At 44.9% G+C, this 72,089-nt stretch overlaps 1 protein-coding gene and 1 pseudogene across 1 annotated transcript; both read right to left on the bottom strand.

Moving 5' to 3' along the window:
* Nucleotides 1-18,222: 18,222 nt before the first annotated feature.
* Nucleotides 18,223-22,800, bottom strand: LOC126259509 (uncharacterized). The gene is made up of 2 exons (XM_049956362.1): nt 22,428-22,800; nt 18,223-20,970 (listed from the first exon to the last, which is right to left on the bottom strand). Exons 1-2 carry the CDS (start codon nt 22,578-22,580, stop codon nt 18,268-18,270), a joined length of 2,856 nt encoding a protein of 951 aa, XP_049812319.1. The 5' UTR covers nt 22,581-22,800; the 3' UTR covers nt 18,223-18,267.
* Nucleotides 22,801-39,012: 16,212 nt separating this feature from the next.
* Nucleotides 39,013-39,179, bottom strand: LOC126261366 (U2 spliceosomal RNA; annotated as a pseudogene).
* Between the last annotated feature and the right edge of the window lie 32,910 nt (nt 39,180-72,089).

Below are 72,089 nucleotides of genomic sequence, written 5' to 3'. Positions count from 1 at the left end.
TGAGATCACTAAGTCAACACTTCCCTGCAATGTACAGTAAAATCAAAGCAACACGTGTCATTTTCCTGTGAGCACGCACTGACAACTTTCCCTTCCCAAACTTGAAAATATTGACAGGTTTTATGTGACAAACAAGCATCCATCAGACATGCAACTACCTACAATCAGCCATCGTTATCGATGGGTCAACAGCGGTTAACACGTTACGTTACCTGCTACATAACGCTCACTTCTGAAGAAGAAACTTAGTTGTGAAACACAGTCTTAAGGTGTACATGGCCATTGCATTAAGAGAAAAGGGGGCACATGCAACGGTGGTTTGTGCATCCGTCCCTTGCCTAATGATGAGAGATCATGCCCGGAATGTGATCTGAACCCGGTATCCTGTGGTCTCATGGCCCATCGTCTGGCGTTCTGCGCAACATGTGCTCCTCGATAATAACGCTTGTGCGACATGGTATCTAGTTGTTAAAGATAAATGCATGACACAACTTCGTTTACATGTCAGTAACACGAAGATTTGCTGTTTTGCCCCAGTGTCACACGCTTGACACAGATGAACATCGACTCAACTGTGAATCTTCTATAGCGGTGTGGAGGTTCATCCAGAAAATGCTCGCTTTTCTTATATGCTACTGCACTGAAGGCGCTTCTGTTCCCGGATGAGACCTGTTTCATCTTCCTCACACAGTCCGAGATAGCATCAGTACTACGGTAGTGTCTTCTTGGAACCCCGTGTAGCTGGGGTGTTCTGGGCATCCGAAGATGATTTTATTGTGACCGCGTAACGCCGGCCGTGGTGGCAGAGCGGTTCTAGGCGCTTCAGTCTGGAACCGCGCGACTGCTAGGTCGCAGGTTCGACTCCTGCCTCGGGCATGGATGTGTGTGATGTCCTTAGGTTAGTTAGGTTTAAGTAGTTCTAAGTTCTAGGGGACTGATGACCATAGATGTTAAGTCCCATAGTGCTCAGAGCCATTTGAACCATTTGAATGAAAGTCTCATTCTGTGGTCGCCAATTTTCATTACTCTTCGCCTGGAGTGCGCTCCAGTTTGTCTTAATTGTTCGTTATTTTAGTGATGATCAAATATAATGCATGAGCGTAATGTTTGTTTTCCCCTACACATTCATTGTTATAACGAAAAGAGGAAAGTTAATGTGACCGCCCACGTGAAGCGGGAAATAGGGTTTGAATCCTGATCTGGCACAAATTTTCATTGTCATCATTCTAGCATACAGTCGCTGATGGTTCATATTTTTAATTGTGGATGCATTTCGCATATTTATTTACAACTGTAGTAACTGTAGTGCTTGTTCCTTTGGACATGCATGACTGTCCGAAGGAACATTACATTGTACTACATTGTACTTCTTAATAACAAAGGAACTGATATTTCACATTTATTCGTCAGTGCCAGACCGTCTATATAACAAATATACAGTCTGCTTTTGGCAGCGTAGATGTGCGGACATTTTGTTTACATCTTCGCCGCGGAGATCGCGCTCAGTATTGTTTACGTGTTTCAGGCGTCTTGGTTCAAATGGTTCTGAGCACTATGTGACTTAACTTTTGAGGTCATCAGTCCTCTAGAACATAGAACTACTTAAACCTAACTAACCTAAGGACATGACACACATCCATGCCCGAGGCAGGATTCGAACCTGCGATCGTAGCGGTCGCGCGTTTCCAGACTGTAGCGCCTAGAACCGCTCGGCCACCCCGGTCATCTATGCCTTCAACAAATCAACGCACAAGGTCAGTTTTCCAACTGAATACGTATGACTGATAGGAACTGAAACAGACAGTTTATCAGAGATGAAGTAAAGATTGATTACAACAATCTTATTGGATCCACCTGTTTGTAGTGGACAATGTAATGCATGTGAAAGTGATTTTCGAGGAAGTATCTGGTAGAATTCTATGTGCAACTGGATGTGGTATTAAATTCCGTCACTTTGATGGAAACATCAGTGACGTAACTGTGAAACATGCGGGACTTGGCCTGCAGACGATTCATGTACTTGTGCTCCCTTTTGAGATCCCTTAAGAGGGAGTGATATCTGTATTCTGCCAATACGGGGAAGTGATTAGCCATACAGTTCAAAAGTGGGCTCAATTTACCAAATACCCACTTCTCAACAGTGTTAGCATCTTGCGAAACGAACACTTGCCATCCCACTTCTGGTGGATGATATGCCATAATAGTTTACGATGTCTACCCAAAAATGTGTCCAGGCTATGGCCAAGAAGCGCACCTCCAGTCCTGCAGTAATAAATACAGAATCACAAAGTTGCCGCCGGGGACGATTGGGTCACAGGCACCCCAAGATGCTCCAACTGTAGTTTATAAAGTTTCTCCAAAACGACATCTGACTGCAGTCCGCACTAACTCCTACTGCTGAACTGTAACCTTCTCTAGTAGTATCTTATGGTGCCGCAGATGGAACGACGTCTGTTCCCTTCTCCCCGTCTACACTGCATGTCTTGTGCGGTGGTGAGAAATCTCCAGTGTGGGATATGGGCCTCGATTCTATGGTTGTGCCTACTGATGTTATCATGCCTGACTGTCAGGGGCCCTCCAGGCTTCTCGGGACACTAAAGATCACGTGTGCAAGCAGTGGTTGCAAGAATGACATCAGGAGGATTGGATCTGCCGGTAGGACAGTCGCAGGTCACAATGTTAAGAGGATGAGGATCCCTCCCCTAGGAAGATGATGGTCTGACGATGCAGAAGACAAAACAACCGTCACTGAGACAACAATAAGTGCTGCTGCTCCACGCATGACTGTTTATCGACAGAGGTACTGGTGGGGATTTGCAGTCTGCTGGTGTGACACTCCTGTACACTGCTGCTCTTCCTACCTCAGTGAGGGTTCCAGTAGCTATAAATCTGGGGCATGCTTACAGGATTGACTCAATTAATGTCAACACCATTGGCATGCACAGTAAACTGCAATTGCTGCGTGAAATGTTCAGAGCGTTGGACATCGATGTTGCCCTTCTGCACGAAGTTCGTCCAGAGACGTGTCTGATTATCTATGGCTATGCTGCTTATCTCAAGCCATCTGCTGACAATATTAGTAGGACGGCTATACTATTAAAAAAAAGACATTGAAGTAGGCGAAGTGGCTTATCTACCACTGACTAGTGGTCTTGCTGTGACCTTCCATCATTAATGTGTATGCTGCCACAGACACGATCAAGAGACGAAACGGCGCGATTCTGTTCTTTGATATCACAGAAGAACCAACAGCCCTATTTCACGTTGTACAGGTACTGAAGCTGATAGTGCACGAACTGAATATCGCTGTTGCTTCCGTCCATGTGGATGATGATCAGCATGTATACACATTTGTAACCAGCCATTCAGCGAGTCGTCTTGACAGTGTCTGTGGTTCCCAAGTCTCGGAACTGCCACGCTTAAAGCTGAGTTATGGCTTACAACCATCTCCAACCAAATCGCCTGCATTCCCACTGTTTCCCTCAGGTGGTAGAAGATGTGGCATGGTCGAGGCACATGGAAGATGAATGTCTCCCAAGTCCAAGATACAGATTTCAGGCGACTTGGAATAACTGTGTGAGACGCTTTAGAACATACCCTTCAGCGTTCTGGTGATGGCTCGTCTGAGCCTATCCTGCTTTACGACAGTCGACGATGAACTCCAGTCGCAACAAAATGAAGTGGCAACGAAAAACCATGGAATATAATTTCAAAATTCTCTGTAAACTCTCAGGCCACGCCCCTTTGTTCAGTTACAGGTTGAGATTCAATGGATTTAGGTAAAGATAACTTCTGCCACACGTCACCACGTTGAAGGAACAATGGTTCATGCGAGGTGCTTAGGCGAGCGAGGGAATGGTATCGAAAAATGCTCGTTCATCCCCTCAACGTGACAGACCGTCACCAGTTGACGTCCAAGAATGATATCACAGGTGCCTCTATGGACCACTACAAACAGTTCCATGCAGCAGAGGACCAAGACACCACAGCAATGGATGATGTCCTTCCCTTGGTGACAGGCATCTTTGGCGAGATTCTTACAGCGACGACTAAAGCTGATGACTTTTCTGACGCTATTCACAATGAAGCGGAAAACAAATCCTCAGGACCTAACAGCTTTCCACTGGAGTTTTATCGAGCATTCCATGACATGATGACTTCACACTTGATTGAGATCTATCAGAAACTGACGAACAATGACCTTCCCCTCCTGTTTGACTTTGCGGAAGATCTGCTTATTCTGGTCCCCAAGCTGTCCTGGGATTGGGGAGTTGTACACTATCAGCTGTTGGTCATGTTAAATTGTCCCTTCAAGACTTCTCCCCAGATCATGGTCCCCATTTGCAGCACATTCCCCTTCAAGTCATGTCTGCGGATCAAATAGGCTTTGGTGGTGACTCTAACATTCAGGCCTGGCAGCAACCTTCCGCATTGGTGGTGCCTTAGTGACAGTGGACTTCGACCACGCCTTTGAGCGAGTGAGTCACGACGTCCTAGAGACAGTATTCTGACAGATGTCCTTCTCCTTTTCATTTATGCACATTGTACTTTGACTCCTTTGAAGTGCCATGTCATGGGTGTTGTGGTATGCTACTACAATCACATATTTGGTAAACGAGGGATATCCTCTACACATGTTTCTTTACGCCATCGCCCTTGAGCCAGAGATGACTGTCTGGGATGAATGACCTGGTGTTCTTGGTTCAGTTGAAGGATGAAGTCTGATCGGCCTGGAATGGATCCACCGATGTCGGACAGCTGCAGGAAGCCATGCCAATCTGACAGTCTGGCGCTATAATCGTTGCTAGAGTTCTTCTACCAGGGAATGTGGCCCTACTGCCATTACTTCACAAGCTCAAATGTTTGGATATCACCTAACCAAGTGACACACAGTGAACGGCCTCACTTAACTATAAACGCCTCCTTCAAGTGATCTGCCTGTACATTTGTGGCAACCTCCTGCAAGTATTAGACACGATACCGTGGATGATTTTGCTTACACTCATTTGACGTCGAGAATACCCTTTTTGGCGCAAATTTTACCAATATTACAGGCAATGGCAAACAGACTTTAGATGGTGTTTGGCTGCTCCTAAGCACGGTGCTTATCATTAAAGTCTGCTACGACACACTAACCCTTCCTCCTCGAGACAGACGCCTCCGTCTTGTCTATCTCCATGCAAGAACGGCTGCGATTTTTGTAAGTAGAATGGTTAACTGATGGGCCTGCCTTTAAACCAGATTAACGGGAACCCTGATTGATGAACGGGCTCCTCCCCGCCCCCCCCCCCCCCGACCTCACATGTCAGGACTTTCTTCATCGAATACAGTTGTAATCATACCCTACAGCACGTGATGCTTATCGCTTAATGATGCGAGATAATGTTCAGAATGTGGTGGAAACCCGTTATGTTACGGTCACATGGCCTGTGGTATGGCGTTAGATGCACAATGTCCTGCTCGACACAAACGCCTGTGCAACGTGGTACCTGGTTGTTAGTGGGAAATACATGACACCACTTCGTATTCATGCCATTAACATGACAGGTTCACCACTCTACCCCTATTGTCACACATTGTCATAAACGAACATCGACTGATGTGTTGATCTGCAGAGGTGCGGCAGCTGATTCAGATAATAATTGCCTTTCTTTTCCACATGGGTCCCCAAGTCATTGCATGAAAGTGAGTTCTGTTCCTGGATGAGACCTACTTCCCATACACGGAGACCGACGTAGTGAACTGGATAAAAGTCCTACCGATCTCTTTGTGTTTCATGGTGGAGACTAGAGCATTGCTGATTTTTGAACAATTCTGCAAGATAGTTTTACCTTCATCACGCACAATCCGAGATACCATCAGTTTCTATTCTAACTTTTTGGGCAGTGACTTCTTGGTTCCCCTGTGCTACTGGGGGTGCCCCAGGTATGAGAAGGTGATTTCAGGGTGTGAAATAACGGACTTCGGACCAGTGTACCAGCAAAATGGAATATTCTACGAGAAGACGTGTCTGGAACATGCCTGACTGAATTGGGATTCAAATGGTTCAAATGGCTCTGAGCACTATGCGACTTAACTTCTGAGGTCATCAGTCGCCTAGAACTTAGAACTAATTAAACCTATCTAACCTAAGGACATCACACACATCCATGCCCGAGGCAGGATTCGAACCTGCGACCGTAGCGGTCACGCGGTTCCAGACTGAAGCGCCTTTAACCGCACGGCCACACCAGCCGGCGAATTGGGATTATGAGTATGTCTACACACCACTTGGCGGCATCTGAATACAATTTTGTTTGTTTCGTTGGAAGGACGTTCTTCTTTTCATGTCAGTTTTGTTTGTTATTGATGCTAACTGCATAGTTTTGGGAACTCTTAGACAGCCACCCTGCTGACATTGCGAAGCGTTTACTGAAGAAAAGCCTGTTTTTGTTCTCTGGTGATCGATTTTCATTATTTTTTGTCTGGAGGGCGCCCTAATCGTTCTTAATAGTTTTTTATTCGGGTAATGGTAACATATAACCTTTGAACCTATTGTGTGTTTTCCCCAATACATTCCTTTTTCTAAAGAAAAAAGAAAGCGGTAAGGGCGGCACCTCACGTTAAGTGGGAAATACCTGGTTGGAGGCCCAGTCCGGCACAAATTTTCGTTGTCGTCATTCCACTATACAGCCGATGTTGTTTCATATTCACAACTGTGAACACAATTCCTGTATTTCTTTACGACTGTAATCACTGCTGTGACTGTTCCCTCGGACACGGAAGCATGACGACGACATATGGAAGTTTAGGTCTGGCCATAATCCGTGCATAGACGGGCGAAGCAGTTAAGGCGACCTCTCACGTGAAGTGGGAAATCCGTGTTCAAGACTGAGTCCAGCAACAGTTTCACTGTCGCCAGTCCAATATGCAGCAGATATGCAGCAAATACAGTTCACGTGTATCATAAGTGTCACGAAATCTAATACCAAGGTCAGTGGAACGGTGGAAGAAGAAGTAACGGGGACAGCCTTTCTACGATACATCTGCAGAGTGATGGACAGAATTGGACGTGTATTGTCCAAACATGGCGCAAAGACACTCTCGCAAAGGCAGGAGTGTGTTGTATAGCATGTACAAGTGGAAAAGTCTATGGGAAGGTGACTGGATGCTCTATCAGTACCAGAATGATCGAACATGAAAGGTTGCGCCTGTTGGGACAGATGGAAATATCGGCCAAGGCTGAACATATCTGTGTGAGACTGACCACGCAGTAAAACTCGCCTACATGCAAGTTCTCTCTGTGAAGAATTGTTACCAGTCTTGCTTGGGCAGGGAAACCGTCATAGTTTCAACGACAAAGAATTAAGCCTGAAGGTACACGGATGCTGGATTTCCGTGCCGCAGGGAGCGATTATTGCTGGTAACAAAGTCAGAACCATAGAGGTAATACACAGGAAAAGGCCTTCAGACGTTGCTGCGAAACGTACGTAATTAGCCTGATCAGTATTAGTGGACTGGGGTGTGTCCAACTGTCGTCTTTATGGTGGATTGATTGAACTCTTCTGAGGATAATTTCAATAAAGTGCCTGTGGAGGAATAGCACCAGTTCTTTCACAAGAGCCGAAATCAGATAAGGTAATGACGTTGAACGCTGAAATATGAACAGAAGTCGAAATTCTAACGCATCCCAAAGCTTTTCATTAGGTTCAGGTCGGAATCTGAGCAGGCCAATACATTTTAGAAATGTTACTGTTAACAAAACATTGCCTCTCTGATGCCTCTTCTTGACATGGCGCACTGTCACGCTGATACAAACAAAAGCCGTCCGCAAATTGTTCCATTACTGTATGCAGTTCACAATACTGTACATTGGTTCATATCCTTCCATATTTATTGTTTCGTTAAGCGCAATAAGGGGACCACAATCTGCCCAGGAAAACACACCCATATCATGACACAGCTTAATCTGTACTTAAATCTTGGCACTACACCTGATGGCAGGCAACATTCTGAAGATATTCGCCACAATCAAACTTTTCCATCAGACTGCCGTAGGATAAGGAATGATTCGTTTCCGGTCATTCACTGTCCAGTGACGTTGATCTTTACACTGCCTTAAGCGTCGCTTAGTACTGGCTACAGGAATGTAGGAGAGGGGCTGATTGTGAGTTGCTCTACTATATTATGCCACTCTTTTTAACTCCACGCGCACATTACTTGTGCTAGATGAACTGCTGGAGGAACTTTAATACTCACGAGTGATTCCTTCCGTCGATTCCATGCGATTTTTTCACAACCACCCTCAATAATGCTCAACGGCCACTTTCCTGCAGTACATGAGGTCTGATTGGTCTTGGCTTAGGAGTGTCTCTTCGTTGGCGTTTTCACTTGTCACATCACCAGTAATCATCTTGGGAAACTTTAGATGGGTTACCTGTCACTCATGGATGTGTTATGCAGGTGACGTCCGACGATTGATCCAATTTGGATGACAGTGAGCTCTGCTGACAGACCCATTCTGCTGTTCTCGCCTTCTCTATTGACAGCACAATAGTTCAAAAATGGTTCACATGGCTCTGAGCACTAAGGGGCTTAATTTCTGAGGTCATCAGTCCCCTAGAAGTTAGAGCTACTTAAACCTAACTAACCTATGGACATCAAACACATCGATGCCCGAGGCAGGATTTGAACCTGTGACTGTAGCAGTCTCGCAGTTCCAGACTGTAGCGCCTAGAACCGCTCGGTCACCCCGCCGGCTAGCACAATTGTCCCCGCGTTCATTTACACTCGTGGGCCCACCTTTCGTGACATCTAGTGGTCAGTTCCGCATTACACGGGGGTGTCACGATACTTGTGGTTTGATAGTATTGTCTCCATCCACAGGCACGACACCAGTCCGCTACCAGCAATGTATGGTGAATCTTTGACGATACTCGCCACACGTGCAGATTAAACGTCAGAAGAATCGTTAGACAAATGGCTGACAATGATCCCGCCACAAAAGCCAGCACCTAATACGCCAATGAATAACTGTTTAGTAAATTACGAAGCAAAACAATTACAAACTGACATTGTTGCTCAAAGGTTTCACGGACGTTAGCCATGTTTGGGCACTAAAATTTATCAATGGTAACAGGTAAAAATTGGAGCCTGAGCGTGATTCGAACGCCGATATCCCGTTTAACGTGAGCGGTCGCCTTAATCCCTACCCGAATTCGCAACCTCTTACACACTGCTGACTCAGCGTTACCCACCCATGAACCGCATACTCGCAAATTCTCATTCCCATAAGAGATCAGGCAGGATGTGCACCTGCACTGAAAGAAATGAACATTGGTCGTCATCACATTATATACACGCATAAAGGGTATAACTATAAAATGCATATACTTTTTTATTTGGTACCTTGATATATACCCATGTCAGTGTGGTGGTTGTTTCTTCTTTGCATCGAACAGCCTTCCCAAAAGCCCGTTACAAACTTTGTGACTGATGTTTCTGTGTGGTCGTACTGCACCTGCAAGTGGACTATGCCTATCAGTATAGACTGACAGTTTTGGGTCCACACGTTCACACCTGGACACCTGACCTCCTGCACATTGGAAAATAAGCGTTAATAGATTGCTCTAGCCACATGTACTTGGAGGTACTAACCAACCTAAAAACATATGACTCGTAATGGCTGTATTTATTAGCCTGTAAATGACGTAAATAATGATATAATACTGTTCAGTACACTGTCCTCAGTCACCATTAGAAACGTCTGCACTTACACCCCTTGTAGTCTGTCGGTAATCTGAAGAGCGAGCGAGCGAGTCCCCACTCTGCCAACCCAGCTACGTCACAAGGCGCTTCTACAGGCTGTTTCACAACGTAGTACAGGCCCTGCTGCGGCGCGCCCTTTAAATCTGTGGCGACGCCGTGTACAGGTACTTCTCGGCTGCGTTCATTTTTAGACAAATGTATTAAGACCATAAGGAATACAAAAAACGATAGCTCCTTCCGAAACACAACATTATAGGGTAAATAATATCAAGATCAGAATGGAAATCAGGATTATACTACAAACATAGAACCGAATGCCTGTTCATATGAATGTATTGTATGTTCATCTATTGCTATTCGTAAAACGAACCCCATATTATGCAATCAGTCTGTAGAATTTGAGGCTAGTTCTTACTTTGTGTTTCTACTAAAAGGTAGAAGTTTTCTGTGAAGGACTGCATTGAAACTTAACAATTTTTGCAACACGTTAAGTGTTTCAAAAATAAGCATAAATTTACAATTTTGCGTGTTGTATTAGTCCGATTTGCACTACTTTTTTGTCACTGTCTTCGTAAACATGTCTCAAAAGTATGTGTACAATGTTATGCATATTGGGTATTTACTCAGTTGTCAGCTGTCAAAAAGGTTATATGTGTTTTGGAAACATAAACGATTATTTGTTTTGTATAAAAATAGATTAGAGAATCTGTATTAAATTTTGTTATAGGAATGAAGTGTACGAAATTTTTAGAAATGTTAAATAATGCTTTTGGTGAGCCTGTTATAAGTGAACCAAGGAGATACAAATGGTATAAACATTTCAAAGCAGGTCTTAAAGGACAGCATAGCTGAGATTAGCTCTGCTGCAATCATAGCTGAGATTAAAAATGCACAGTTAAGAGACCTATAAACTACCCGGAAGAAACAGTTCATAAAGAATTTCGAAAATTGGAAAAAGCACTGGCACAAGCAAATAGTATGTAATGGGGAATATTTTGAAGAGGATAACATTGCTGTAGATTAACAAATAAAGTTCTTATCGAAGACTAAAAATTAATACGTGAACGCACCTCGTATGTCAAGCTTTTTGCTTAGAAGTCCAGAATCGATGTATATGTTTCGAAGAAAATTTCAGCAGTGTTTAGAAAAGCGATTGCGAACAAATTTCGAGCAATATGTCTCAGAATAAGGTGAATAGTGACCGAGATAGATATTCAGTGTTCCATAGGCATCAAAGGTTTTACGTGATTTTGAAACTGGCTATATCGATCGGTTTCCTCCCAAGTTTATTAATTTTCCTTCGTGGCGATTCCACTAAACCATGCGGCTTATTTTCGCGTTCCTTCCTTATGCGTCCTATTGGACGAGCCTGACGTTTGCATAAATTGCAGTCCTTTGATTGGGGCTGGTAATATTAGCCAACAGTTCATTTTTGGTCGCCTCTTTAATACACGATGTAATAACATTAGAGACGATCGAACGCTCGTTACTCCGCAAATACCTCCTCTTCCTCGTATTCTGCACATTTTGTTGCAATGCTAGACGATCATCCATCACTCCCGGAAATCGAAGTACATCAGTAAGTATACAAAGTTAACTGACTGACACTGGCAACTAAGATCATACGAACAGAAACGACGTATATCACTGCACGCCGATCTACACGTCTAGACAGGTAACGGGCAATAGATTTTGGGTGCCCCAGTGGTGTGCGCACGTTTGCCACGCCGGACATTTGCCACGATTGTACCCGCTCCGAAGGGTTGGGTCCATTATCCCCCCTCCTCCTGCTCCTCATCCTCCTTCTCACTCGCCGCCCGACCCGCAGTAGAGGTCCTTACTGAGCCTTTCCGCTGGTTTTCTTAACATAGGACCAGAATCTCTATGGATTTTTCGCAACATTTCTAGAGAGAGTTTCGTTGTGAAAACTATTAAATGCATCACGCATTGAATTAAGCACCAAATTCCGAGCCACAGTAAAACTTCGCCAATATTGGAGATTTTGCGCTCGTCTAAATTATATCTGCCTTTTTCGGTGCACCTGCATCAGCTTTCTGTCGTGTTTTGTGTACCATGGGGGATCAGTTCCGTCTGATATTACTTTATTTGGTATGAATCTCTTGAGTGCTGTTGATTCTACTTCTTTGAACTTAAGCCACATATGGTCTTCACTTACATAGTTTGCAAGGATTGGAGACTATCTCTTAGAAAGACGTCAACCGCATTTTTAGTCGCTTTTATAAATATATATATATTTCGCGTTTAGTTTTGGTGATTTTCTTTGTTACAGACTTTAGATGACTTGTCAATCATAGATGTTCTTATCTCTGTTTATGAACGATTCTTTCAGTCATGTTTTGAACATTGTCCCGCTACACTTTACTAACTAATGTTTCGCCGCAAGATATATCGGGTTTTAGAGAGTAAATTAATATGCAGTATGTCGTTTTTCTTTTCAAACATTCACATACCCATTTCTTCTTTCCTTATTGTCTTTTGGGCATCAATTGTAGTAATTAAAGTAGGCACAAATGCAGCGATCAAAAAGGAATGATTAGCGTACATTCGCATTCTCTTTACAGCATTCCTTTCTTGTTGCTCCCATGGCGATTGACTGTTTCTATCGAAGTCAGTAAGCGTGAAAAGAAGCTACCGTACAGACAGAGGGATCTATATTTATACTTGGCAGAACTAATTACATACTGACATAATCGTCGGAACTGCTTTCGTTTCCCAAAAGATATAAATATTTCGATTTCGGAAAAGAAGCTATGTATTTCGCTAACAAGGGAACCTCCCCATCGCAGCCCCCTCAGATTTAGTTATAAGTTGGCACAGTGGATAGGCCTTGAAAAACTGAACACAGATCAATCGAGAAAACAGGAAGAAGTTGTGTGGAACTATGAAAAAATAAGCAAAATATACAAACTGAGTAATCCATGCGCAAGGTAGGCAGCAACAAGGAAAGAGCAAGCTCAGGAGTGACGTGGTCCTGTGGTTAGCGTGAGCAGCTGCAGAATGAGAGGTCCTTGGTTCAAGCGTTCCCTCGGGTGAAAAGTTTAACTTTTTATTTTCAGTTTATGTGACAAACGCTTACGTTTCCGTCACTTTTTTGTGAATGATTATCACATCCACAAGAAAACCTAAATCGGGCAAGGTAGAAGAATATTTTTACTCATTCGCCAAGTGTACAAGTTAGGTGGGTCGACAACATATTCCTGTCATGTGACCCACATGCCGTCACCAGTGTCGTATAGAATATACCAGACATGTTTTCCTCTGGAGGATTCGGTTCACCTATGACCTTGCGATCAAATGTTTTCGGTTCCCATTGGAGAGGTACATCCTTTCGTCTACTAATCGCACGGTTTTGCGGTGGGGTCGCAAAAAACAGACACTATACTTATCACAGTGAACAGTGACGTCAATGAACGAACGGACAGATCATAACTGCGAAAATAAACAAAGTAAACTTTTCACCCGAGGGAAGACTTGAACCAAGGAACTCTCATTCCGCAGCTGCTCTAGTCGGCTTTCAGCCGTGATACCGTGCGGACGGGCTCGGCCAGCACCCCCTATAGAGGAAAGCCTGCGCGCCCGCTCAGTGACGTCACGCACGTAGTCTGGTGCCGGTGCTCGCAGTCCGTTTGGCCACAGCAATAAGACTGTTACGGAAACCGCACGAGGAAAATTCGTAAAGAAATCTGACATACCTCTCTCATGAATTACAAGATTTCCTTTCTCAAATGACCCAGTTCTTTTGTCTGTAACTTATTTCTGCATACCATTTAGCCCCGACGTAAAAAGTGGCTGTAATAACTTTCATTATCTGAGGCATCAAAACTCCCAAATGAATGGACCCATTTCATTGTAGTTTATTTTAAAGTTGCTTTAATGGGGATTGTCACGACTTGTTTGATGGCAGTTTGGTTAGCCGTTCAAAGATCGTCAGCTACACAAAGTGCAAGTGTTTGCCACCAGTGTGCTCTTTTCCAATACCATTCCTAAACTGTAAATGCTGTAGTATAAATTGTAAATCTCGAAAAGGCCAATATAAACGTCTGCAACGGTATACATTTATCTTTTATGGCTGGCCACCATTCACCATTCTTCCGTTTTGCAGCTCCTGTGTAAGACGATTTTTAATGACAAAAATTTTGATTGAAAGCCACCCGCGAAAGATTCTCGTATGCTCTCGCGGACTTTCTATTAGGGTTTTTGTTATGTTTTTTAAGTTAAATATTGCATCACTTTGACGCAGGTCTAATAGTGTGGACAGCAATTTGCAAAGTAGCACACTGGCAGCTAACATTTTAAGGACACTGTTATTGCCGCTGCTTATTCCTTATGTAGCAAAATCTATTTTAAAACCTGGTATATACGTGTGAATTAAAAAAAGAAACACGAAAATTGGGCAAATAGTGTTCGAATTATAACACCCCCTAGAGAGAGGCACTGGTAATAAGCAATAGTATGAGTCGTTTCAAAAACTAACACTGCCCTGAAAGACATGTTCTACATATGTTTTAGTCCACCATTTCAGCAACCTCGTATTCATGCTTTTTTTTAAATTTAAAGAAATTTCTCCTGTTAATATTTTTTAAGTAAAATGCAGTTCTAATGAATGATATGATATCTCTTCTCAGTTTGTGCACCTTTCCCTAAGAAACTTTCTTTCCATTAAGAAAATCTCACTGACCTGAGATGAGTATGTAATGGTATTGCCATAAAGTTTTGGTATGCCAATACAAATTTCAATGAATTCTCTTTTCTCAGTAAGTTAACTACACTCCTGGAAATGGAAAAAAGAACACATTGACACCGGTGTGTCAGACCCACCATACTTGCTCCGGACACTGCGAGAGGGCTGTACAAGCAATGATCACACGCACGGCACAGCGGACACACCAGGAACCGCGGTGTTGGCCGTCGAATGGCGCTAGCTGCGCAGCATTTGTGCACCGCCGCCGTCAGTGTCAGCCAGTTTGCCGTGGCATACGGAGCTCCGTCGCAGTCTTTAACACTGGTAGCATGCCGTGACAGCGTGGACGTGAACCGTATGTGCAGTTGACGGACTTTGAGCGAGGGCGTATAGTGGGCATGCGGGAGGCCGGGTGGACGTACCGCCGAATTGCTCAACACGTGGGGCGTGAGGTCTCCACAGTACATCGATGTTGTCGCCAGTGGTCGGCGGAAGGTGCACGTACCCGTCGACCTGGGACCGGACCGCAGCGACGCACGGATGCACGCCAAGACCGTAGGATCCAACGCAGTGCCGTAGGGGACCGCACCGCCACTTCCCACCAAATTAGGGACACTGTTGCTCTTGGGGTATCGGCGAGGACCATTCGCAACCGTCTCCATGAAGCTGGGCTACGGTCCCGCACACCGTTAGGCCGTCTTCCGCTCACGCCCCAACATCGTGCAGCCCGCCTCCAGTGGTGTCGCGACAGGCGTGAATGGAGGGACGAATGGAGACGTGTCGTCTTCAGCGATGAGAGTCGCTTCTGCCTTGGTGCCAATGATGGTCGTTTGCGTGTTTGGCGCCGTGCAGGTGAGCGCCACAATCAGGACTGCATACGACCGAGGCACACAGGACCAACACCCGGCATCATGGTGTGGGGAGCGATCTCCTACACTGGCCGTACACCACTGGTGATCGTCGAGGGGACACTGAATAGTGCACGGTACATCCAAACCGTCATCGAACCCATCGTTCTACCATTCCTAGACCGGCAAGGGAACTTGCTGTTCCAACAGGACAATGCACGTCCGCATGTATCCCGTGCCACCCAACGTGCTCTAGAAGGTGTAAGTCAACTTCCCTGGCCAGCAAGATCTCCGGATCTGTCCCCCATTGAGCATGTTTGGGACTGGATGAAGCGTCGTCTCACGCGGTCTGCACGTCCAGCACGAACGCTGGTCCAACTGAGGCGCCAGGTGGAAATGGCATGGCAAGCCGTTCCACAGGACTACATCCAGCATCTCTACGATCGTCTCCATGGGAGAATAGCAGCCTGCATTGCTGCGAAAGGTGGATATACACTGTACTAGTGCCGACATTGTGCATGCTCTGTTGCCTGTGTCTATGTGCCTGTGGTTCTGTCAGTGTGATCATGTGATGTATCTGACCCCAGGAATGTGTCAATAAAGTTTCCCCTTCCTGGGACAATGAATTCACGGTGTTCTTATTTCAATTTCCAGGAGTGTAAATTTCCATTATGTATTGAAATTACATGAGGTCTCAAAATACAGATTACCAGGTTAGAATTTCGCTGCTCTAAACTGAATACCTTTGAAGAAAGAATGTTTCTGTACTAAGAAGTATATACTTTGAAACAAACTGTTTGCATGAATTGCACATAAATAAATTTCAACTACGAAGTAAACTTTCATTTCATCTGTTGAGAAGTTTTATGACGTGATGTGACCTGTGATGAAATAATTGTGAAAAATGAACACTTACCTTCACTTGGCATCACATTTGGGCTGCACTCACCAGTGGCTTAGATACTTCATCCTTCCGTAAGTTTGGGGAAAGGGGTGGGGGTGGTGGTTCAGCTCTATTTAGTTGCAATACTTTAACAGATCATCATTCCAAAATATATATACTGGTAATTGTTTAGAAGTGGAAAAAAAGTTTCATCTACTGACCATGCTGATATGAATGAATGCAAATTAAGTAAAAAAATTCTGTGTATGAATGAATTTATTTATTTCTTTTGTTCATCTTCCATACACTCTTGTCAATCACTAACACATGGAATGAGAAAAATTTTAGATTATAGTGGTTCACAATAGAAAATTATAGATGTACAGCATGAATACCATGTAGGGACAAAATAATTAAGACTTATGGACACCAAGGCCAAACATTAACAATAACCACATTCTTGAGACTTAAGTTTCATAATTTTAGGAATAATAATGATAAATTTTGAACAACATTAATTATTAAATTGCTATTTTATAATCTCCAGGGTAGTAATGGAAGGTCTTTAAGTGGGACACTAAAAGAATGCAAATAAAACACTGCACCATAAAGTTTTGTGTAGGAAGAATGCATATGAAAGCACTGTAGTAGAAAAATGGCAATGCATATAGACATTATATTAGGTCACCCTGTAAATTGCAAGTAATTACCAACTGTAAGTGTATGTTATGTGGCAAAAATGTGTCAAGTGGTGTTGGAATATGATCTGCTAACATTAATTAGATTAGGTGAGTGAAAAGCAATTGTGACAGGCTTAAGCTTTTTTAATATTCTTTTATAAACAAATATATTCAAAAAGCCAACAGAAGGGCATACCTGAGAGTCCACCTCAGATTTTTTCTCCTCAGCAAAGATGAGCTAACAAGAAGGCACTTTATGGCACAGAGCAAGCATCTATTTAAAGAGCTCAGTAATTAGTCAACCTGAGGATTAGTGGCACTCAATAGTGCTTGTAACAGAAGTGAGAGCTGTTCCAGAATTACATTACTATTAGATGAGGAGACCTGCCAATCATTATACACAAAGGCCATGAAAGTACTGCAAAGCCCTCCCCCACCAGCTTCTCCATTTGTATTGGTAGTAAAATATATGCAAACATGATCTACATAAGAAAATGTTGAGAGAACAACAGTTATAACAGCTGCAGAGAAAGTAGTAAACTCAGAAAAAGAGGGGCAATTGTCACAGCATGCACATCTGCACTCATAACAGTGACAGTAGTAGAAGACAGAGGAACACCACGAACACTACGTGAAATCGAAGTTTGTCTACCTAAAGAATGCATAAATACTATAGTAGCTTTTTCAACAGTAACAATTAATGAATCATTACAAATTGGCAGATTTCTCACATGTATCACAAGCTAAAGTAATAACTTCAGTATACAAAGAAAAGTATTGCAGAGAATGTAGAGAACTATAGAGCAATTTTGCTCTTGTCTTCCATTTATCACCAAAACAAACTAACCTTGTTTGCAAAAAAAGTGGAGTCTGCTATAGCACAGTTTGTGTAAGTTCTTCTCAAAATAATAAAGGAAGGTGATCAAAATGGCATTGTCTTGTCTTTGTCAAAGGCATGTGCCATGTTGGGCCACATAACTTTATTACACAAATTAGAAATACTATGAATAAGGCATGCAGCAAAGAAGTGGTTTAAGTCATACTCGGAAAAGCAAGCGAAATGATTTTTAGGTTTCACATACTATAACAAGATTACTATTGGTCCTCTCTGCCTGCCACACCCCCTCCCTTCCCTCCTGTATGTATCATTCACCACCCAACTTCAACTGAGAAAGAATTAGTGTAAGATACTTTATATTAAAGATTAATTTCTTTGATAAAAATTTCACGTTAGGATATTAGTGTTGATAGCTGTTAGCAGCTGTATATTAAAATATTTATACAAACTCTCTGCCATAAGTTGCAATTTGGTAAGTTTGACTAGTTTCAGATTAACCTGACTAGTTCAGCGTAAGAGGCATTTGTTGATGTGGCAATATTACTGATGACAGGTTTTGTATTAATGATTTAAAAAGAATCTAAGATAAAGATTTCAAAATTATGTTGTAAGAGTTTGCAGTTTTCGCTGAGTGTTTTTTGAATTTTTTTTCCATTAACCTTTTTACAGTAGTTGTTTAAAAATATATTGACACCAACCCAAACAACACTTTTCATTATTGCCTGGGATGAATGTCCATTGCAGCATACCCCATCAAATAATAAAAAGTCATTTTCGTGAAGAGTAGCAAGTGCTACTGCACAGGCAATAGCACGTTGATTCGTACAGGCAAGAAAATCTCTTTCATGTTCTTTGAGAAGTTTGCTGATGACAATATAAGTGTAGACAATCATATTTAAAATAGTGTCTGATGGGTATTTTAGTCCTCCATGATCAAGTCTCTGTATCAAACTAAAATGTTCGTTTATTGGCAACTCCTTTTCAATCACAATTTCATTAAGGCAACTCTCACATTTCAGCTTCTTAATCACTGCATGAGCACAGTAGCCTGCAATGAAAGTTAAAGACGTTGCAATATCTTTCACTGAAAGAACATCGTCTTGAGTTACACTGACTTCTATGTCTAATGTGTCTGTTTCTTCAACTTCAGAAAACATAAAATTTTTTATGGCCCCTACTGTGATATTGCCATAGGAAGGAGAACATAAAACTAAAGGCATTACACTTTGAATTCGAAGCTTCTTTTCTGCTTCATAGACTTGTGTCACTGAAACATTGTATTGGGAACCTGCAAGCTGTCTATACTTTCCAAAACGCCGCTCAAGCACATCTGTTTGTAGCTTGGCTGTCAGTAAATAGCTCATACCTAGCTCTTCAGTACAGTATCGAGCAATCTCTACCACGGCATATGTTGTATGCTGAATAGCAAAAAATGTTTCTTTTGTGAGAAACCCACTTGACAAACCCTTTGCTTTCCACACATCAAGCCAGTCTAGAAAATCTAGCAAAAATTGCATAGAAACGCTATCAGTTGTCAACGGATCCATATAAGGATTCTGTTTGTGTTTCCCTTTAAACACCGATTTCACATTCATGACATCAAACCATTTTGTTATTATTCGAATGTATTCTGCTGTTGATGGTGCATGTCTCAAATCAAATTTATCACTAGCTACCTCAAGGCCCTCTGACACATGTCGATTGAATATCTGCAGCACTAGTTTCATGCTCTGTTTTTCTAATGATGTAGGGCAAAGTGATTTGAGAGACAATGTGTGACAATATTTTACTAAAGAACTGGAATCTATGTCATAAATCTGTTTCAGTGTTTTAAAAGAAGCTACAGAAAACTTATTTTCTTCCACTTCTTTTCTAACTGGAAACTGAGGATAAAACATATCTTTACCATCATTTTTTTGGTTCAGCCACACATTTCTTATGCATTTAACAATGTGTACGGCATCAATTAAAAAGAAAAGTGGGCGATTAGGATCAGATGGATGTTTAAAAACTATATTAACAGCTTTATCCAGAGAAAACATTGACATGGTTTTGCTATTGATTTTGTTGTTGTCAGTTACCACACAAAAAACCCTATAGCCTATTAGTTCAAGGCCATTTATTATGGCCAGTAGCACATCGTATAATGCATTAGATGAAATGGTTTTCACCGGTAAAATGTGAACAACATCCCTGTACAAAGACTTGACACTCTGCAACATAAATACAAATGCTGAATTTGCAGCACATTCCGAGTTATATGAGATGCCCAAAACACTACCTCCTTTATATTCCAAATAAGAATTTAGATGAATTTCATCTACACTCAAAACAACATTGACATCATTGCTGTTCAAGTATTGAAATTTCTGTCTTGCATAGGACAGGAAATTACTTCCCCCAAGCCTTTCGTGAGATGGATTCACATTAAATTTGCTGCAGACCCTACGCAGAGTGCTTGGATGTGGCATTTTCATTAATGAGCTGCTACGTAAAAAATTGTAAGCATGAGATGAAATGGAAAATAGCAAACAACACAGTATCATAAATGTAGAACTAAACCTATGATTAAATTTCTTTACATTTATGAGACTAACTTGTTCATATATAAAGTCTACCATCTCCTTTTCACTCTCCTGTAAACTGTCTTTCAGCACTCCTAGACTGTCTTTCACTATCTCTACAATACTATCTATAGAAGTTTCTGAGTGCCCACAATCTGTGTCTGAAAACTCCTGCAGTACACTGACAATTTCATGGATATTGGTTACAATTACAGGAAAAGATCTTTTTCCTAATGTCTTAATTTGTACATCTTTCTTAAACAATGAAACATTTAAATTACTATCTATAACGACAGAATGTGTGATTAATGGTGCTGGATTTCTTATTATCTTTAAAAAACAAACAAAATCACTGTGTTTTTCGATCACACTCCACTCGTTGGGCAAATCCACTTCCTTCGTACGCAACATCAACTCTTCTAAAGAACTGAAGCTGAAAGTGTTTTCATAGTCCTTCTGTGATGCTAAACTATATTGTAACGCTGCAGCTAACTGCTCATTTTCAAGCCTTTGCTTTTTCTCCTCTGGCCCTTCACGTCTACTTTCTTCCTTTGAAAGGTAGGAAGGACAGTTTGGGAGTAGTGATGGAACTGCATGTGGTCTCAAACGTGGTTTGAGAAGGGGGGCTCTTAATAACTGACCAGTCCTTTCATCCACAATTTGTGTTTCCCAAATAACATCATCCTTGTGGAAGTGAACATGACATACCTGTAATTAAAAATGAATAAAAAATGAAAACTGTGCTTACAACTGAATGTGATGACAATATTAATAGTGTGAAAACAATTTATGAATATAAAGTTAGTTTCTAGTTCTAAAATACAAATAGACTCCCAACTAAAATGCAGAATACTCAAGTGATAAATGTGGCCATGGCATAGTAACTCTATAAAACAATAACACTTCAATATCAAAACACATGCAGTTACATGTCATGGCAACAAGCTCTTAAAGAGATGGTGAAATGAAGAAAGTACTTTCCCCATCAAAAATTACAAACATTGACTAATGTTTGTAGCATGATTCAATAACAGTGACAATTTTTTTTATAATTTAGCCTTGAAGCTCATATATTCACAAGAGGGGTGGGACTTTTGCTTAATGTCTTGCTCTATTCCCCCCCACCCCCCACCCCACACACACACCTCGGACACAAGAAAGCATGATGACACCAAACTCACACAGGTGTAATCCATAGAAGCAACTGTGACACAGTAACAGAATAATACAAAGTAATTGTCACACTGTGTAACCTTTAGAACTACGAAATACTTAAAGGTAGTGCTTTTTATCAGATAGACACCGTTTTGCTTTTGATATCAGTTCATAACTTATATAAAAACTGACAGTATGATGAACTAATACATTGCCACTTATGTGCTACCTATTAGGCTAAACATGAGCACACAATTGCTTTCAAGTACTGTAGCTGTGTATCTATAAGACAGCTGTGTAGGTCACTGGCATGTATCTGAAATTCCAGACCCAGAAAGTAAGAATTTGTAAAATCCACAAGTATTTTTTATGTTTTCACAGTTTCTCCCTTTGCATTTTGTGATGGCCTGTTAATCCATTCATGTACTCATTCATTTTTCCTGTCTATGGTTCACTGTTAAGTCTAAAGCCTACTATATTCCCTAATAGTAACATTCCTTGCAATGACTTCAAATTCCCACCAATAATTTATTAAAAACAAGCGACTGAGACACTGTTTTTACTTCATTTTCAATTTCTGGGTAAACCACATTACTTGTTTTTGAACAGGCAACTTCCTAAAGACTTTTACAGCAAAAAGAAACACTAAATACAGAAGCAGAATACATCGAAAGTCGTCTGTATCTTAAGTGCACGTACTTAATTATAAACCGACTTTTATTCCTAACAACAGGCAGCATAAACAGTAAGTATAAAGATATACTGAGATATTTAACTACGTAAGTATGACTGTGCTTAGGCTATACTGGTTGAACTTACAGAATTCATATAACCTATACCAGCTAAACTGTAGAATTGCCAGGGCAAGAAAACGAAACGCTATTTAGTTCGGCACTTATTCAGTTAAGATCTATTAGTCAAAATGTCGCTGACCTTCCTTACTGCATAAGTGCCTATTCTGTGTTAGCACACTTAACCTCTTTTAAGAAATAAACAAAACAAATACTTACTCTTGAACTTGAAGAAGGAGTGAAGTTATGTCTGCGAATACGTGACAACCATTTCTTCCTCGTTGCTTCATCCGCCGGAAATTTAAACACGGTTACTTTTGGTCCACCGTCGTAATTTCCTCTACAATTCGGCACACAACAACGATACGGCATTTTGCAGGCAACGAAATTTTCACAGCAAAGAAAAACAGATCACCAGTTTAGTGCACAGAAACTAAACAACCAAATCACGTACACTAACGCAGGAACACCATTCACTATAATACTAAACTGACGCGTAACTCGCCGAACGACTATTCACAAGCACTGTTCCGTGAAACTGTTGAAGAAGGGACTATGTGTGTAGCCATCTTGTGACGTCACGCACTACGTAGACAGGCTTTCTTTTACAGGGGGTGCTGGCTCGGCGCGCCGGGCAGTGCTCCGCAGGTGTTGTTGTCTACCCGCTAGCGCGCGGTCGCGTCGTTGTATTGCCTTATAGTACCTGTACCGACCCGCCATGGCGTTCTCATATCGAAAAGCTACAATCAAACTAACATTCAACGCATCGTACACGAGACCGAAGGCCCATGAAATTGAACGGTTACTACGAGACATCATGCACCTAGAACCACAAGAACTGATAGGCATTCATTTGTCTATTGTAACCAGCACAATGTACCTCAAACTGATTGACGAAGCGGCCTGCGACAGATTACTCCAACGATCTGCAAACGGCTTTCGCTTCTGTCACGCAGACGGTAAGGTGACCGTGGTAGGAGTTGACCATGCTGGTCTGGGGGTGCGTACCGTGCGCATCTTTGAACTACCGTTCGAAGTTCCTGCCAACCTAGTCGTTGATGCGCTGCGGCCATACGGCACAGTTCTGAGCCACACAGAGGAGAAATGGAACACATTCGAAACGTACACTGTCCTTAACGGGGTACGACAAGTGTGCATAGAACTTAAGAAGCACGTTCCATCGTATATTTTCGTTGGTGGCTGCCGTGCAATTGTTATATATGATGGACAACCGAGGACCTGCCCGGGCTGCGGCCAGGAGAGCCATGTTAGAACTGAGTGTCTGCAGCGCCGCCTCGTGCAGGTGCCCCGCAATGAACTTCCCCAACGATCCACTATGCCCTCTCTCCCGCTAACATATGTGGAGGCGGCACGACATGATGTGATGGATGATCAAAACCTGCCACCTCCTCAAGTCGCTGCCAGTTCCGTCGGAGAGTCAGCGCCGTCGACGACGCCGCAGCCCAACGGTGCAGAGGTTCCTACAGCCTCTGCCCACCGCAGCGTCGTGGGCACCCAGCCACCGTCACTGTCGGGATCGGACACAGGGATTCCTAGCGACCGAGACTGTGTCGATCCCCGCCCTCCAGTGGATGTCGAATCTCGGACCTGAAAGCAAAAATCACCCAAGCGACACAAGAAGAGGCGATTGTCAGTTGCAGAACAGGACAGGGATGTGAAGCCGGCGGAAGACATCGACTTCGTTGACTGGTCCACAATTGCGACGGACTCCAGTGGCATCATTCACCAGGAGCTGCCTGAAGACAAGGAACACTCTCCTAAATCTGGTGGCCCGGACAACGAGGCGCATTGCGTCGACTCCCAAAATGTGGGCTCCTGTGAAAGCGACCAGCCACCAATGACATCACAATCATCTCTTGGTGATTGGGCAGACGATATGGAGGCAGATGATGCACAGCAAACATCGATATCTCCACCAGAGCCCATGGCTGACATTGAGCCCGGAGGGCTCTGCCAGTCAGGGACTCATACGGCACAGTAATTCACAGCATGCAGATGGATGGCTGTGCGGTGTGTGAGATCACTGTGGGCTTGCACCGGAACACTGCCTCCGCCACTTTATATGTGTCAGTCATACCGTGTGGGAACAGTCAATGTAAATGGTGTCCACACCACTGTCAAGACCCGCATGTTACACGACATGATCAGAGCGGCAGACTTGGACATTGCCCTTCTCCAGGAGGTCCGTCCCGAGCTACGTTTAGACCTATATGGCTACACCACCTACAGCCAACCCTTAGGTGATGGCGCAGGAGGAACGGCCACCCTTCTCCGAGATGGCATAGACACGACGGACATGACGTACTTGCCGAATGGGCGACGCATCGCACTCACACTTGGCGCAGTCCGCCTCATTAACATCTCGCTCCCTCCGGTAATTCTCACCGTGGTGACAGACATGTCTTCTATTCGGAGGAGGTAGCCCCACTTTTGCAAGGAAATATGGACCATTACACAGTGGGCGGCGATTTTAACAGTGTTCTCCGGCCCGATGACCTGATACCGCATTACGTCCCATGCCCGGCTCTACAAGCATTGATACGCAACCTCGCGCTCCACGACACATGGCTCTTACATCATGGGACCCAGAGTGGATATACGCACTTTACCAGCCATTCTGCCAGTCGTCTGGACCGGATATAAGTTTCCCGTGCCCTCCGCACAGCAACCCGTGATGCAGAACTCTGGCCGACGGCCTTCACGGACCATCTAGCGTACATCTGCACTGTCACCTTACCCCGACAAGTCACAAGACGCAGCAGGGGCCCGTGGATGCGGAACGTCTTCCTCCTTCGCGAGGAAGCGTGTCGGCGAGCCGTCACTGACACGTGGCGTCGATGTATCAGGCGCCTGTCCATGTATGCTTCCACGTTGCTGTGGTGGCTGGGATGTGTCAAACCTGCACTCCGAAAGACCTTGATGGCCTACGGGCGTGACAGGTCGAACTGGCAAAGGGCAACATCGGAATTTTACTATACAGCGTTACGTGAGCTGGCGACGCAACCGCCGTCTCCCGAACGTCAGATGTCCGTACAACGCATCAAAGCTCGTCTACTTCGCCTCAGGACAGAGCAGCTAGAAGGTGTCCGCATCCGAGCGCCAGTGCAAGACTGTATCCCCAACGAAACGGCGTCAGTGTATCACATTGTGCGTGAGAGGCGCCACTGCAAACGTCAGCTCATTACGGCGGTAAACACGGAGGAGGGCGGCCGCGCAGTGACACAAAAGGACATCGCGCACACTTTTCCCAGACACTATGACGACCTGTTGCACGATTTTCCCGCCCCTCGGGACGTGACATCCGATGATAGTCTGCTGTTGCCCACTACACCCGACGAGCTGACATCGGACTTGGCACGTGGAGCACCGAACAAGTCGCGTGGACCGGACGGTTTACCCCTGGAATTCTCCCGCACTTTTTGCGACCTTATGGGCGACAAGTGGCTCCAAATGTTTCAAGACCTGATCCGCCCTGATTTCACTGTCCCCACAGAATTCACAGAAGGCATCTTGAACCCAGTACCGAAACCGAATGGTGGTTGTAGGTGGCAGGACTTTCGCCCACTCACACTCCTCAACAACGACTACAAGATCTTTGCCAGTATCCTCCGCGCGCGTCTCCACACCGCTATCGCGAAAGCGATACACACCGACCAGACATGTTTAGGTGGTGTCAGCAACATTCATACGGCGTTAGGAGCATACCGCGACGTAATTGCTTTGACGGCGACCTGCAAAATACGAGGCGCCCTTGTCGCCGTAGATTTTGACCACGCATTCGACCGTGTCGACCACGGCTTCTTACGGGCAGTTGTGCAACACATGGGCCTCTATCCGGAGTCTGCACAGGTGGTCCTTCGACTGGTCCACGGAGCGCGTTCCCGCATGATGGTCAACGGTTATCAGTCTGGTCACACTGTTGTTGGACGGTCAGTGCGACAAGGGTGCCCCCTGTCGGGTATATTATTTGCTGCAGCACTTTAACCAGCTTTACATGGTCTACCGCAGCGATTAACTGGTATTTCCTTACGGGACGTGACCGTTCGTTGTGGTGCATTCGCCGATGATGTGGTGTTCCTGGCCAGATCAGAGGACGAAATGCATATGGCGCTACGGTGGCTACGCCAGTACGGGGCGGTCGCTGGGAGCGTCATCAACGTGAAGAAGACAAAATACATGGATGTCGGAGGGGGGCTCTCCCGCACAGCGGCGGTGCCCTTTGACAAGGTGCCCGTACTCAAGTGTTTAGGAGTGCAATTCTATAGCAATGTCCGCCGCAAGGCGGCGGCTACGTACCACCGGCTCCTACACCAGACACGTGCTCTGCTGCAGGACAACAAACTGCGTCGCTTGCATATGCTCCTCAGAACACGTTATGTCAACACCTATCTTCTCTCAAAACTGAACTATTTTGCGCATATCCTTACCTTGACGGCTACGATGGCCGACAGATTTCAAGCAGCATATGGACATTTCGTAAGCACCGGTCTGGTTTTTAAAGTCCGATACGCCACCCTGACACTGCCGCAGCGGGCGGGCGGTATCGGTTTAACTCATGTATATAACCGTGCGCGATCGCTTTATCTCAACACTATGCGTCGCACGTGGACCTCAGCCCACGCCACTCTGACGGGCTCCCTGATAGCGGAAGTGGCACCACACTCTCTGCATCCCCCGGTTTCTGTAGGACACATTTCACCGGCACTCACCCACATCAGAGAGTTCTTGATTGACTTCAGCTACTTACGGTCAGAACTTCCGACGACAAGGAAGCCCAGCACGAAAGACTATTATCGCCTCTATCAACAGCGGCAACCTGTAAATATGGTCGCCCACAGGCATCCTGAAGTTGCCTGGAACACGGTGTGACGAGCGGTGCACACGCCTTTTCTACCTACGACGGTGCGTTCATTGTGGTACGTGGTTGTGAATGGGAAGTTCGCTACTCGTCAGAGGCTACATTCCATACATCTGACGGACGACCCCTTGTGTCCGACATGCTCAGTCGCTGACACGGATGCACACCGTCTGACGTGTGCCGCGACCAGCGAGTGCTGGCTACTGACGCAGCGCATGCTGGCATTACTCTTGCGGCGATTGCCGGAGTCTATCTCCCCTGATGACGTATTGCGCCCCGACGGCGTATACTTTCCATCAACCAGGACGAACGCCGTTAACTGGCTAAAAGGCATGGCCGTTTACTACATATTTTGCGATGCTCCCAAAGGCACACTCGACTTTTGGTCCCTATTGATGACGACACATGCAGCTTTCAGCCGCCACCCGAAGTACAGAACTCTTTTCGCAAATTATTAAGGTTCATTATTTGCGGATCCTCCTGCTCACTGGGGCGTTCCGGATATGAGACGCTGAAAACGAAGAAGAATCCTGGAGCATATTGATCCTCTACAGACGAGAAGACGACTCGGACGCTCGGCTACGGCAGTTGTAGGATCTTTCTTTGTAATGAAACAAAAATAAATCTATAAAAACAATACAAAATGAAAATTTAACAAAAAATTAAAAATATTCTAAAAATTAAAGAAATAAATAAATAAAACAACATCGACAAACCCACTACATCCTCTTCCTGATCATTTGATCCTCGAACTCGAAAAAAAAAATCGGGCAAGGTAGGAGAATCTTTTTACTCATTCGCCAAGTGTACAAGTTAGGTGGGTCGACAACATATTCCTGTCATGTGACCCACATGCCGTCACCAGTGTCGTATAGAATATACCAGACGTGTTTTCCTCTGGAGGATTCGGTTGACCTATGACCTTGCGATCAAATGTTTTCGGTTCCCATTGGAGAGGTACATCCTTTCGTCTACTAATCGCACAGTTTTGCGGTGCGGTCGCAAAAAACAGACACTATACTTATCACCGTGAACAGTGACGTCAATGAACGAACGGACAGATCATAACTGCGAAAATAAACAAAGTAAACTTTTCACCCAAGGGAAGACTTGAACCAAGGACCTCTCATTCCGCAGCTGCTCACGCTCACCACGGGAACACGACGCTCCTGAGCTCACATTTTCCTTGATGTTGCCTATCTTGCACATGGACTACTCAGTTTGTATATTTTGCTTATTTTTTCATAGTTCCATACAACTTCTTCCTGTTTTCTCGAATGATCTGTATTTAGTTTTCCAAGGCGTATCCACTGTGCCAACGTATAACTAAATCTGACGGGGGTGCGATGGGGAGGTTCCCTTGTAAGATGTCGAAGAAGAACGTCCCTTACGTACTGGTTGTATCGAGTAAGATGTGGAGACGGCGGTTTGAAAGCGGACAGAAGTACGAGGAAGGGCGTGACTTAGCTGAGGGATAGCTACCTGGCAAATATCCGGCGTGGCAAATGTCCGGCATTCGCCCCAGTAGGCCGGTGGCAGCGTTCTTCCGGGAAAGGCCACTCCCCCCACCAAAAGCGCCGCTCGCTCTTGAGTTTACAGACAGACTATACACTCTGTTTATATACGACATTTTTTACGGTGAATATGATGTTAATGGACGGTGAGCCTTCTCACTACCTGGGACGCTAGTAACGCTCAAGCTGCCAAATGGTAACAACTTTCACTAGAGGGACAGACACGACTGTACGAGTTTGATTGTGCGGCAGCTCCATCGTCTGCAGAGCACTCGGGAGCGCAGGAGGTAGAGGCCGGGAGGGGCCTGCAACCCCGCGAGCGTGTCTCGCCAGAGCAGCAGAGCGTGGCGTCCTCATTAGAAAACCCTCGCGAGCCGGCGCGGCGGCAACTGGAGGGGCCAGAGGTGCGGGGACGGAAAACGCAGCCAGCGTCCAACAAATTAACAAAGTTTCCGCGTAAACGCCGCAGTAACCATCATTTCTGATGGCGCCCCGGCCGTCGCCCGTGTGGGTGGGTGGGCGCTCCCGACTGCGCGGCAGACACTGAGGAAGAGACGCGGGTGGGGTGATGGCGTGGGGAGGGGGGATGGCTCGCCTGCAGGCTGCTGGCCCCCCACCCCTCCTATCATTCCACCCCCCCCCCTCTCAAACCCCGTCCTCCTGAAGAAAATTTGTGGGACGGGGGAGGGGGTTGAGGGCGTGGGGAGCTCGGTCATGTCCTGCTGCCTGCCTGCCCCACGCAGCCCAGAACCCATCCCCCACTGGCCCCTCGCGCGGATTTAATTTTCGGCCAAGAAGTTTTCTTCCCATCTGCCGCCAAACTGTGAACAATTTGTGGGAAGAGCGGCGGCGCCGCGACAAGCTGTACTTTAGCGCCTTCCTCCCCTCTAGCTAGCTAATCGCTTACGTCAGGCCTCGGCGTTTCCTCGACTTTTATGGCCGCCTTCCATTCTTTTGTTCCCTACACAAAAGCCTATTACTGCTCAGAGTTTAATTCACTCTCCAATTCTCTTACGGATATACGACAAATAAAAACCTGAAATCTGTCATTCAGGCGTAAATGCAAAGCACCAAATCCAAATGAAATTCGTCACTGTGTGTTACATCCATCATACTCTTTTGAAACTTAATCGTGAGCTGATAAATTAATTAATGTATGTATGTGTACAATGTGTAACGTCCCCTTAGAAAAATTAATGAATTACTGTGCTGATAAACCCTACGTTATTTGATTTTCAAACAGCTGAGCAAAACTAAACGTACTCAGACATTCACTAAAGTGACACACAATATTTTTAGCGCAACGCAATCCGACTTTCAGTAATCCCTACAAAAGAATGGCCCTGACTAACAATAACATATACCTTTCATGAATTCTTACCTGACAAAGATCTTCGTTACTCGAACTACTGCAATACAGCGAGCGCCAATACTGCCAGCTAAATAAAAGATTCTAACTACGGAAGGCACTAACTACTGATAGGCGTAGTTAGCAAATGAAAGGTTTTGATCAAGAACAAACAATCTATTTACCTTAATAGTGTTCAAAAGTCATTATATATATATATATATATCAGTTCATGACATCCAGTCTTACAAATTTACTCTGTCTCTGATGGACACACGTCCATATCATCCGCTCTAAAAACTCCGCCATTTGTCCCCCCCCCCCCCACATCCACCAGTGCTGGCGGCTCACTTCCAACTGCGCAACGCTACGCGCTGTTAACATCCAGCTGCCCAACACTGCAATAGCAAACAACAATGCAAACCAACCACAGACTGCACACAGCACAGAAAGTGATTTTCATACAGAGCGCTACGTGGCGTTACCAATAAAAAAAACCTAAACAGCCTACTTACAAATGTACTTACCCAATCCGAGACAGTAATGCTGCCGTCCGTACACCTTCAGTTTCTCCCTTTTATATGAGTTATTTTCAAGGCAGAAGAAATTGGAGCATATATGTGTTTTCCCATCGCTAAACTATCGTTACTTGTTGTGAAAATCGTTTACAACATTATGGCATATGGTATATTTCCTTTAAGTATTCACTCATAAGGTAAGAGGATATCAGTTCTTACAAGCTTTGTGTCTGCTACGTCCTGCATCACAAGAATAGAGTATTAAACTCAATTTTATCACATGATGGAGTGCTAAGAGCATGCTCGTCCTCTGTCAGAGGATGTCTTCTGACTTTCGAACTCTCTTAAAGTAACAAAATGCATTGTCACTTACGAAGTCTGCTAATGTACTGTATCAGCACAGAGGAGCTGTAAATATCAGGTCTGCACTACTATCGCTTTATAGATTCTGTAATATAGTTTATTTTATTAGGTTGGTCGTCTCTCCCTGTGTAGGGGGAAATTGAAATTTCACTAAAGAATAATTACCGCTCCAACTCGAAAATCATATCCATCGTACCCTACCCCTCGCTTCCACCCAGCCAGTGGTATGTCACTGATATCGAAGTGATTGACTAAGTAATTAAACTGATCATGAGATTCCGTTTGGATGGTAATTTTTATAGTTCAATCGGAATACAGTCGCCAGATAACTCAAATGGGCTTCACTGGAGGGAAGACGAAGTTCTTTTCATGGAAATAATATTGATTAAGTTTATAAAGTCGACCTACGAAGCTGATTGCAATAAGTTTCTACTACCACCAACACATTTCGAGTAAGGGCCACGAAGATAAGATACGAGAAATTAACGCCCGTATAAAGTCGTTTCCCCTCGCTCTATTTACAAGGGAAAATGAAAGGAAATGACTAGTAGTGGTACAGGGTACCCTCTATCACACACGGTACGATGGCCTGTGGAGTAAGCATATACATGTAAACGGAAGAAGAGACCAATAGCATTGATTCCTCATACTGGCAGTGTATACTCCATCCATGTGCAAAATGGTTCAAATGGCTCTGAGCACTATGCGACTTAACTTTCATCAGTCGCCTAGAACTTAGAAATAATTAAAGCTAACCAACCTAAGGACATCACACACATCCATGCCCGAGGCAGGATTCGAACCTGCTACCGTAGCGGTCGCTCGGCTCCAGACATAGCGCCTAGAACCGCACGGCCACTAGGGCCGGCATCCATGTGCATGATTACTGTTTCGGTGTCCTATGTCGTCATCATGAACAAATCTTTGATCACTGCGTCTTTTATTTTTATGGCTTATAATTCACAAATGCATGTAGAACAAAGGACAGTAAGTACCATCAGTTGTCAATCGCACTGGTAGAGAAATGGAATCATTTCCGTACACCGAGGCGAGCATGTAATTACCCTCACTCGTCGCATTTGCCTCAGTTTTACGGGTTTTCCATAAGTTTTCGTAATTTCATCAGGTTTTCCGTACTTTATGCTGTGGCCGCACACTTCGGACATCGTAGCGCCTACTGCATCGGCTTCCCATTTTACGTGCAACCGTCACGGGATGCCTGCATCACAGGGTGCATATTCACAAGGAAAACCTACATCGTCTGTGTTGTAAAAACAAAGATCTACCGGCGGCCACAACACAACAAACCACTAGGTCTCCAAGAACGGCCACCAGGGACCGCTATCCGTTCGCGGAGCCTGCAGAACAGCTTCACCAGAGGTCGCAGCTAGCCTAGGAACTACTTTGCTACTCCAGGCACGTCATCAAAAATTGTTGCGGCAGATACATTCGCCAACAGGCATTATAAGGCGGCGCACTGCCGGCAAAAGGCGGATCGACGCACCGCTCAGAAGGATGCAGAGCTGCCGCCCCGGCAGCCACGGCCAGACGTCTCTTCTGCCTCGCCAATCTCTTGATATAGTCAACGATCCTCTTAACGTTGTAGAACTGTTTGTGTTCACTCCTCATGAAGAGACAGGCCTTTATTATTATTATTATTATTATTATTTATTTTGTGTTAGTGACCATCCGCTATTGGGATCGAGTCCGTTGTTCTTTTCGATATTGTACTATTCTTTCGTTTTGGTGAGTCCAACAAACTTTTCGGACTTGTGTTTTTCGCATTTATATTCTGCTAGCGCAGATACTTCACTTCAAACACAACTTACTCAATTAGCCGAGTTCCAAATCACCGCTTTCGATGACTTGCCATGTCAACAAAACGCCTTAACATGTTCATCTGATAACGATATCATCCAAAGATTTTGCAGGATGATTCTCAGTTTATGTGTCACTGCTACGCCAACCCTATCCACTACTTTGCGAGTGTTGCATACATGGGACATATCGTTAACCCTCTTACACTGCCGACATCACATGACACAAATACTGTTTTCTAATGTAGGATACAGCCATGAGCAGAGGAGACGCTAAATAAAACTACGTTCGTTAGCCGAAACACTTTATAAATTCGGCAATATTTTATTTTGATTGCATATCTCTCCCTACGTGGATGAAAGTCACAAAATATTCTAACATTCGTAGATCCTGAACAACACTCTAGATAGTCTCTCCAACCATCTTGCAACTGTTCCTATGTTCTTCAAGCATTCCTTCCTGCAAAACTGTCTGACGAGAAGTAGCCTCCTACGAATGTAAGAATACTTTGTGACTCACGTCCACACTGGGAGAGACGGGTAATCGTAATAATTACTATACACGCTACATTCGACGTCTCGAGAAGGGACAGAACGAGCTGAGTATCAAGTAATCAATACACTTCGATGTTTTGCTTTTGGAAAGAGCTTAATATGTGTTTCGAAATGAAACAACCAACTCAAATCAGTGACATGAACCGGTGTTGTCATTCTAATACCGTAACTGCCATTCTGCAAAGACTGTTCTGTACCAACCCTACTCAGGTCATCCATCAAATTACACATGATCTCTCTAGATGCATGCTTCCTGAGGAATTTAGCACTCCTTATTGGTGTATAGTGGATACGAAGCTGATACATTTAACAGTATTGTGGTGATATAGCTGAAGTTTAAGAAGAAAAAGAAGAAACATATGATTTATCTAGCTCCAGACAGAAAGAGTTTGAAAAATTTTACGTAAATCACTTGTGTTATCATTTACATAGCATTGTTGCAGTGTTTGGAATCCATAACAAGAAGGCACTGGAAAGATAGAAATTATTCGTAAACATGAACACACACTAATAACTTAAACACGCTATAATATTTAAGCAATGTGATATCTGATACATTAGTCTTGTGGAATTCGGGAAAGATATTTCCAACACGTGACATACATTCACTCTGCAAGTGTTCTGTCCCACTCAATATAGCGAGAAACTAAAATGACAAAAGTACTACCTTCTACACCAAAGGAAAAGAAAACATAGCTTCTTTGTGATACATGCACTATATAGCTCTCCAGAGGTGCATAGCAGCTGTATTCGTCATGTGAAATTACGTACCATGCTGCACTAACACCATGAACAGAACACAGTCTCTTCCACAAACAACATATTTCAAGCAAAATATGTTCACGCAGGGATTGCATTCCTCACAGAAACCTGTCCCTGACTTACAATCACTGCTGTTATTGAACTGAAGACTCGTTTTATGTCTAAAATCTGGCAGGAAAATGGAACACTTTGCATCAATTTTCGTTCTTCCAGATGACAATGCTGAAACAGGTATTCCATCTCTTTATTGGACGTTATTCGCAATATATGCGTTGGGAGTCCTCTGCTGACTGTGATATGGGATGTCTGCTGTTAATGATTGTCGGTAAATAGCGCTCTAAGTCACATACAGAACATGCAATTGTATACAAGTCGAACACAGGCTATAACACACAACTGATACAGGCCGAGGAAAGAACAGAAAAAAATGACTAAATGTGCTATAGATGGCCTACCACAGCATCTCTGTCTCTCTGTAGAATTCATCAACAGCCTACCTTTAAATCCTACCTCGTTAAAATCCCTCTCAACCGATTACTCCATCCATTTCCTATCATTCTTTAACGCAATCCATCTCAGTCTTGAGGCAGATGGTTCTCTTTAATAGGAAAGCATCCTAGACAGCAGTTAACTAGCATGTATTCCTATTACCTCAGTAGATGTCCTGCGGAATATTGTTGAAAAACCATGCAGCAATCCTTGTGTGAAGTATTTGTAAGCTGACTCAGCATGGTAATGATTGGTAAAGTGTACAGAGAAGCACACTGTAAATACTTTTCGTTAGGGTCTGAAACACTTACACAGTCTTGCACAGTAACAAACAAGTGATCCATTCAGTAGTTGTATATGTGTTAGATACAGTGTATCAAAGTGCTCATGAAGGAACAACACGGGCACCGTCTCTTGTGACTGATAGTCTGTGGGACACGGTGTTCTTACAATGCAGGCGAGAAAACTTTATCCAGGTCCGTGGAAGCGACTTCGATCACAGGTGACCTGCTACAGTGGACCAATAAGTGTATCTTTTATGGGACCATCACATATGCTCGATGAAACATGCAGTCGGTACTAGTTTTCGATTATCGGAAGAGGGAGTGGCGGCAAAATTTTATCAAGCTCTCTACCAAGTGACAGTAGCGAAGTTTTTGTATTTCGTAGTCTTACTTCATTGGATTTTATTTTACAACGATGAGAGAGAGAGAGAGAGAGAGAGAGAGAGAGAGAGAAAGAGGCTGTGTGTTTTCAATGAAGCCTCTGACGCCAGTACAATGTCGTATTTTCAGCGTGATAGCCATAGGAGTACGATAAAGGGAATTGGGACATTTACAGGGGGATATATATATATATATATATATATATATATATATATATATATATATATATATATGTAACACCCCACACGTCATTATTCTGGTTTTGGCGTGTGTTCACCCCAGCTAATTGACTAACAGATCAACAGAGAGTGCAAAACTGCTGCAATATCGGATAATGTAAAGAAAGTAATTAGGCCCTGTGACTCCTGATTGAACTGCGGTGGCAGTGTTGACATTAATTGATTCAGAATTGATCACTTTTAATTAAAAAGGGGTGCACATTACTGTTTTATTCAGCTATTGAGCACCAGATGCAAATGCTGAACATAAATTAATTAAGAAAATGACTTGGGATTTCAACTACTTAATTGAAAACAGATGCAGTCGATTAGCACAAATTTATTTTAACTCACGACCTTCAATCATCACATTACATGACTCTCCTACCAGGCAGTGGTAATAAATTGCATTTGCGTGGAGTAAAGTGCGATAACTCAAAAGTAATTCCTATCCAATGACCCAGGCGTAATGCGAAGTGCGAGAAGAATTCTACAATACACGGCCCATGAAACCCTCGTGGAGACTTTGCCGTCGTGATCCAACAAATTAATCAGTGGCCGGAGCGGTCGCAATATCACCGAATTCAGCGTGGCGGGGCGTCGTCGTTATCCAGATGTCGGCCGACCTCGTAGTGCTGCAAGGCTCCGCTCGTCTATTCACTTCTTGCTATCTTACTCAGTACATAGCTGAATGAAAACTTTCTATCTCCAAGCTCAATCGTTCTGCTTGCTAAGTCCTAAACTGCAGAGATGCTCACTCTCTCTCAGGCAAGCTGAGTAATGAACGCCACGTTCACACTCTAGGCAAGCTGGGAACAGATGACCCCTACGGAAACTTCTCCCAGTCCACTCTTCGCCTCGGTTTCCCCTCCAGCAAAATCACTTACGTCAATTGCAGCGCAAGTCACGTTAATTATGCGTCGCTTCCCAGCACCGACCAATCCCTGCTCTGGGAAGTGAACAAATTCCCACTAGATTTCCCTTCCTCTCTACTTCTGCTATTTAGCTCCTCCCAGGCCACCGATCAAGGTTAGTGTCTGTACAAAACACCAGTTTTTCCAGAATTCTGACTCCCAGGAGAGTACTTCAGATTCCTTGGTCCTACGTTCCCATCGGAGGCAGGCGTATTTCACTCTGTCACTCTTCACCTGATTTACTTCAGACTCTGTGGACCGTGAATTCAGTGTGAAGTTGCTGTAGTCACGAACACGCATATTTTGGCCTCTGTTGACCACTCCACTGTAGCTTTGCACGGCTTTCTCGCATGTTTCACAGAAAATGGGATGACGGACGGTTATCAACAGGCGTACAAGTTCTCTGTCTGCTTCCCGGTACACCAGCATGGGTTCAACCACCCACTCACTGTAATTCATCTTAAGGCAGCTGGAGACTGTAGGTTACAGTAGGCCTGTTCGCTCACTGCTTGAATACTGCTCAGCAGTGTGGGATCCGTACCAGATAGGGTTGATAGAAGAGATAGAGAAGATCCAATGGAGAGCAGCGCACTTCGTTACAGGATCATTTAGTAATCGTGAAAGCATTACGGAGATGATAGAGAAACTCCAGTGGAAGACTCTGCGGGAGAGACGCTCAGTAGCTTGGTACGGGCTTTTGTTAAAGTTTCGAGAACATTCCTTCGCCGAAGAATCAAGCAGTATATTGCTCCCTCCTACGTATATCTCGCGAAGAGACCATGAGGATAAAATGAGAGAGATTAGAGCCCACACAGAAGCATACCGAGAATCCTTCTTTCCACGAACGATACGAGACTGGAATAGAAGGGAGAACCGACAGAGGTACTCAGGGTATCCTCTGCCACACACCGTCAGGTGGCTTGCGGAGTATGGATGTAGATGTAGATGTAGATGTAGATGTAGATGTAGAGGCGGCGCCCCGTTACCACTTTATTGTAGCTTGAGCCACCCTAAGCTGCCTATTGTCGCTTCCCTTCACCGCTCCTCAGCCGGCCATGGTCAATTCTGAATACTTCCCTGGGATAAACTAGCCTCCAGTAAATCGACGCGTTTCCACAAAGTTTTCATGTAATGTGAATTACTTTAAAACCATCACCCGACCTTAATTATTCCAATATGTCCATACTATACCCTCTACAAGATGCATTGTGCCTAGTCAATAATTTTTGTTCAGCACTACTGTTCGCTCAACATGAGTTAGGTGATCTTTAATGACTTCATGTAAGGGGCATAGTTCTTGCCATCTTACAATACCATCATTCGATATCAATGATTTGTAGGTTTTATGCTTCTGAATTTCTGTGTTCATTGCATGTATACTATCCATGATTGTGAACCATAGTGTGCTATTTTTCTCGTTGTGATAGCTCTCTCCGTGATAGATGATGGACGAGACAACCTTCTAACTAATTTAGCAGTGCTGTCAGAATGTGAATGGATTTCGAGAGAATTAGCAGGGGCCTGTGACTTGGCAGCGGACATTTCTTATTCGTCACAGTCACGTGCATCCAAATGCTATACATCGAAGACTGGAAGACTCGTTAGAATACGGTAGGTAAGCGATACTCCGATGCGAGGGGAGCTGATGAGTGAGCTCTCTACCACTTCCTCTAAGTGTTGTGGGCAAACGTATCACAACCTCACACAATTTTCTCGTGAGTGACTGCTATTAGAAAATTAGGAGCTAATATGAATATTTTTACCGAGAGAGAATCAGCTGCGTTAGTTCCGTCTTTTGTTTTATCGATAAGTAACAGATAACCTTCCTCCGAGAGTTTTGTGTGCCTGCAAATGGATGGAGTGATATCTTAATAGATAGACTAAATTCACATTTACATCAATATGCTTACTTCGCAGGCCATCATATGGTGTGTGACGGAGGGTACCCTGTACCACTACTGGTCATTTCCTTTCGCCGGCCATTCTGGCCGAGCGGTTCTAGGCGCTTCAGTCTGGAACCGCGCGACCGCTACGGTCGCAGGTTCGAATCCTGCCTCGGGCATGGATGCGTGTGATGTCCTTAGGTTAGTTGGGTTTAACTAGTTCTAAGCTCTAGGGGACTAATGACCTCGGAAGTTGAGTCCCATAGTGCTCAGAGCGATTTCCTTTCATTTCACTCGCAAACAGAGCAAGAGAAAAAGATTGTCTATAAGCCTCTAGACGAATGCTATATCCTTGTCTTTTATCATCGTTGTCCTTACGCAAAATGTATATTGGTGGCAGTAGAACCAATCTGCAGGCAGCTTCAAGTGTCAGTTCTATAACTTTTGTCAATAATATTCCTCGAAAAGAACATCATCCTACCTCCAGGGATTCCTGTTAGATCTACCTGTCGAAGTAATCCGACTGCTGGATAAGAATTACTCACCATCCAAAGGGACTCTCATGAATCAGTCTAATTACTCAGTCAATCAATTTTATGTCAATGATGTACTACTATGTGGGTGGAAACGAGGGCTAGATTACAATGGATATGATACTTGAGGCGGAGCCGTAATTAGGAGATTTTTGTTGCAGTCTGCTCTTTTAGAGAAATTTCAATCTCTCACCTACATTGGGAGAGATGACCATCATGCTAAAATAAAGTATATAACAGAATTTATAAAGTGATAGTAGAAAAAACCTAATATTTACAACTCCTCTGTGCTGCCACCTTAAGAGACTTTGTACGTGACAACCATTTTATTACTTTAAGGGAGGTCTAAAGTCAGGAGGCATCCTTTGACAGAGGAAGAGCATGCTCTCAGCACTCCGCCATTAGACAAAAATGAGTTTAATTTTCCATTCTTGTGATGTAGGACTTAGCAGATACTAAGCTGATAAGAACAGATATCACTTTACCTGATGAGCGAATACTTAGAGGAAATATACTACGTGCCATGCTGTTTAGCGATGTCTTCAAAATAACTCGTATAAAAGGGAGGAATCTACATTTAGCGTGAGAAATTCGAGGTGTATGGACAACAACATCCCTATCTCGGATTGGATAAATTGGATTTTTTAACCTGGGAATAGCCTATATTTGGGGTAATCTTGCAGTTAGAACTGTATATCTAAGCCACACCTACTTGTCCTGCAGCGTCTGCGGCCAGTGGCCGACTCCAAGCTGCGGCTTAACCTCTGACGAGCTCTGCCTTTGTCCCAGAATTAGCCAATAGGAACAAAGTATTCCGAAGACAGAGGGAAACCTCCATCTACGTATCTGGAGACATTTGTTCACACACAAAAAGGAAGTACCCTCTTGAGAGAAATGGTTAGTAGTATCAAACGTCTAAGGGATTCCAATATCAGACTTGTTGTTTTCTTTTGGGCCATGTGCTCAAAGGAGGCTGACATTTGGTTCGTGTTTGGCGTTATTAAGAATCGTGGTCTGTAATTAGGGCATTGTGTGGTTTTTGACCTATCTGGCGGGGCCAGAACGATTGACACACTCACAGACGATCCAAAACGGCGGCTAATATAACACGCCTCATTCCATTTCTCGGCGCTTACGTTTATTAGATCATGGGAAGTTGGGCCATGGGGGGTACAGACACGAGCTGTATGCAATTTTGGGAGCCCTGTCTCCCACAAACTGACCAAATAAAGAATGTGCTAACTGAATTGAACAATATATTATCATTATTGACTTTGATTTCAATTTGTATTGTGAGAGCCCTTTTCTCCTGTGCAGACTGTGCCTTTTTGCCACCAACTTCTTTTGGGAGGTGTGGGGCAGGAGGGGCGATGGTAGAGGCCTTGAGATGTCCTCTGGCGGTGGCCTTGTGCGCTAACTTATTCAACCCCTCCACGTCAAGTTCAGCACATGCACAAAAATTTTCCAACCAGATGACACCTCCAATTCGCAGCAGTATAATTATGCAACTAGGTCACACAGGTTCTGGACAAGCTAATACTTGCACCTTCCACATAAAGAGTTCTGCACAGATGAAGCGATTTTCTTGGCAATTTTCCCTGGGAGGAGGGAGGGAGAGGGAAATTGTGCGAGATTTCTCAGGAGGGGACAAGTGTCACAGAAATGAACAAGTGTCCCTTTTCCCAGAGGGGTGGAGGCAGAGGAGGGGGAGGGAGATGGTTGGGGGGGGGGGAGGTTCCGAAGAACGGATTATCCCCAGGGGTCATAAATCAAACCCATAGGGATCATAAATCTATTAGCATAACAATATGCATCCTCATGGAGTGATAGAGCTATTAGCAGAGAAATAGGTTAATGGGAGGGGGAGATGAGTTGTTTAGTTGATCACTTCTCAGAGAGGAGAAGTTACTTTCTCACCTGTTTTCCACTTATGAAAAATTATTAAATATCTTATTACAACCTGACGCACCTTGAGCGAGAGTCTAGAGAGTTAACAGCCTGAGCAGATGCTGATGGAGCCTTGTAGGTATTTTTATGGTTCTTAGCTCATAGAAATGGCATGTTGGAAGTTTAAAGCATTTGGCGGCGAGCCCATCCCTTAGTAAATATTGCAGGACAGTCCCGTAGCTGTACAAGGCAGACAGGGCAGCCCCTTACTACGACAGGTCTCCAGCAGAACAATGCCACGATACCTGCTTTGGTGGCAGCAGAAGGCCTGGGCTGGGGTGACGGCTTAAAGGAAGAAGTTTATACAGTGGAGTCATAAACTGAGCATTGTGTGCAGAGCCATGTGTATTAAAATTTCACAATGGCAAATAGGCCATTGAACCACTCCCCCCCCCCCCCAATCCCCCCCACCACCCCACCGCCTTGGTTGTATAAGAAAAATCCTGTGTCTGAGAAATGTTGCGAGATAGAATCTTTATTACACCTCATAGCTAGGATTAACAAGCTCCAAGGCACAGGCGATTCAGATAAAGAACTTTAAGATTGTACCTGTTCGCTTGTTGCCATGGGAAGCGACATGACTTCGGAGAAAATCGTCTCTTCCCCCTCAGTGAAAATTTATAAAAGCCAGTAATTGGCAGTGTCTTTTTTCCCAGAGATGCAGGTTTCTTGACTCTTGCCCTGATTCGACATGCGTTTGTGCTATCGTGTGGGGGAGGAGATTTAGTGCCTCTAGAGCCCTGTGATTGGCTCACTTGCATTTTACCATCTTCTGTTAGGCAACGAGGAACTCAGTGGGCACACAACTTTGAGTACCGCTACTAGGGGCCAGTGTGCCAGCTCTATCAACAGAGACGTCCAGTTGAGTAGTGAAGTGTTTGATTGTCGATTACTTCGAATGAGAGTGTCCACACGTTCCAACATTGCAGGCGTCATAGCTGTGAGTGGCCAGCTAACACACGGAAGATCAGACAGGTCTGCGGTATCTTGATGAGGTGATGACAGACGCCTCACCCAACGACTCGCCGTGTTTTTGTTCACTGACAGGTCTCTGTAGACAGTCTGAAAAAGAAACTCAATAGCTGCTCCCTGCTCTGAACGCACCTCCATTTTGAAGGCTACATTAAATTTATAGCCGTCCCCTATCGGAACTTAATGAAACTGTAGGGGCTGAAGCGGGAATATTCCACGATGTCCCGCAACAGAGTTCGCATTTTTTCAACTGGATTTGGCCGAGAAAAAGCTGTGTTGCATTACTTATTGAATACCCCTCCTACTACCAAAATAAAAACAGAAACAAGTTTTATGTGCGCATGAGCGCGTAAAAGTTTCGTTACCGTCCTAGGCTGCCTTTGGGGCGGAAAAATCCGTCGTCATATTTTGTAGTCTGCGAACTGCGTGCTTTTATTTAGCAGTATTCTGCTCCTACCTTGGCAGAGAGGAAAATATGTGCGTTCTAGTAGGGTTATACCGTCGTAATGCTTGCAACCTTCTTTACTTCTTTTATAGTTTAATTTTGCGGCTATGGGAGATATTTACGGAATATTTAAAAAGAGAGAAAACACTTAATTGCTAATTTAACGTATTACCTACAGCGAAAACCTGTCTCTATGAATATAAAAGTTCATCAAATTTAAGCAGAAAAATATACCCTCGAAAGGGTAACGGTACATACAGGTATCATTTCGTTAACTGATGTTTTGCACGCAACACGCTTGCTATTAATACTTAGACACAACCATGCTCGTGTTAACAATTAAATGTATATCCATTTCTGACAGAAGTTTATAGTTGTTGCACTGGTTTTTCGGATTAATCTTTCTGGTTATAAATGTCCACTGTAGCCTTTTCGTAACTGTTCGGATGGTAATAAGTTCCGCCAACTGCCGCTAGTAAGTAACGACAATACTCTTTCGTCCACTGATTTCATGTGTAATCTTTCGCGAATAACCCGTATCACAGCTACTTTTCAATATCACCTTTGCAAACTCATATTTCTTCACTTTAGCAATTTATTGAAATAATTTTGGTGCGACACATCGACAAGGGACCGTCAAGAGCGAAACTCGAATGGTGACTCTCTTCTTCGCATAATGACACGTGACTGGTAGCGCTTCGGCGTTGCTGAATGTAGGACAAGCAAGGCAACGCCCCGGTCAAAGAAAAAAGGCATATTCAGTTCCAAAAGTTCCCGAATACGAGATATGTGTAAGGCTACAATTTACTGTGTCAACGATAGTTGTATCCCTCACAAGGTATCACATCAGTGCGTTTAACTTTCTGTATGCGGTTGCAGCCGTTCGTCCGTTACCTATGTATCGTATAAGAAACAAAACTCGTAATTGCCATGTGATAGGCATATGTTCGTTATAGATTCGTTTCCTTCTACCAGATTGGATGCCTATTTCCTTACCAAACCGTCATAGCGGTTTATTGCAATTTTTTTAATCTTCATGTTATTTTATTTTATTTTTGGGAACTGTAACGGTGGAGGTCGTGAAATCATGTCAGTTATTTTCCTTAGATCAGTTGATATTTTTCTTAGTGATGTCGTTTTATTTTACCCACTCTCAGGGAACGTTCGCTAGATACCAAAGCTGGGATGCTTTCTTTGAAATGGAACGACACATTATCTTTCTCATCCTTACCCGCCGGTAGCTTGTCCTCTGTCACTTACGATTTCGCCGTCAGCGGTATGTTAAATTCTGATTGTTCTCCTTCTGAAGTGATTCTGGATCAATTTCCGATGACGAGCGATTTCTCTGCAATGACGGAAAGAGCTGTAACGAAACTGTGCCATCTGACATACAGGTAGTATGAGAAAGGCGATATGCAGCCCCCTCCCCTCCCCTTCCAGACCTCAAGAATAAAGTAGTTATCTCAATATCAAAGAAGCTAGCACCAGCAGGACGTTAGTTTTGCAGAACTATCAGTTTAACATATCATAGTTGCAAAATACTGACATGACTAGTAACGGAAGTTGATCTTGGGGTTATGCAGTCTCCGTTCCATGGAGAAATAGGAGAACTTGAGACAGTAGAGACATTACGACTTGTTTTAGGAGATAGGTTGAAGAGAGGCAAATCTACATTTTAGCATTTGTAGATTTAGGAAGTACTTTTAACACTATTGACTGGAATACATTATTTGAAATTCTGGGTGTAACAAGTGTAAATACGTGAAATGACAGTCACGAAAGACGTGAAAGAGAGGCAGTAACTGAGTAACTGAAAAGGGGCCCACACGGTTAGCCACGCGGTCTCGTGCGCTGCTTCCTGAGCGGGATGGCTTGCCGGTCCCCGGCACGAATCCGCAAGGCGGATTAGCGTCGAGGTCAGCTGTGCCGGCCAGCCTTTGGATGGTTTTTAAGGCGGTTTCCCATCTACCTCGGCAAATGTGGGCTGGTTCGCCTTATTCCGCCTCAGTTACATTGTGCCAGCGATTGCTGCGCAAAGACCGTTTGCACGTATGCGTACACCGTAATTATTCTACCACGCAGACATTTGGGGTTACACTCGTCTGGTATTGAGACGTTCCTGGGGGAATCCTCTGGGGGCCGAACAGCACAAGAACACTGGGTTCAGTATGGAGCGGCGGTGGGGTGGGTGGACTGCTGTGACTTGTTGTGGGGTTATGAATCACTGAGGGCTACAGCGGGACGACGCCTCTCCGTCGTTGCTAGGTTCCTGGTTTAATACATACATACATGCGTAAATACAACTGAAAAGGAAGTGATTCAGTGTTGTAGCCAGCCCACTATATTGTTCAGCCTCTACGTAGAGCGGTCAGTAACAGAAATTAAGGAGAAATATGGAAGAGGGTAGAAAGTTTAGGAAGAAAGAATAAAAATTTTGGCATCTGCTGAAGATACTGTAACTCTCTCTGAGAAGTCAAAGAATTGGAAAAATCACTTAACGAAGTACACAGAGTCTTGTAGAGAGATTATGAGATGTACATCACCTAACAAAGGCTGGGTGTAGCGAATGACACACTAAAAGCAGTAAATAATGCTTACTACACGGGAAGAAAATGAAATATCATGGCCACTGTAAAGAGGACATAAAATTCAGCCCGGCAATGGCAACAAAGTGCTTTGTGGAAAGAAGAAATGTCTTATAATACAGTCAATGAAGACCTAGAGATGTTGAATATCTCGTGCAGTTGCAAACTTTTGAACAACAATAAGGGGAGAGGTATGAACAACATATCAAAAATATTACCGGTCGGGTGTGAGCGCCAGTGATGAGGATATGTGGGTGGACACTTTTTTGTTGAACATCTACAAAGCTGCGGTTTCTATTGACAATTGTTTCATTACAAAATTAAATCAAAATAGCGGCAATGTTTCCACAAAAAGTGTTTAGCACATATTTTCTCTAGGTTTAATAATTTCCACATTAGAGCGGTTGGAAAAATCTCAGATTATTATGATTAATGTTTCTTACTTAATAAAGTGGGTTAAGAGCAAATATTAAAGGTATGTGTCAGATCTAAAATGAAACGGAAGCCTAACATAGGCATGTGACTTCGACGCAGAGGTGAGGCTTGTGTTCTCTGAGGGCACAGTAACCTATACTGGACTGGTTGAACCACAGAAGCAGGTAATCATAGAGGACCCAGACTAACGTTGCTCTTATCAAGCAACGGGGTTCGAAAGACTGTGAAAAACCCTTTACCGGATCAGCTGTTTCCCAAGTCAACAAAAATCTAGTATCTCCGTTGGTTGGCAAGCTATAGCAATCTAATGCCAAAATTTTATTAGAGCAAAAGTTGGGAACCAGAATGAAAAATGCTCCAGTCATATTACGAAAAGGGCGAATTTGACTTGGTCAAAGTTAAGGATGAAAAAGAGGAGAACTAGCTTTTCAACTCATCTGATAGCTTCGAAGACATTTAAATCAAAAGTTCTTGACATATCTGGGATTTTTTACTCGTTAACTCTGCTTCCCCAGCACAGTGAGCTCTCCTAGCTGCAAGACCTTGGCATACTTTCGTCTTGCAATTTATGGACTGAAGTCCCCGATCCTGCGTCCAATAACTAGAGGATTCGCCAGATATATTGAACAATATATAATATGACATGGCTGCAGAGCATACATGTGTTAGCTAAATAAGTTATTGTGGACGGATAAAATTTGAGAGCTGAGGGAAGATTTGTTGCTGGGGAAGACGTGAAAACAATTTTTTTTATTTCTAGTTTGGGTCGGGGGAGGGGATTGTATTCTTTCCCCTAGGGCACGGGTCTGCAAACTACGGCCCACGATAGTTTATCCGGCCCTCCCGGCGGTACTTGAATGTGCTTGATGAAACGTATGAAGTAGGGATACGATTTAAACTTAAATGTCATGTTTAGAATAGCATGAGAACTTCACACATTCGGAGACCTCATGGCTGCTAAGTACATTAATCTTGTTACATTCAGTTTTAAATTGTGCTATGTAGATACTGTACAGTGATGATGCGGCCCACGCTCATCATTGTACCAGTTATCCGGCCCTCTGTGGAAAAAGTTTCCTCACCTCGACTCCAGGGAACAGTTTCCACCCCGTGTCACATGTATGTTATGGGGAGTAAGAACAAATATGTAGAAATTTGCGTGTTTGTAGACAGAAGGATCCGAAACTGGGGGTGGATCTTTAATAAGTAATACCCCAGAGAGTGATGCATGCATCCTGAGCTTTAAGGACAGGTTGTGTCATATTGCATAACATGATAAATGCCATGTTGGATGCTACGATGGGTTGTGCCATGTTATACGATATGACAATATGTATCATGTTACTTTACTTTAAACTACGACTTATACACTGAAGCGCCAAAGACACTGTGTAGGTATGCATATTCAATTACAGATGATGATGTTTGGCTTGTGAGGCGCTCAACTGCACAGTCATCAGCGCCCGTACAAAATCCCAGTTTTTACACAGTCCAAGTTAGCCACTGTCGCGAATGATGATGATGATGATGAAATGATGAGGACAACACAAACACACCGTCGCCGGGCAAATAAAATCTCCAACGCGGCCGGGAATCGAACCCGGGACCCCGTGATTCAGAAGCAGCTACGCTAGTCACTATACCACGAGCTGCGGACTGTATTCAAATATAGATATATGTAAAGAGACAGAATACGGCGCTGCGGTCGTCAGCGCCTATGTAACACAACAAGTGTCTGGCGCAATTGTTTAGATCGCTTATTGCTGCTACAGTCGCAGGTTATCAATATTTAAGTGAGTTTCAACGTGTTGTTATAGACGGCGCAAGAGCGATAGGACATAGCATCTCCAAGGTAGCGATTGGGTGAGTGTTTTCCTTTAAGACTATTTCACGAGTTACCGTGAATGTCAGGAATACGGTAAAATATCAAATATCAAATCTCCGACATCGCTGCGGCCGGAAAAAGATCCTGCAAGGACAGGACCAACAACGATTGAAGAGAATCTCAACGTGACAGAAGTACAGCCCTTCCGCAAATTGCTGCAGATTTCAATGCTGGGCCATCAAGAAGTGTCTGCGTGCGAACCATTCAATGAAACATAATCGATATGGGCTTTCGGAGCCGAAGGCGCACTGGTGTAGCCTTGGTGACTACACGTCACAAACATTGACGCATCGACTGGGCCCGTCAACACTGACGTTGGACTGTTGATGCCTGGAAATATATTGCCTGGTCGGATGGGTCTTGTTTCAAATTGTATCGAGCCGATGGACGTGCACGGGTATGGTGACAACCTCATGAATCCATGGACCCTACATGTCAGCAGGAGACTGTTCAAAACAGGATGCTAAAACTTCCACTCACCTCTAACGACGAAGTGGAAGAATTAAATCTGATTTGGCAAGTAGCGAAGGCAAACGGGTATAAGGAGCGTGCTGTACTGAACCTTTATAATAAGCTAAACTCACAAATACGTGGCAAGAGGTACGCAATAGATCCAGGGAGCATGAAGTTTGTTGCTATGTCATATAATGGTGAGTTTTCCAACATAATTGCACCAACTTTCAGAAAAGCGAAAGTTAAAATAGATTTCAAACGAAAGATACAATTGTTTCTTGACTAAGCCACAAAGTTGACAAAACAGCGATAAATATTGATAATCTGGTGTCTGTAAGATCAGCTTCCAGGACTGTCAGACGGTCAGACGGGAAGGAATTTCTAGACTCGTTTTAGAGAGCATACATATAACCAAAATAAGAGCGCTTTTTGTACACATTTGGATAAAGAAGAACATTCGACAGGGAACACAGAAGATAATATAAAAGTTTTGCATAGGGTTCAAAAGGTTCAGTTACTGAACCTACTGGAGGAAACGAAGATTTATGTACAAAGAAAAACGCAACCATAATTACTGCTGATTGAAAAGAATGAGTTTAACCAGAACGCTTATGCTGATATATTCAGAATGCTATTAGTTTGAACAGCGCTGCAGAAGCCTGGCGTGTGATGTGTGCGGCGGTCACCCACCAGCGGACTGGAGACTGGGCCTTCTTCTGCAAGTTCTGCCACAAGAAATCAAGGACTTCATACAGAGAAGCTAAGACGCAGTGCCATTGAGATCCCCCTCCCGATATATTATTGACTATCGACCTCATAATTAATAGCCACTGTTTCGTTAATTACCTTATGTTTACGGTTATTATTCAAATGTTTTGTTATGCGCCGGCCGGAGTGGCCGAGCGGTTCTAGGCGCTACAGTCAGGAACCGCGTGACCGCTACGGTCGCAAGTTCCAATCCTGCCTCGGGCATGGATGTGTGTAATGTCCTTAGGTTAGTTAGGTTTAAGTAGTTCTACGTTCTAGGGGACTGATGACCTTAGAAGTTAAGTCCCATAGTGCTCAGAGCCATTTGAACCATTTTGTTATGCTGGAAGTTTCTGGTTAATAGATATGATTTTATTTTTAAAACTTTTTATACTGACTATTACACAATTGTGTGTTTTGCTTTGTCAGGCTAGAAGTTTCCCATTGCTGCTAATTGCACTTTTTATGTGGACTTTAGGTATGTGTCTAATTCTTCATATTGTATGTCAGTATATGTTTTATTGTCAGACGTTCATTTTGTCATGCGAAGTAACTTTAATTAATGACTACACTTACTGAATTTTAGCTATTAAATTTGCGATACTGGTTACTCATATACCCTAGATACAAAGTATAGTGCGCTCTGTCAGCCTCAGATATTTCCATAAATACCAGACTCATCCAGGTCATCGCCAGCGTTTGCTATGTAGCTACAATTAAAATTTGACGTTGATACCTACATCACAATATTTTATAGTATGTGTGGCTGGTGTTCATGGCTGTTTAACATATTTTTTTTCTTTTTTTTTATTTTTCTTATGTGTCACCAGACCTGTTATGGATTTACCTTCAGCTAACTGAACGTAGATGTTTACACCCCTGTTTTTTGTTTGTAACAGATCTGAAGATGGCCTTAGTCGAATCCAGTAATAGTGAAGTGTAAAAGATTTATGTGATCATAACGGAGCTGTAAAAACAAAAGTGACACAATATGATCACGGACTCGTCTTCGGACTTTATGTCTTCAATGGAGGATCAAGAAGTAGATGAAGCAACCGAGTTCAGCTACCTTTGAAGCAAAATAACCCATGATCGATGGAACAAAGAGGACATAAAAAGCAGCCTAGAAGTGGAAAAAACGGCATTCCTGGCCAAGAGAAATCTACTAGTATCAAATATATGCCTTAATTTTCCGATAATGTACGTTGATAACAAAGTATTGCCTGTAATGTATCATGGACACTGGGAAAACCGGAACACAAGAAAGTCGAAGCGTCTGAGTTGTGGTGCTACAGATGAATGTTGAAAATTGGGTGGACTGATAAGATAAGGAATGAAAAGTTTCTGTACAGAATCGGTAAAGGAAGTAACATACGCAAAACACTGATAAGAAGAAGAGACAAGATGACAGGACATGTGTTAAGGCTTCTGGGAGTAACCTCCATGGTATTACACAGAACTGCAGAGGGTAAAAACTATCGAGGAAGCGAGGGATTTGAATACATCTAATAAATAAGTGAGGCCGTATGGTATAAGTGCTTCTCTGAGATGAAGAGGTTAGCACAGGTTGAGGAATTTGTAGCGGGCCGCATGAAATCAGTCAGAAGACAGAGGAAAAAGAAAATCATGCAGACCCACAAGCAAACAGCAAAGTCACAGCCAAGATCTTCAGCTGTGGCAGTAGCAATCTGATGATGACAAATAGTAAGGTGCACCTACTGTTTTCCCCCAAATATAAAACTGGGGATGGCTCACCTGAATCCTTCAAGAGTCCTTACACACTTACTAACTGTTCACGCACGTTAGGTCACCACCTGGCAACGAACCTGTCGAAGACTAACCTCTGAACGTGCCTGAAGTGAAGAAAGCTCGCTACAACTTTGTATCTAGCAGTGTCTGTCGTATGCCGATGTCGCTGATACTGATCGGCAGCAACAGGATCGGCATTAAAAACTCAATCTCAAGGAGATACTTCATTACGAGACAGAATGGCAGACTCTGGACAGTACTGCCAATGCTATTTCAAGGAAGTCTTGAGTGGTAACTTATCTTGTCAATGTACCTCGGTCAGCTGCGGTGCAGTATGCTGCGGCAGAAGATCGGGAAGTAATGCAACGAAGGCAGTTGAGGCCTACAGCTGCGGCTAACGAACAGCCAACCTCTCATATACGGTGATTGTAACGACGCCACATTGGGAACACACCCCTGTTCTTCGCCACCCAAGGAACTGGAACCAGAGTGACGTCGCCGGCGTGTAGCTATAGTTCTCACCGGTAGCAACGATGCTCCCTCTGACAAGAGGAGTCGTCCCCTGCAGCCAGGGTGCGGATAGCAAAAGGAAGATGAAAATACAACCACAACAGCTTCTTCAGTGCTCGTGCAAGAAGCAAGGTATGCCTATGGACTGGGGACGTTATGTAACGTGAGAGAGGAGAAATACTGTTCCAAAATGAAATTTTCACTCTGCAGCGGTGTGTCGCTGATATGAAACGCCCTGGCAAATTAGAACTGTGTGCCGCTCCGAGACTCGAACTCGGGACGTTTACCTTTGGCAGGCAAGTGTCCTTTCAGCTGAGCTACGCAAGCATGACTCAGGACTCATCCTCACAGCTTTACTTCCGGCAGTACCTCGTGGAAAATGGAACTACAGCTCTGAGGAGAGGTCGTCAGTCATGTCAGTGTAGCTCAATTGATAGAGCACTTACTCTCGAAAGGCAAACGTCCCTAGTTCGAGTCTCGGCCTTGCACACAGTTTTAATCTGCCAGGTAGTTCCGTATCCGTGCACACTCCGCTTCACAGTGAAAATTTCACTTTGGAGACATCCCCCAGGCCGTGGCTAAGCCATGTCTCCACTATATCCTTTCTTTCACGACTGCTAGTTCTGCACGGTTCGCAGGAGAACTTCCATGATGGTTAGCAGGTAGGGAACGAAACGAGGTACAGCGGAAGTACAGCTGTGAAGACGGATTGTGAGTAGCGCTTGGGTAGCTCAGTTGGCACAGTTGCCTTTCGGCACGCACGTCTTGTTTACGTCCTCGCCGCGCAGCTCGCTCACGGAGCTGTTTACCTGATACTGCTCTCTTAGCGCGTTATATTTCCTTCGAACGAGAATGCGTTATGCCCACAGAAAATCGACACTGAAGATTAGCTTTTCACCTGAATATGCCCGACCAATAGCACTTGAAGTAGAACAGTTTATCATAAATGATGTCAAGATTGATTGCAACGATCTTGTTGGCATCCACCTGTCAATAGTGAGCAGTGTGGTATACGTGAAATTGGTTAACGAAGACATATGTGACAAAATTCTAAGCGCAACTCGAAATGGTCTTAAGTTCCATCTCTCTGATGGACACATATGGGACTTGGTGTACGGACGATTCGTGTATTTGAATTCCCAGTCGAGGTGCCTTCAGACGTAGTGGTATCTGCATTCCGCCCATATGGAAACGTGATTAGTCATTTAGCTGAAAAGTGGGTTCAGTTCACTACATACCAGGTTCTCAATGGTGTACGACAAATCGGCATAGAGCTAACAAACATGTGGCGTTCTACCCGTATATTGGTGGCTGCCGTGCAACTATAATTTATGATGGCCAGCCGAAGACATGCTCGGGATGTGGCAAAGAAGGACACCTCCGTTCCAGCTGTCTGCACCGCTGATTCACAAAGTTACCGCCTGGGGACCTGCAAGCCACGACCGCTCCGACGACGCTCTCGCTGAAGTTTGTCGAAGTTCTCCATATGGACCCCCGACCGCGATCACCACTGGCTCCTACTACTAACACATCGTCGCCTCCGGTAATGCCTCAGGATGTTGCGGACGGACCGACGCCCTCGTCATGTGCACCGCTGAGCAATCTCTAGTGCAGGGGGTGGCCCTTGAATCCATGGTTGTGCCTACCGATGCTTTTGTGCCTGACCATCCGGATCCCCAGCCGTCTTCGGACACTGAAGATCACGTGCGGATCTCCCCGTCTGACACCTGCAGGAAGCAGTCTCAAGACAATGAGGATCACAACTCCCAGGATGTTCTCCTGATGGATGATTCTGTGGTGGAAGCACCAGCCTACCCCCTCCCCTCCCCTCCCCGCACCCTCGGAGGTACAACCATCTTCACATGCACCAGGCGCTGCACCTATGGACGTTTAACAGTAGCCCAGCCAGCACCACTCTTCCACCGCCGACGAGACGCCGCCTTCGGACTCGACAGGTACTCCAATGGACGCACATCACCCACGCACGTTTGCGTGGTCTGACGATGTAGACGACGCAACACCCACCGTTGTGACGGCAGTGAATACTGCAGCTCCAACCCACGACTGCTAATCGACAGGGTTACTGCTGGGACAACGTTCCTGTTCACTGCTGCTTTTCGTGCCTCCATGAGCGTCCCAATTCCGCGAAAGACTTAAAGGATCGGCTCCATCAATGTCAACACCATTGACGCCGCTGTGAAACTACAATTTCTCCGTGAAATGTTGAGGGCATCGGACCTCGATATTGCCCTTTTGCAGGAAGTTCTCCTAGCGACGTTTACAAATATCTATAGCACGATCTGTGCTCACGATGGCAGTGGGACGGCTATCCTTTTAAAGGAAGGCACTGAGGTAGACGACGTGATTTACCTACCATCGGCTAGGGGTCTTGCTGTGACTTTCCACGGTGTCCGAATCATCAAAGGTTACGCTCCCTCGGGCATGGCCAAGCGACGGGAACGGTCGCGATTCTATTCAGAACATGTCGCTCCTTTGTTTGTGGGCCGCTAGGACCATATTATTCATGGCGGCGACTTCAGATGTGTGTTATCCCAGAAGGACCAACATCCCCATTTCACCACATGCCAAGAACTCAAGCTGCTCGTGCATGAACTTCACAGACACTTGGGACCGCGTGCATGGTGATCGACCTGGATATACATACGTCACCAGCCATTCAGCAAGTCGTCTTCACCGTGTCTTCGTTTCCTAAGGAATCGTAAGTGCCACGCTCGACGCTGAGTTATGGCCTACCGCCTTCTCCGACCATATCGCCTACATTTGCACTGTTTCGCTCTGGAGGCAGAATGTGTGGCGCGGTCGAGTCCTGTAGAGGCTGAATGCCGTACATCTCAAGAATCCGGAATGCAGGCAGGTCGTAGAGACGACGTCGAACAACTGTGAGAGACGCCTTCCAGCGTATCCCTCAACACTCCAGTGGTGGCCTGACTGCACCAATCCTGCTCTACGTCGTTCGATTGTGAATTACGGTCGCCACAAAGTGCTGTGGTAACGACATACCATGGAATACTATTTTAGAATTCTCCACGAACTCTCAAACCATGCCCCCTCTATTAAACGACAGGCTGCAATTCAACGGATTAAGTCGAAGATAATTTCTCTTATGCCTCACCGCCTTGAAGGCACAATAGTACGCACAAGATGTCACGATTGTGTACTAGAAGAACCCCGTGCATGGGTCATATTATCCGTGAGAAGCAGTGGTGTCGGAGAAAGCTGGTCAACGCCCTCGACATGCCAGATGGTCGCCGATTGACGTCCCAGAATGACATCGTAAAAGCATTTGTCGACCACTACAACCAATTCTATGCAGTTGAGGACCAGAACATAGCGGTAACGACTGATGTCCTCCGTTCCTTGACGGGTACCCTGGATGTGGCTGCTGCGGTGATTCTCACAGTGACAATTACGTATGATGACGTCGCCGATGCTCTTCATAAGGGTGCGGCGAATAAAGCCCCAGGTCCAGATGGGTTCCCGCTGGAGTTTTACCGCACATTACACGACATCATGGGCTCACACTGGACCGCGATATATGAAGAACTAATGAACTCTGACCTTCCCCTCCCACCCGAGTTCGTAGAAGGCTTGCTTATTCCGGTCCCCAAGCCATCGGGAGGTCGGGGAGTTGGGCATTATCGGCCGTTGACCATGTTAAACGGTGACTTCAAGATTTTTACCCGGATTCTTGCCGCTCGCTTTCGGCGCGTCATTCCTCAAGTCATCTCTCTGGATGAAACGTGCATTGGTGGTGACAGTAACATTCAGACGGCACTCAGCGATTACCGTGACGTCATAGCCTTGGCCACGGCCTACCGCAGTTGCGGCACCTTAGTGACACTGGACTTCGATCACGCCTTTGATAGAGTGAATCATGAATTTATAGAAAACGTACTCCGACGGATGGCCTTCCCCTACAGATTTATACACTTCGTATTGAGGCTCCTCCGAGGTGCCACGTCGCGAGTACTGGTCAATGGCCGTGTGGCGAGTCCTATCAATATCATGCGGTCGGTCCGTCAAGGACGCCCGCTGTCGCCATCGCCCTTGAACCAATGTTACACGGTTCGAGGAACCGGTTGACGGAGATCACAATACGGGGTAATGCTTTCATCTTCCACGCCTATGCAGATGACGTGGTGTTCTTGGTTCTATCGGAGGATGAAGCACGAGAGGCACTGGCGTGGGTCAACCAGTACGGGACTGCTGCGGGCAGCCGTGTGAACCTGACGGAATCTAGTGCTATGTTCGTCGGTAGAGGTCTTCCAGCAGTGAGTATGGCTCCATTGCCATTAGTGGACAAGCTGAAGTGTTTGATGATCACCTTCACGCGTGATGTACAGCGCACGATCTCATTTAACTATAAACGCCTGTTTCAAGCTATCCGCACGAACGTTCGTGGCAACCTCCTGAAAGCAGTGGACATTTTACAACCGGTGGATTTCGTTGACACTCATCTAGTCTCGCGACTACTCCATTCAGCACAGATTTTACCGATCCAAATTCAATGGCACACACACTGCAGGCGGCGTTTGGCTACTTTGTAAGTGCGGGTCTTATCCTCAAAGTCCGCTACAACACGCTGACACTTCCTCCTCAAGATGGCAGCCTCGGCCTTATCAAGGTCAAAGCGAGGGCAACTACCCCTTATGTCAGTACGATGATTAAATCGTGGACCCGCCATCGAACCGGATTACGGATTACCGGAACGCCTGATTGGCGAACTACCCCTCCTTCTCGAGTGGCACCTGTTGCAGTAGCCCATATTTCTTCCTCTCTCTCCCATGCCAGGAGCCGGCCGCGGTGGTCTCGTGGTTCTAGGCGCGCAGTCCGGAACCGTGCGACTGCTACGGTCGCAGGTTCGAATCCTGCCTCGGGCATGGATGTTTGTGATGTCCTTAGGTTAGTTAGGTTTAAGTAGTTCTCAGTTCTAGGGGACTAATGACCACAGCAGTTGAGTCCCATAGTGCTCAGAGCCATTTGAACCATTTGAACCATGCCAGGGCCTTTTTCATCGAATACAGTTAGGTCCATGCCGACTTGCCTAGCACCAGGAACCATACAGCACGTGATGTTTACCGCTTAATGATGAGACATGATACTCGGAATATTGTGGAAAGCCGATATCGTACGTTCGCATGGTCCGTGGTTTTTGAATTCTGTGCACCATGTCCTCCTCGACACGAGTGATAGTGCGACCTGGTATCTGGTCGTTACTGGAAAATACAGGACACAACTTCGTCTACATGCAATAAAAACGACAGATTCATCACTGTGCCCTCGTTGTCACACGCTTGATACGACTAACATCGACTGATGTGTGGATCTCCTGCAGAGATGTGGCAGCTGATTCAGTAGATGCTTGCCTTTCTTCTACGTATGGTTCGCCATGTCATTACACCGAAATCACTTCTGTTCCCAGATGAAACTTATTTCCCACGTACGAAGACCAACGCTGTAATCTGCATAAATGGTCTCTCGATCGCCTATTTGTACCATGAAGGCGGTAAGAGCGTTCTTGGTTTTCGGACGTTCCTGCAAGATCGCATTACTTTCCTGGTGCACCATCCGCGATACCGTCAGTACTATGCCAACTTTTTGGGTAGTGCCTTCTTCGATCCCCCTGCAGCTGGGGTGTCCCAGGTATGAGAAGGTGATTTCAGCGTGATTTTGTACTACCACGACTCGGTTTAATGTACCTGCTGAATGCAATACTCTTCGCGAAGACGTGCCTGGAACCTGCCTGACTGCCTTGGGATTCAGAGCGCGTCTACCCATAAGTTGGCGGGACGCGAATGCCAGTTTCTTCGTTCAGCCAGGAGGGCGTTTTCTTTAATTCACTTTATGTTTCGTTTGTTATCGATGCTACTTACACATCACTCTTTTTCGCGTGGAGGCATCCTATATGATCTAAACAAATTTTAAAAAATGGTGTGGTATATGATCTGAAAAAAAGACCTGATGTTTGAAAAGTATACTTGTTTATGTTTTCATAAAATATTTTTTTTAATTTATGAAGGATTCTCATTTTTTTCCTCGTTCAATTTGAAAAAAAAAGAAGAAATGGTAAGGCGACCACTCACGATAAGCGGAAAATACGGGTTCGAGTTTCACTCGGCGCATTTTTTTTATTGTCGTCATTCCATTCTACAGCTGATGTTAGTCCACATTCGCAATTGCGAATTCACTTCATTTAGTACTTCTTTGGCGACCTCTATGATCATATTTTTAACGTTAGTTCGTTTTTCAACCTGCACTGAAGTTATTTTTTAAACTACCTTATTCGAGCAGACTCACCTTAAAATTTTTGTTTGGGTTTCTTCTACTTTTTCTCATGTGTTTCTTCCGACTTTCCCACACCTGGATCTTTGATCAAGTAGTCGTCCTCGCTCACTTTTCTCCCACTATATACTCACACGACCTGTTTATATAATACCTAAATGTTTATTTGCTATTAAGTAATGAATAAGAGATCTGTGGCTTCATGCAGACAACGTGTATTTATACACACCTTTTCTTGTTTTAAATGTGTTAGTTACTTTCATTAAAGCAATAGACTTTCTTAAATTTATTCCATGGCTGTTAGTGGTATCTTGTCTATTGATTCTGATCAGCTGACTGATGTGTTTTCTACCTATTCTTGCATTAAGGTGTGTAGGTTCCTATTACTGATGTCCCCTATCAGAAATCAGTCTCATAGGGAAGATGCTTTAGTTTACAAGGGCATACTGTATCGGCTATTTTCCCATTTTCTGCCTATCGATACTGCTACTCCACTATACGATCTTTACTCAAATGTTATTCCTAGGCAGGTTGGTTTCATCACGCTTGAAAAGGCCTGCCTCTCACGTGGAAGGTAAGACCTGAGAAGCCTCACAGTGCAATACCGTCGGGGGCAAAAGAGCAAGATTGCCCAATGGAAGCTGACAGGAAAGAATGCAGATGAAGTTTGACAAAAACGAAAAAGTCAGTAGAGCACTTCCCCGCGAAAAGCAACGATTCCGAGTCCGAGTCTCGATCCGGCACACAGTTTTAATCTCCTGGAAGTTTCAAGAACTAGTGTTATTATTATATAGGCAGACATAAATTTTTTGTAGTATAAGTAGATTTTATTAATGGTAGAATTAAGTCCATGGTGGTGAGAAGTAGTACTGTATTGTGTGTAATAATGTATATTGTGCAATATTTAGTCGACTATAGAAAAAATAATAATTTGTCGTTGATAATAATAATTTCTATAAGAATGAATATAGCCTGTGTTTGAACTGTAGGTAACAATCTATAATATTAATAAATAAATAAATGAACTTCCGCTCTGCTACACAGTATATGGCTCTGTACCGTCTGTCTCTGTCTCCCTTTGCTTTCTAGCCTCCTTTCTGGCTCTTTTCTTCTGCACCAGCCACCAGTCACATCAAAAGCAAACCATCCTCTCTCCCCTTCCGTTTCCTTATCCACTGCGATCATGTAGACTAGCTGACGTCCTCACACTCTGGCTCGGATGAGAGCTTGCTTATATCGTACTGCTAGAAGATACCAAAACTCGGTTATTTAAGTCTTTTAATTCAAATTTCCTTCCGACACCCACCTACTTGTCTCTCCTGACCAGGCATCCATTTTACACCTGTTCAAAATCAGATTTCATAACTCAGACTAATGGAGGAAAACATGCAAAACATTTCCCTATTTGCACTCATCTGGACCCGCTGAGCGAAATATGTCATATAAGGCCATTATATATTATGTTATGAGACCGGTACACTGATGTGTTTGATTATATTTTTATTATTATAGGCCTGTATCGACGTGACTGCTATTTTCAGGTTACCTGTGAAATTAACAGAGTTTGATACGATGTTCCAAATTTTTAAGCAAATAATTTAACGTAATATAGAATAATGGTTTGCTACGTACATCAGATGATCTTGATATCCATATAACATCGACGTCTCAGCTGCTATCACACTACTGTGTAAGTTTGCTCCTTTTATGTTGTTGGAACTATAGTAGGTGATAAACATCTGAAGGAGCAGTTACCTGCGTAATCGTCGAATTATGGAGTTTATTTCATAATGACGCTACTTGACAGGTGTATTGGCAGTTGAGTCGGTGACATTCTATGATAACAGATTCTATGCTTCTACGATGTTCTGTAGGTCATATCTTTGTTCTCTACAGGTAGATTAAATTAGTTGTATAATTCGTGTTTATGTGGTTTCACACATTGCACAAAAGGTCAACTTATGAATATTCTAGAAGAAATCTAAATACATTCACGCTTACAATATTATCCCCAAGAAGGTCTAAATGAACTGATTGAGTTGAAACACAAACATTATCTAGGAAATATTTATGAAATTATCCTTCAAAACACGAAATGAGCAGAGAAACTAAAACGACAAACATGTCAGAGATTAAGATGACATTACCACGAAACTAAAAATAGCCACTCGAAAGCATACATTCAACAATAAAACAACATCGGGAAATTGTCAGAAACTTCGAGCTTCAAAACACATAATCAGTACGAAAAAACGATAGGATTAATTTACATATGAGCGTCAAACGACATAAACTCTCGTGATACAGGCAATAATATAATATAAGCAGTAAAAACAAAGATGTGACTTAATACTTTTGAAGCAAAAAGCCTCTAACCATACAACATTGCTTACTCAACTGTCAGTACAGCTGCCAAGTAACGTCATTATGAAATAAACTTTGGTAATTCGACAGCTACGCAAATAAATGCTCCAGGGAAAGTTTAACCGTTACTATGGCTCCAACAACATCAAAGGAACAAACATATACACTAGTATGACAGTAATTGACACATCAATATCATGTGGACATCAAGACCACGTGATTTACATAGAAAAGCATGATTCTACAATAATTTAAATTATCTACTAAAAAAATTTTAAATATCGTACCAAACTATGTACATTTCACAGATAGCCTGAGGATGGTAGTCACGACGAAATGGGCCTATAGGAATTAACCAGATAATCAAACACAGCAGCGTCTTCGTCTCTTAACGTAACATACAAATTCTCGACTGGTCATTCTGAATTAGCACTTGTGGTATCCTTGAAACGTCGTTGTTGTTGTGGTCAGTCAGCAGATTGGTTTGATGCAGCTCTCCATGCCACTCTATCCTGTGTGAGTCTCTTCACTTCCGAATAAGTGTTGTAATCTACATTTTTCTGAAACTACTTACTTTATTCATCTCTTGGTCCCCCCCTACAATTCCCCCCAAACCTCCCTCCCTACGCCTCCCTCTCACGCTTACTTCCAATACTAAATTGGTGATCCATTGACGTGTCAGAATGTGTCCTATTTCAGTCAAGTTGTACCACAAATTTCTTCTCTACCCAGATCTGTTCAGTACTTCCTCATTAGTAATATGGTTGACCCAACTTTTTCTGTAGCACCACATTTCGGAAGCTTCTCTATCTAATATGTTTATCGTCCATGTTTCACCTACACAACTGACTACACTGCAGACAAATACTTTCAGAAAAGATTTCGTAACACTTAAATTTATATAATATGTTAAGAAATTTCTCTTTTTCAAAAATTGTTTCCTTGGCATTGCTAGTATACATTTATCCTCACTACTTCGGCCATAATTAGTTATTTTGCTGCCCAAATAGCAAAACTCATCTATCACTTTAAGTGTCTCTTTTCCTAATCCTTGAAATATGTCACGTAAATGTGTTGTACGTTTTCTTCCCCATTCTCGTTCAGATTAGTTTATTTAGCGTCTTAAATGAACTCGACATCAACAGGATATTTACAACTTCTTTATTTCTTTTATCACTGCACGCATTTTGAGTCAGCTCACAGAAAATCTTGTTGTGAAACCCTCCTTCTGCATTCTTCCCTCTAAGTCCAACTCCTTCTGCTTTCAACACACCCCGCTCCCCCCGTCTCTGTTTTCACTTTCCACGCTGACAAGAAAATACGTAACTGCTTCGGGATGTTTATTTCTCCCACATGTAGCCTCCCGCAAAAAGAAACGGGCTAAATTTTTCGCGCTGAAATGTTTGTGCTTCCCGCAGCGGCTCGCTTAGTCTCGATGCTGGAGCTACATACTTCTCTCCCTTTCTGCAGCTTTTTTCATGCTACCTTCTTTCTTTTTTTTTTTGCCACCGACGCTTTTCCCGCCTGCACCTCCCACAGTTTTTCATGCGCGCAGTCTCGTTTCGTGACAGTGGTGGAATCTCCCCGACTGCCACACGCCCCCTCCCCTCAACAGCCTGGTGACCGGATATAGCCAGTGGCAGACTGCAGCAACAAAGCGTTTGGCGCTCCTGGGGCGCACGCCCGGACGACCCTAATAAACAAGATTCTTCCCCCTTTGTGCCGGCCTGCGTCGGTGACGTGGCAACAACGGTAATTAGCTGGGAGCGCTCCCCGCGGTCTCGTTGTCACCGGCCGCACCGTGCCGGCTGTAATTTAACGTCGGACACCGCCAAAGCACCGGCGCAACACTGTCGCGGATACCAACAGCCGGTAGCGATCCAAGGACCCCGTGTCTCAACACAAGAGTCCAAGCTTTATTTACGATAGTACATAAATATAATTTTTCTTCCTGAATATGATCTGCTGTAATTACATTTTCCTGGAGACATAATGAGTCTCAACTTTACCTTCAATAAGGATAGAAGCTGAAGAGACGAATTAAAATTTCTCCCAAGGCCGGGGCTCAAACCCAGATCCCCTACTTACTAAGGAGACGTGTTATTCACTACACCAACCTGGCACTGCGACTAATACAACTGCACGGAATACTCTGGTCCAGTGGTTCCCTACCTGGGGATAACTACCACCTGAGGAGCAAAATGAAACTTTCTGATGGGCAAAAATTTAACGATTAGGTTCTGTTTTAGTCACGAAACTAAATTATTTTCAAAAGATGATTACTATCAACACAATTTTGAAAAACTATAAAATGATTATATAAGTTTTCAATCATTACTTTTTCTTAATTAGTGGTATTAATGCAGTGGGGGTTACAGGCTCCTCACATAGTCCAGCCACTACACACATATACTGTGCTTTCTTCCGTACGTCACTGATGATAAAAATAGGAAATATACGTAACAATTGCTAAATATCTGAAGAAAATGTCTTCTCCAAGTTGTGGATAGTACCAGCAGTAGTCCAGAAATTTGCTTAATTACTCCCCTCGAACAGAAGGTAACTACATAGGGGCTGCTATAGTGCTGTACACAGTTTTTTTTATTATTATTATTGTTAGAATGGTTAGACACACAGCATTAACAGCCTGAAGTAGTCCAATTTCAGCCAGTTGAGAAGTAGGGAGTGCAGTAATGAAGTGATTTACGAATAGTAAGTATAGTGCACACATCGGACGGTCTCTCTTCTTGTCCGTACCAGAGGGGGCATACACATTCACAATCCTGACTGCCTGATATGTGATAGCAAGTCCTCGTGCTGACGGAAGGTTAGTCACCCCATCGATCCCGATGCCTTTCTTCACAATAACGGCTGCACCACTGCCATTATCCAGGCATGGCACCTTATAAGTGTTGCATACATAGACGGTAACTGCTCGACGTGCACTTCCTGGAGGAGTGCGACACCGAGAACTGCCGCCTGCCACAGGTCACGAAACACCTGCAGCTTGACCTCAGAACTAAAGGTATTGAGGCTGATGAAGCCAATCCAGTATGCTTGGCATGGGGAGACGGTATTGTTGGCGCCTGTTGGGAGAGGTGGAAATGGGAGATCTGAAGAAGGCTCCGCTGTCAACAAAGGGCCCTCTCCTATATCCACTCGCATTTCACTGTCGTAATCTGAGACAACATCAACCACCACACGTCATGAAACACCAGCAGCTTGACCTCAGAACTAACGGTGTTGAGGCTGATGATGCCAATCTGGTAGGCTTGGCATGGGGAGGCGGTACTGTTGGCGCCTGTTGGGAGAGGTGGAGATGGGAGATCTGAAGAAGGCTCCGCTGTCAACAACAGGCCCTCTCCTATGTCCACTCGCATTTCACTGTCGTGATCTGAAACAACTTCAACCACTTTAGCTATTGCAGCAGCAGACGTCACGTCCTCAACATTGTCGGCCCATGCAGCAGGCTTGTGCTACGTTTATCCCTCGGAATTAACAGGGTGGCTGAAAGTTACAGTACATCTGTGATAAAGTCAGATACTGAATCCATGTGCTGTCCTTCATCCAGAAGCGTGGCACCGCGCGAGATCTCCTTCATATCCATTGATGATCGAATCTCACCAGGGGAACAGAGAAACATATCTTCCTGCTGGGGATCGCAGACATCTTTTGTTGACATTGTCCTGCAGGTATCAAATGGAGCCAGTCGATGTTTCTTCCGTCACCTAGGAGCCCGTTGTTTTTATATATGAGTCTTGTCTGACAACGACTGGGGGTCAGGGGGAAAAGCGTCGGTTCTCACCACCAAATTCGCTGTGGCCAACCACTTCCGTACGACCGTTCTTTCTTTGCATCGCTCTGGCAGTGCAGAATGTCAATCTGTAGTGCCCTGCCGCCGCATCAGAGATGCTCAGTGACGACTGGCCTCGTAAATTACGATGGCACGGCAACTACCGATGTTCAGAGAGGACGGGACATGTTTAGTAAGGTCGATGCGCATCTGGCGCATCCCCTTCAGAACGAAGTATGTGGTAAATTGTGCCCATTTTTCCTCTGTATGGCTTATCTCGGTGCCATAGGGTCTCAACGCTGGCACCTCAAACGGCAACTTGAACACACAGTCCATCCTCTGGGCGAGACCTACCTGTTCCACTTTCACAGGCCAACGTGGCTATCCAAATGTCTGAAGGTCGCTTGTCCTTCTGAGAATCGCTTCACAAACAGCATCGTCCACCCCAGTTTCACGTAGACCGTGCTGCTCACGATGGAGAGGTGAATCCCCATTAATTCGTGGTAATCGATGTGAACGTAATGGTTGTGAATGTTGTGAATATGTCATGGTGTGTCGAAAGAAGAAAATTGCACGGAGCCGGCTGTAAACCCAACAATACCGCGATTGCGCTGACGCTGCATGGACATAAACAGGACGTCCTAGTCGCTACCCTGCCGAAGGCAGCTTGCATTCACTTCGGCTATCCGTGTACGACCCACAGCCAGACCGAAACTTCTACATGTCGTTGTTCCTGCGTCACAATCTGTACACGTATACACATTAAATAAGACCCCTACAGGGGAGGACATTTCAACTGAAACTCACTGCCTAGAATCTGCAGATAAATATACACTCCTGGAAATTGAAATAAGAACACCGTGAATTCATTGTCCCAGGAAGGAGAAACTTTATTGACACATTCCTGGGGTCAGATACATCACATGATCACACTGACAGAACCACAGGCACATAGACACAGGCAACAGAGCATGCACAATGTCGGCACTAGTACAGTGTATATCCACCTTTCGCAGCAATGCAGGCTGCTATTCTCCCATGGAGACGATCGTAGAGATACTGGATGTAGTCCTGTGGAACGGCTTGCCATGCCATTTCCACCTGGCGCCTCAGTTGGACCAGCGTTCGTGCTGGACGTGCAGACCGCGTGAGACGACGCTTCATCCAGTCCCAAACATGCTCAATGGGGGACAGATCGGGAGATCTTGCTGGCCGGGGTAGTTGACTTACACCTTCTAGAGCACGTTGCGTGGCACGGGATACATGCGGACGTGCATTGTCCTGTTGGAACAGCAAGTTCCCTTGCCGGTCTAGGAATGGTAGAACGATGGGTTCGATGACGGTTTGGATGTACCGTGCACTATTCAGTGTCCCCTCGACGATCACCAGTGGTGTACGGCCAGTGTAGGAGATCGCTCCCCACACCATGATGCCGGGTGTTGGTCCTGTGTGCCTCGTTCGTATGCAGTCCTGATTGTGGCGCTCACCTGCACGGCGCCAAACACGCATACGACCATCATTGGCACCAAGGCAGAGGCGACTCTCATCGCTGAAGACGACACGTCTCCATTCGTCCCTCCATTCACGCCTGTCGCGACACCACTGGAGGCGGGCTGCACGATGTTGGGGCATGAGCGGAAGACGGCCTAACGGTGTGCGGGACCGTAGCCCAGCTTCATGGAGACGGTTGCGAATGGTCCTCGCCGATACCCCAGGAGCAACAGTGTCCCTAATTTGCTGGGAAGTGGCGGTGCGGTCCCCTACGGCACTGCGTAGGATCCTACGGTCTTGGCGTGCATCCGTGCGTCGCTGCGGTCCGGTCCCAGGTCGACGGGCACGTGCACCTTCCGCCGACTACTGGCGACAACATCGATGTACTGTGGAGACCTCACGCCCCACGTGTTGAGCAATTCGGCGGTACGTCCACCCGGCCTCCCGCATGCCCACTATCCGCCCTCGCTCAAAGTCCGTCAACTGCACATACGGTTCACGTCCACGCTGTCGCGGCATGCTACCAGTGTTAAAGACTGCGATGGAACTCCGTATGCCACGGCAAACTGGCTGACACTGACGGCGGCGGTGCACAAATGCTGCGCAGCTAGCGCCATTCGACGGCCAACACCGCGGTTCCTGGTGTGTCCGCTGTGCCGTGCGTGTGATCATTGCTTGTACAGCCCTCTCGCAGTGTCCGGAGCAAGTATGGTGGGTCTGACACACCGGTGTCAATGTGCTCTTTTTTCCATTTCCAGGAGTGTATATTGCAGTGCCTAGGTTTTTAAGAAGAACGATATGAACGCAGGTCTGAAGGAATATTGCATGGTTCCTCCCTTGTCTCTGTTGGTAGTGATGACATACTCTTCCACTAGTAGCGGTACTCAAAGGTGTGCGCTCGCTGGGTTCCTCACCACCTAGAAGACCATAAATAGCAACGAAGGACCATCTATGCGGAACGGCTTGCACGTTACGAGGCTGATCGTGACAGTTCTTTGTCAAATAACCTCACAGACGATGAAACATGGGTTCATCACTTCGAACCGCAATTCATCGAGTTGCACCTCACCACCTTTCCTCCGAAGAAAAATTTGAAATCCGCGCCCTCAGCCGGTAGAGTTACAGTGAAGGTCATATGGGACCCTGAAGGGTTTATTTTCTGTTTGATGCTCTGCCTCCCAGTGCAACGATCAACTCTGAAGTGTATTATGCTGTCCTTAAGGAAATTGAAGAAACGGCTTCAGCGTGTTCGTCGTCAAAAAATGCAAAAACTGCTCTCTGTCCATGATAACGCAAGGCCTCCCACACCGCGCACACGACAGGAACGCACAAAACCTCATTGGACTGTATTTCCTCATCCACCCTGCAACTCCAATCTCGCACCTTCCGACTTCTATCTGTTTCGTCCAGTAAAGAATGTGTTCCTCGGGAAGCTTAATGGTGCGTTGATTCCAACGTCGACTAGTAGAGTGGTACCAAGCGGGCAAGCGGGATCTTCCGGTAAGATGGAGTGAGCCCGTCACATAGAATGGATTACCTTTGATTACATTATGGGAGTGAAAGTGATCAATGTGTTACAAATATTTACTATAAAAACAATCTTGATCACGATTTATTTATTAAGGTGACCGGTTTCGACCACTACTGTCGTCATCATCAGACCATTGAGTAGGAACCTCTTTCTGCTGGAGAATCGATATTTCTGATGTTGGTTACCTTAGGTTGTGTTGACACTTGTTCTCTGTGTGGTATCTTCCTTGTTTCTCCTCTGTGAACCGAGGTATTAAATTTGCTTGCACATTTTTATTGAAGTGTCGAAATCATAGTGTGGTTCCAACGTTTGCTAAGGTGGTGCATCATATTAATTCTCCTGCCGCCAATCGCATCAAGCAACGTGCTGGTTTTCTTTTTTTTTTAAAAAAAAAAAGAAATCTTTATTCACCATCAATAATAATTATACACTCCTGGAAATGGAAAAAAGAACACATTGACACCGGTGTGTCAGACCCACCATACTTGCTCCGGACACTGCGAGAGGGCTGTACAAGCAATGATCACACGCACGGCACAGCGGCAGTGGTTAGACACTGGACTCGCATTCGGGAGGACGACGGTTCAATCCCGCGTCCGGCCATCCTGATTTAGGTTTTCCGTGATTTCCCTAAATCGCTCCAGGCAAATGCCGGGATGGTTCCTTTCAAAGGGCACGGCCGACTTCCTTCCCCATCCTTCCCTAATCCGATGAGACCGATGACCTCGCTGTCTGGTCTCCTTCCCCAAACCAACCAACCAACCAACGGCACAGCGGACACACCAGGAACCGCGGTGTTGGCCGTCGAATGGCGCTAGCTGCGCAGCATTTGTGCACCGCCGCCGTCAGTGTCAGCCAGTTTGCCGTGGCATACGGAGCTCCATCGCAGTCTTTAACACTGGTAGCATGCCGCGACAGCGTGGACGTGAACCGTATGTGCAATTGACGGACTTTGAGCGAGGGCGTATAGTGGGCATGCGGGAGGCCGGGTGGACGTACCGCCGAATTGCTCAACACGTGGGGCGTGAGGTCTCCACAGTACATCGATGTTGTCGCCAGTGGTCGGCGGAAGGTGCACGTGCCCGTCGACCTGGGACCGGACCGCAGCGATGCACGGATGCACGCCAAGACCGTAGGATCCTACGCAGTGCCGTAGGGGACCGCACCGCCACTTCCCAGCAAATTAGGGACACTGTTGCTCCTGGGGTATCGGCGAGGACCATTCGCAACCGTCTCCATGAAGCTGGGCTACGGTCCCGCACACCGTTAGGCCGTCTTTCGCTCATGCCCCAACATCGTGCAGCCCGCCTCCAGTGGTGTCGCGACAGGCGTGAATGGAGGGACGAATGGAGACGTGTCGTCTTCAGCGATGAGAGTCGCCTCTGCCTTGGTGCCAATGATGGTCGTATGCGTGTTTGGCGCCGTGCAGGTGAGCGCCACAATCAGGACTGCATACGACCGAGGCACACAGGGCCAACACCCGGCATCATGGTGTGGGGAGCGATCTACTACACTGGCCGTACACCACTGGTGATCGTCGAGGGGACACTGAATAGTGCATGGTACAACCAGACCGTCATCGAACCCATCGTTCTACCATTCCTAGACCGGCAAGGGAACTTGCTGTTCCAACAGGACAATGCACGTCCGCATGTATCCCGTGCCACCCAACGTGCTCTAGAAGGTGTAAGTCAACTACCCTGGCCAGCAAGATCTCCGGATATGTCCCCCATTGAGCATGTTTGGGACTGGATGAAGCGTCGTCTCACGCGGTCTGCAAGTCCAGCACGAACGCTGGTCCAACTGAGGCGCCAGGTGGAAATGGCATGGCAAGGCGTTCCACAGGACTACATCCAGCATCTATACGATCGTCTCCATGGGAGAATAGCAGCCTGCATTGCTGCGAAAGGTGGATATACACTGTACTAGTGCCGACATTGTGCATGCTCTGTTGCCTGTGTCTATGTGCCTGTGGTTCTGTCAGTGTGATCATGTGATGTATCTGACCCCAGGAATGTGTCAATAAAGTTTCCCCTTCCTGGGACAATGAATTCACGGTGTTCTTATTTCAATTTCCAGGAGTGTACATCATAACCGACTTCCTTATGTGATTAGTGGGTCTTACTTTCTAAATGTTATTTACAATTAGCAGCTAATTACAATATATTAGATCGTGAGCTACAGCTATACTCTGATTACAATGGGCAGCTATATACACTTATTGGTTTTTTAACTTCTAAGATTTTAACTATCCCTACTTCTACTTCCTGCAGCGACACAGATGTGTCAGAAATATATAAACATACTTTATTGCCTTGCCCATCGAGCTAATCCCGATGGGCGTGCCCCTGACACTGGGCAGGCCAGGATGTTAATCGCTGCAGGTTCCTAATTCTAGATTCCTATCTAATTTCTACTAACTAGTTCTAACTTACGTCAATTCCGGTGCATTGTCGAGTCCTTGTTGATTTTATTCCCCTCTCCCCCTAATCCCGTACGTGGCGGGTTCCAGACTGTAAGGTCGGCCTATCCACGCGCAGGCGGTATGGGAGTAGGGCGCGTGTTTATTGTAATCTGTGCTATTTAGTTTAGTTCCCTCATGTATTCTCTTAGCACTTTTCGTGATACCTCGTCAGCAAGTTTATTTAATGTTTGGAAGGTGTCTTGTTGTCTTATCAGGTGGTATGTGTCATGGTCGGGTAGTTGATCACGTAGTGTGAAAGCAACATCATTGAAGAGGGGGCACTCGTAAATCACATGATCGGAAGTGCCCTCCGGTTCACCACATTCACCACATTCACACGCGGGTGTGGCCCTTTTCCCGAACCGACATAAGTATGTCGGGTAAGGCCCATGTCCAGTGAGAAAATGGAATAGTCCTCTGGTGGGTTCAAAGTATTTCATTTTTAGTCGTTCGCTAATGCTTGGAATCAGTTCATATGTCCTACGCCCTGTTTCATCCGTGTCCCACAGTTCTTGCCATAGTTGTTCTCCCCTTTGCCGAATCTCACCCTTGTCCCTTGCCCCAGTGCCTAAGATCTCCTCTATTTTTGTTGCATTTCCCTTCTTAATCCAGAACCACGCAGCCTGCTCTCTGATTTTCATGTCCAGGGGGCAAAGCCCCATTATGACCAGCAGTGCTCCTCCTGGTGATGTTCTGTAAGCCCCTACCGATCTAAGTATCATGTTCCTTTGAACCCTTCTCACTGTCATGGCGGGCACAACCCTCGTGAGCCTGTGTGCCCAGACTCCCGAGCCGTAACCCACTATTGATGTTCATATGCTATTATGGTAGAGTCTTATGAGGTGAGGTGGAAGATGAAATCTTTTATGTCCTATGGATATGAGATTGTTCAGTGTTTGAAGGGCTTTCTGGGTTACGGTTTCGATGTGTTTCCAGAAATTCCACTTCTCATCAATGATGATGCCTAGGTATCGTGTGTCACGTCTCCGAAGAACCGGCGAGCGCTCGATTCGTACAGTCGGGTTACGGATTAATTGTCCCTTCAATAGTAAGTAGGTAGACTTGCTCGGTGACACCGTCATTTTGGTGTTTTGGCACCATAGTTGTAGCTTGTTTAGGGCACTTTCTATTTTGGGTTCAATGTCTTCGCGGCTACGGCCGCCGACCAACAGGAGGAGGTCATCTGCATAGGCTAACACCTCTAGAACTTCTTCACTTTGTTGTAGGGTGTCTAGTAAAGGCCCCATGTGGATGTCCCAAAACAGGGGCCCTAACACGGAACGCTGGGGACAGCCCTTTGTTATAGATTTTCCAATTCTCTCGCTAGAAGATGATAGCCAGACCTCCCGTTTCTCGCAATAGCTCCTCAGACAACCATATAGCGGCCCTGGGCACTCCTTCTCCCGCAAGCAGGAGAAGAGCGGAGGCCACCACAGGTTGTCGAAGGCGCCACTGATGTCAACCATGATACCCACCACGTACTTATGTGGGGTAGAGCCACAGACCTCGGCAGCCAGGGCGATTGCATCATACGTCGATCGCCCAGGCATGAAGCCGAACTGCCTGTCGCTCATCCCACGCAGCATCCGATGTGCAGCCAGTCTGTCAGCTAGTAACTTTTCCAGTATTTTCCCTAGTATGTTAAGCAAGCATATTGGTCTGTAGGATTTTGTATTTGTTGGATCTTTATCTGGCCCTAGAGGCTAGAAAAAAACCGGACTGATGCTGGAAAAAACATTTATTTACAATTATTTACAATTTCATGTTATCTCCTTCAATGTACTCTCCTCCCCGGTCTCTACACCGCTCCATACGAATTTTCCACTGTTCATAGCAATGCTGCAGATCATTTTCGGTAAGTCCATACATTACTTCCGTCGCTTTTTCTTTTACTGCTTCAACAGTCTCAAATCTAGTTCCTTTCAAAGCTGACTTGACTTTAGGGAAAAGAAAAAAGTCACAGGGGGCCAAATCAGGTGAGTAGGGTGGATGATCTAAGATGGGAATGTTGTGTTTTGCCAAAAACGTCTTCACTGACAACGCACTGTGAGCTGGGGCATTGTCTTGGTGAAGGATCCATGACTTTTTTCTCCACAAATCGTTCCGTTTTCTCCGTACTCGCTCACGTAGGGTAGCCAGGATGCTAATGTAGTAATGCTGATTCACTGTTTGTCCCTCTGGTACCCAATCAATGTGCACAATCCCTTTGATGTCAAAAAAAAAAAAAAAAAAACAATCATCATTGCCTTGAATTTCGATTTTGACATTCGTGCTTTTTTTTGTCGTGGAGAACCAGGAGTTTTCCAATGCATCGATTGGCGTTTAGTTTCGGGATCGTAAGTAAAAAAGCACGATTCATCGCAAGTAATAACATTTTGTAAGAAGGTGGGATCACTTTCAGTGTTTTCCAGGATGTCAGAACAAATCATTCTTCGGCGTTCCTTCTGTTCAATTGTGAGACACTTTGGAACCATTTTTGAACACACTTTGTTCATGTTGAAACTTTCATGAAGAATCTGCCTAACACTTTCCTTGTCAACTCCTGTTAACTCAGACACTGCTCTGATTGTTAAACGGCGAGCTTGTCGAACAAGTTTACCGATTTTTTTCAATGTTTGCATCAGTTTTTGCTGACAATGGTCTGCCAGTGCGAGTGTCATCACTGGTGTCTTCGCGGCCATCTTTAAATCGTTTAAACCACTCAAACACTTGTGTTCGCGATAAAAAATCATCGCCGTACACTTGTTGTAACATTACAAACGTTTCACTTGCAGATTTTCCTAGTTTGAAACAAAATTTGATGTTAACACGCTGTTCTTTCTGTACACTCAACATTTTCCGACGCACAGCCAAAACGTCAACTACTTAAAACAGACGCCACGGGCAGACTGAGTGCAGGAGGCAGATGAAACTCGAGCAGTAGGCGGAGCGAGAGTCACGTGACAGGCCACGCGACTTTCAGCCTTATTGCATTCGTTTTATTGTTTCACCAGTACTAGTCCGGTTTTTTTCTAGCCACACCTCGTATAAGTGAGTGAGTGGTGCAGTTAGCTGGGGAGCTAGAAACTGCACCACCCCGGCTAGAATGCCGTCTGGCCCGGGAGCTTTACCCCTTTTAAGTAATTTTATTTGGGCAGCCACCTCTTCCTCCGAGAAAGGGTAGACTGCCGTATTGTTGGTGTATTCGTTGAGGCTGTCATGTCTTAGTTGTTGTTGTTGATCAGATTCCCCATCCGCGCTATCATCAGACAGCAGGGACCGGAGGAGGACCTCGGCCGTTTCCTGCCAGGATTCCGTCATCCTGTCCCCGTGCCTGACTGTTGATGATTCCAGTGGAGAGCGGATCTTCTCTCGTACTAATTTATATGGTGTACCCCAGGGGTCCAATGCCAATTGGCTCTGGACGAAGTTTTCCCAGCTTTGTATTCTAACAGCCTGGAGTTCCTTCTGGAATCGGAGTTTAGTCTCCCGATATTGCAGCAGCCATCTTTGCCGTTCTGGCCAGACGACACTGCGCTGGTAATATCTTCTCAACCTTCTAACAAACCGGCGAATACCCTCGAGTTCGGGCGACCATGGTGATGGAGAGGCTGCCATGGCCTTCCGCCTGGTCGGTATGGCAGCTTTCACCGCGCTATTTATTGCACTGGTCAGTTCCTCTGCTCGGTCGTTTACGTCTATGTCAAGGTCTGCGCCACCTTCTGGCAAGGCAGGAATGACGCACTCCCTCGCTAGTCGTTCCCAGTCAG

The sequence above is a fragment of the Schistocerca nitens genome, chromosome 5 (assembly GCF_023898315.1).
Source record: "Schistocerca nitens isolate TAMUIC-IGC-003100 chromosome 5, iqSchNite1.1, whole genome shotgun sequence".
NCBI classification, from domain to species: Eukaryota; Metazoa; Arthropoda; class Insecta; order Orthoptera; family Acrididae; genus Schistocerca; species Schistocerca nitens.
Note: the sequence above shows the minus strand (reverse complement) of the source record. Positions and strands in the feature narration are given on the sequence as shown.

Bases quoted from the DNA above. Each gene is read 5' to 3' on its own strand.
- LOC126259509 (XM_049956362.1), bottom strand. From the start codon at position 22,580: ATGCCGTATCGTTGTTGTGTGCCGAATTGTAGAGGAAATTACGACGGT. The intron at 20,971-22,427 runs GTAAGTATTTGT...TTTTAATTACAG, and splicing joins CTCCTTCTTCAAGTTCAAGA to GTATGTCATGTTCACTTCCA.